This window comes from Vanessa cardui, chromosome 30, assembly GCF_905220365.1.
Source record: "Vanessa cardui chromosome 30, ilVanCard2.1, whole genome shotgun sequence".
NCBI lineage: Eukaryota > Metazoa > Arthropoda > Insecta > Lepidoptera > Nymphalidae > Vanessa > Vanessa cardui.
The window spans coordinates 5539801-5606212 of NC_061152.1; the positions used below are offsets into that span (position 1 = coordinate 5539801).

At 33.3% G+C, this 66412-nt stretch overlaps 2 protein-coding genes across 3 annotated transcripts; one reads left to right on the forward strand and one right to left on the reverse strand.

The window, feature by feature from the left end:
- The first annotated feature begins 16124 nt into the window (after nucleotides 1-16124).
- LOC124542197 (M-phase inducer phosphatase-like) lies at nucleotides 16125-48787 on the forward strand. 2 transcript variants are annotated; one of them, XM_047120142.1, is made up of 6 exons: nucleotides 16125-16310; nucleotides 41737-42250; nucleotides 42761-43685; nucleotides 44127-44278; nucleotides 45014-45192; nucleotides 45637-48787. In XM_047120142.1, exons 1-6 carry the CDS (start codon nucleotides 16261-16263, stop codon nucleotides 45881-45883), a joined length of 2067 nt encoding a protein of 688 aa, XP_046976098.1. In that variant the 5' UTR covers nucleotides 16125-16260; the 3' UTR covers nucleotides 45884-48787. The 2 variants fall into 2 exon arrangements, with proteins under 2 accessions (XP_046976098.1, XP_046976099.1); XM_047120143.1 differs by lacking the exon at nucleotides 16125-16310 and adding an exon at nucleotides 40778-40949.
- A 1261-nt stretch (nucleotides 48788-50048) lies between these two features.
- LOC124542137 lies at nucleotides 50049-56592 on the reverse strand. The gene is made up of 6 exons (XM_047120072.1): nucleotides 56390-56592; nucleotides 55705-55870; nucleotides 53852-54060; nucleotides 52713-52841; nucleotides 51748-51902; nucleotides 50049-51456 (listed from the first exon to the last, which is right to left on the reverse strand). The coding sequence occupies exons 1-6, from the start codon at nucleotides 56590-56592 to the stop codon at nucleotides 50990-50992; spliced, it is 1329 nt and encodes a 442-aa protein (XP_046976028.1). The 3' UTR covers nucleotides 50049-50989.
- Nucleotides 56593-66412: the final 9820 nt, after the last annotated feature.

The window sequence follows — 66412 nt, forward strand, 5'->3', positions numbered from 1 at the left end:
GAAGGGTGAGTGAGCCAGTGTAACTACAGGCACAAGGCACATAGCATCTTAGTTCCCAGGTTGGTGGCACATTGACGATGTAAGTAATTGTAATATTTCTTACAGCGTCATTGTCTATGGGTGATGGTGACCACTTACCATCAGGTGGCCCATATGCTCGTTCGCCAAACTTTATCATAAAAAAAAGTAAATCAACTTTAAGTAGTTCATCATCAGAACTGGACCAAATCAAAATGGGACATGACATGAGAAGCACTAGATTTCAAACAAAAAAAAACAATATCGGTTCACCCAGTGATAAGTGATAAGAGAGTCGAGATGGCTGCGTGGTTAGAACGCGTGCATCTTAACCGATGATTGCGGGTTCAAACCCAGGCAAGCACCTCTGATTCATGTGCTTAATTTATCTTTATAACTCATCTCGTGCAGCGGTGAAGAAAAACACCGTGAGGAAACCTGCATGTGACAAATTTCATAGAAATTCTGCCACATGTGTATTCCACCAACTTATAAAATTAAATTTTATTATATGTATAGATAAACAGAAAGTATAATTCATATCTCATACACATACATTTATTTATATACAGACTTATGGATTGATAAATACAACCTTCGTTCAAAATTCTAGACTAAAATTTGAAATTGGAACATTATTATAAAAACTAACTGAAATTGAACGAATTTTAATTATAAAAGACCGTTGACATTTACGATATCAAAGATGGCGGATTCCCGCTAGTATTTTATCAGCTATGACGTCATAGTTCCCCAATATTCTTGTTTGTACACTCACCGACACAGATTAGCAATTATTATATTATAGATAGATATATTTAATGAGGTGCGCCCCTGCACGTTAAATAATTTATTTGCGTGTGTTATTTTTTTATGGTGGCAAGTAAATTACGTCAGTTAAAATATAACTAATATTTCTTTATTACTTTATTACATATTTATTTTATAATACAATTTAAGGTTATATGAAGTCCAATTGACATTTATTTCATCATCATCATCATCATCACTGCTGGACATAGGCCTCTCCAAGTGCACGCCACTGTGCTCTTTCTCCGTCTACTCGCATCCAGCTCCTGCCTGCCGCCCTGCGTATATCGTCACTCCACCGTGATATTGGGTTTGCCGAGACGCGGTCTCCACTCTAGAACACGTTTTCCCCAACGGTTGTCGGTTCTACGACAAATGTGACCAGCCCACTGCCACTTCAGCTTACTAATCCGGTGGGCTATGTCGATGACTTTGGTTCTTTGACGGATCACCTCATTTCTGATGCGATCCCTCAGAGAAACGCTCAGCATAGCCCTTTCCATAGCACGCTGAGCGACTTTAAACTGGTGGACCAGCCTTGTCGTGAGTGTTCACGTTTCGGCTCCGTATGTCATGACGGGTAGGACGCACTGGTTGAAGACTTTCGTCTTAAGGCACTGTGGGATTGACGATGTAAAGATGGCAGAAACGCTGCAGGACCTACAACAGATGCTGAACGAGCTGGCTGATTCTTCTATGCGTATCGGCCTACGGATGAACTTGGGCAAAACCAAGGTCATGTTCAATGAACATGTTCTACCGGAACCGACTGCGATAAACGGCACCGTCCTCGAAGTTGTTCAAAAATATGTCTATCTTGAGCAGACTGCGATTTGGTAGAAACAACCTTGAGGACGAGGTGAATAAAAGAATTCAGCTGGGTTGGGCAGCGTTTGGGAAGTTACGTCGGACATTTATTTAATCATCATAATATTTTTAGTACTCGTAATATTGTATTATGTCATATTTACATCCCACCTAAAAAAGTAAAGTAACAGCCTGTAAATTTTCCACTGCTGGAATAAGGCCTCCTCTTCCATTAAGGAGAACAGGTTTGGAACATATTCCAGCACGCTGTTCCAATGCGGGTTGGTGAATGCACATGTGGCAGAATTTCGATGAAATTAGACACATGCAGGTCTCCTCAGGATGATTTCCTTTACCGCCGAGAACGAGATTAATTAGAAACAGAAATTAAGCACATATATATAGCGGTATAGCGGTATAATCTTAAATCTTTATATTCTTTTTAATTTTTTACTTAATGAGCACCTAGTGTTATTATGCAAGTTAAGTTGACATGGATACAGCGTCAAGCATCCCTCAAACAACTTAGCGTCAACGGTTTCATGTTTCCAAACTTAACATATAGTACGACACAACTTAGATGTCACATCGGCAAAGTTCATAAAACCGATCACATCCGAACAAATCCATCAATGTGAATATGATCTTTACACAAACGTAATTACTTGTAATATCACATGACCTAATATATTCGTCAATTCGACGCGTCGATTTACACGCACTCGCTGTCTCGGGTTGAACTGACGCGAGAATCTATAGCAACGAATAGCGTCGAATGGCGCGATAGGGAGCTGTTTCTGTTGGTTGTGTAAATCGGCAGTAATCGGTTTTATTGAATTTGCCGATGCTACATCTAAGTTGTGTCGTACTATAAGCTTATGCGTTAAGTTAGACACGTCTGTTAACTTAGTTTTCAACCGACTTCCAAAAGGAGGAGGTTATCAATTCGTCTGTATTTTTTTTTTTTTTTTTTTTTTTTTTTTTTTTTTTTATGTTTGTTACCTCATAACTTTTCACTGGGTGGACCGATTTTGATAATTTTTTTTTTGTTTGAAAGGTAGTGCTTCCCGTGGGGTCCCATTTTTTTTTTATTTTTTTCCAATGATGGTATCCATATGAAAACGACATAAGTCTTAAATTTGCATTATGTATATGCGCGACAAATAGGTGAATAACTGAAAATCACGTTAACCAATTTTGATAATTCTTTTTTTATTATAAAATATATACTTCAAGGGTAATTTGGTGAAAGTTTGGTAAGGTTCTGAGCACAGGATCCATGACAAAGTAACGGAACGGAAGGGAACGGAACAATTCTGAGGAGCACGATAGCGACACTCAGTCGAATCTTTTATTTATAGGTTATTTGGATATTTGAGTCACCTTCCGTAATGTGGTTATGTTTATGTAATTATCATAGTCGAATATTATAATCAACTAGCTCCCCACCCCGGCTTCGCACGGGTGCAATACTGATACTAAATATACTACAGAATTTGTTTATTTACGACATCACATCGCAAACTTCTAAAATTATCAGTGTTTCTTTACTATATTGTTCATGTATTATATACACAAACCTTCCCCTTGAATCACACTATTTTTTAAAAAAAACCGCATCAAAATCCGTTGCGTAGATTTAAAGGTATAGGGACAGAGAAAGCGACTTTGTTTTATACTATGTAGTGATGGGACTTCTATACGGCTCGCAGTTAGGGTGCGATATGGGGCAGAATTTCTTACTATCTTTAATCAAATTTTGTGTATGTGATGTGATGTCATATGATGTCCGAAATATAGTTGGTCTTTTTCAAATTTTTTTTGCTGAGTTCGATTACAGCTTTTTCGAGGAATCCTTGTAGTTTACGCCGCGTGACGTATTAAATCCGCATTTTCGAAAGTCTATTTTTGCTTTATTCGCAAGTTTCCTTTGAAATTGTCCTCGAAGTAGTTTCTGACTCATATAAACGGAACGCTTAATCTATCCATATTAAAAAAAATTAGTTAGTCAACATCAGCTTCACTTAAAATCAAAAAATAAATAAAAATTTTAACAAAAAGAAAAACCGACTTCAAACAAAACACTATTTTAAAACAAATGAATATGCACGAAAAAGTAATAAAAATAAATGCGTATTCAACATATTTTTTAGAGTCTTCCTAGGTAAAATGAAATGAAAAATATTAGACTACTTAAAAGTCGATTAACGATTATATCATGTAGTTATAATTATTGTTATATTTGGAGTCGGTGTCAGCCAATAAAACCCTACAGTATATCTATCAAAAAACAATACGAGAAAACTTTAACAAATATGTTTTTTACAAATTACCTTTTACACAATTATATACTGGATCAATCAAGGGGCTCGTATTGCTTCTTTCTTTTGATTGTTGGGGCAAGGGCACCGTGGCTGACACCGGCTCCAAATGTACCAATAATTATAACTACATGATATAATCGTTAATCGACTTTTAAGTAGTCTAATATTTTTCATTTCATTTTACCTAGGAAGACTCTAAAAAATATGTTGAATACGCATTTATTTTTATTACTTTTTCGTGCATATTCATTTGTTTTAAAATAGTGTTTTGTTTGAAGTCGGTTTTTCTTTTTGTTAAAATTTTTATTTATGTATACACACAGTTTCCTTTCAAGTTAAACCCGGACGGGAGGCCATCTTGTGTTTCGAGAAAGGATATGTACAGAATATTTCGCATTCGAATTCACATTTTTAAACAGATAAAAATCTAGTATTTTTAAGTGTTTTTTTTTTTATGTAGTTTCACACTAAAATATAGGCAGGAATGCCTTTCTTGACCTCTGATCACCTCTCGAAGTGTTTTAGCGAAGTTCATACAGTCAATCAGATGAGTCGTATCTATGTTTTTTTTATTAATATTTATAGGCCAAGCTCTTAGACAAGATTTTATCTGTCAATCTATACAAATAAGTGGGAAGACGATTACTAAACCAATATACATGTAACTTATACCAGACGACGCAATGTTTTACAGAGAAGGTTTTAGCAGTGGTAGGTGAGGAAGGGCCCCGGTGTATAGAAAAAGAATCTTGCCCTCACCCTCTCTTTCCCATCCCTCTTTAACTAATAATTACCCTTTAAAATTATAGATACCAAATAAGAAATCTTGTCGGAAGGGGCTTGATTTTCTAGCTATTCATAGGGCCCCCTGAACTCCGGGGCCCTATGATAGCTACGCCACTGGGATTTAGTATATCATATTTACTAATATAAATGCATAACTCTCGCTTAAGCCGCTGGACTGATTTAGATCTTTGATTTGGCAGTTTGAAACCCAGGGGAAAACACATGCCACATTTTTAAATTCACCCTTTCTAAACTTGGAAGTGACGTTTTGTGCTACAGCGAAACCTTTTTCAATTAACAACAACAGCCTGTCAATTTCCCACTGCTAGGCTAAGGCCACCTCTCCCATTGAGGAGAAGGTTTGGAAAATATCCATAACGCTGTTCCAATGAGAGTTGTATGCCGCAGTCATCGTGTTAAATTTTATCAGTCATTTGTTTTCTTGAAGTTCAAGTTTGTTTCATACTAAATTTCATCATATTTGGTCCAGCGGTTTGGTCGTGAAAGAGCGACAGATAGACAGACAGTTACTTTAAAATTTATAATATTAATATAGATCAGACTTTATGAACGAAAGAATTACTAAAATTAAGTTCTTAAGTTAGAAATCCGCGTGGAATGGTGGCAGGAATGCCAGTGTTATTTATATCGCTTAAATGGCATTGGCAAATGCTAACATGTCTACGAGAAAGGCCAAGCCACTGATTTGAATTTAATTATTAGGTATTGTGTCTGTGACTAGACTCGCTCAGTCATTCAATGTAGAATTTTCAAGACTCTACCAAATTGTTATAATATGCCAACCCAGGCAAGCACCCCTGCATTTCTATGTGCTTAATTTGTTTTTATAATTCGGAGGTGAAGCAAAACATCGTAAGGAAATCTACATATGTCTAATTTCAACGTTCCAACTTAAATCTTCAATTATAAACATGTATTAAGCACATGAATATTCAGTGGAGCTTGCCTGGGTTTGAACCCGTAATCATCGGTTAAGATGCACACGTTCTAACCACGCTGCCATCTCGGCTCTAAAATCAAACATTATTTTCATTCATGTCCTTAATTTGTGTTGTAATTCATCTCGTGCTTAGTGGTGAAGGAAAACATCGCGAGGTAACCTGCATGTGTCAATTTCACAGAAATTCTGCCACATATGTATTCCACCCGCATTGGAACAGCGTGGTGGAATATGTTCCAAACCTTCTCCTCAAAGGGAGAGGCCTTTAGCCCAGCAGTGGGAATTTACTGGTTGTTGTTGTTATGAATTCTGACATAAAGTAATTTAGAAATAAAGAGTAAAGTTTAACTTACGTCATCAAATTTATCTAGGAAAAACGTGTCGCGTCTTATAAGGTTCAAACGCCTTCATTTTTATCTTTTACATAACACAATAACTTATAGATAATAAATAATGAAACGATAGATTAATAAAAAAACTACTAACAAATATAAAATCAAAGCATGAATTTAAATAAAGAAATCTTCTTTTTCACGTGCATTTTTAAATTAACGATTAATAATATTACTTCTTTTTATATTATTTATCTAAATTATTTACAAGTTAATGGTATATGTACACCAATAATTAATAAATATAAATTTCGGAACGTCACTTGTAATTTGGCCTTATGATTATTAAAAAAAAAATGTCTACTCTTTATGGCTGTGGGACTGCACTGTCAGCCCAAAATGATTTCGTTGTAATAAAAATTAAAAAATAAATTTTAATCGTAAAAAAATAATGTTACTACTCAATTGAAAAAGATTAATCAAAATTTGGTTGTTTTATATTCTGTGCACGTGTCAGTAACCACGGATGGGCTTAAATAAAACGGCATAGTGATAGCTTGTATGCTAAATTAATTTATAAGATAGGAAATAAAAAAAAACTAAACATCCACGTCTAAAGTCTACAGATTGATCAATCGTAAAACTAGTTTTGAATTAATGTTTATTATTTTTTATTGAAATCTTTGTAAAAAAAAAAAGTTATCAATATAATACGCAAGCAATGATTGTTATAACGAATTTTTCTTATCTGTAATTCCCGAATTACATAAACAGAACAACCTGTATCAGTTCCAAATTCAAATTATCGCCATAAATAAACGTTCTCGGTGCTCGATTTTCAAAATGATAATATCCTGTTTATGATGTAATATATCATACGTTTCAGCAATGACCCTTATGAGATTCTTTATAAGGTTGTCAATTAGAAAAGAATTGTTTTGACGTACAATCGTACGAAGCAAGTTGTCAGAGAAACATACTTGACTTTGTAATTAAGAATTCGATTCGATATTCGAAAATCGATCTTAAGACGTAAGCAATAGAAGTGTTTAAAAGTTTTCGAGTATCTTTTGTAAATCTGTGGTCGGTGCGTGGCGGGAGTCGGGAATAACATTCCAGATTTAAAAAGTTAACGCCCGCAACGGTACCGTAACTGACGCGCGGTTTCGCGCGCTTTTTTGCATGCGGCGCGGTCACACACAATTAGTATGATTATCAAATAGATGCGTCTGAAAAGTTTAGATTATGTTCAACAGTAAAAATTAAAAAAAAAATGTGTAGTGTATAGTTTCGTAGATCATAGATAATATTTATTGTTTATAAAAGTTTTTTTTTAGTTATTATCTGTTTCCAGTAGTGCAATAATTTAAACAATATCAAATATCTAAATATAGATAAGGATAAAACGAAATATTTGTTTGGATTATTTCGTTACGGTCAAGGTCAAACGGCGAAGAAAAAAAGAAAACAACAATTGTATGATTATGATTAACATTTTAATTTGTTTTAAAACTGATTGTTGTTTTATTTTTACCGACAATGAGATTTGTACATCACAATATACGTATGCTAACATTTTGAATTAACGGCAATTTTGTATGAATATTTATTTTTTTATAATAAAGTAATTTCTAAAAGGCTGTTCTTGTATCAATACTTTTTTTTTTCAAATAAGTTTATACTTACTGTAAAATTGGGTATTTTTTAAGTCTTTATTAAATCTGTACATATTAAAGAACCTAACAATTCCCGCCATCTGTAAGTTTAGATCTTTTAAACGACGTAACGGATTCGAATGCGGTTTTCGGTGACAAGCAGTGTGGACGATTTATATGAATGATACATGAATTAATAGAGAAAAATCAATTATTTCTACTTTCCTAACCAAAAAAAAGAATTTTTAATGTGTTTGTTCCTCAATTTTAATGTTGTATTTGAATAATTCCTTATACTGTCCGCGTGGAGCCGTGTTGCTAGTAAGTAAGAATGGGAAGTATTTTATATGTTAATCAAGTTAATATCTATATATTATGTATATATGTTGCTTTAGTTTGACATAAAAAAAAATCTGATCATTCCAATCTGTGGTGGAGCGAATAGATTCCAAGCTATATCCTGTAAAGGACTTAGTTGTTATTTTACTTTAATCAAGTGATAACACCATATATGAGTGAGTTACTTAATTGCAGGTCTTTGTGCAATCCAGTTTATGTTGGTACCAATAGAATATTCTTCAATACAGCAATACTTAGTTTGTTCCAATTTGAAGGGTCAGTGAATTCGTGCAACTGCTTCCTTGAAGCACTTGAAATATCTTTGCTTCCAAGGTTGGGGCCAATTAGCACCAATACAATTTACCCCCAATTTCCTCTCAATATAAGGAGATAATATGTCCCAGCTGAGTCCCCATGTCGTACTCGATGGTACGTCATTGTCTCCACGTGTATTGTACGATCGTTATCAGCTATCGCTTGTATGATAAGAGATAACAAAACGGCCGTTGACATACGCGGCCGGAACATACACGAACCCGTTTTATCCAGTTAAATTTAAACTTGGAATTATACATCAATGAGATTTAAATTTCGAATCTTAGAAACGTTTATGTTATATGAGGCTGGTGCAAAGATATTGGGAATAGGCTATTTGAATGGTTTTTAAAATACATTTTATATTATTTAGTAGAAGTTAAGGAACCCAGTAAAAGTTGTTTTTTTTTATTTCTAGTACATATTTGAAGAAAAATATCATATTAAAAATTCCATATTTAAATCGCGCGCAAAAACGCTACTTGGACAATATGGCGCTGCGATGGGGTCGGTGACGTCAATTTCTTGTATTTTAACCTGTGGTACATATAGTAGAAAAGTAAAGTTTACAAGAAAGTGACTTCATCATAAGCCCGGCCAATCAGGAGCGTTTTGTGTCACGTGACAAACGTTTGAGTAAGTTAGTAAGTTATGAGTATAAAAATGATTATTTACTAACGAAAGTTAAAAATAAGATACTATTATCATAAATGCGAAAGCGTTCTGTCTGTTTGGTAATCAAACCACTGATCCAAATGTGATGAAAATTGATAAAGAAATGCTTGAATCACAAGGGAAGATAAACTATTATCCTTCACCCCTCTCCCTTGTGTATGAGGGACCTATTAAATGAGTTTGGGAAACCTCAAAATAGGTCCAAACTCGTGATCCATAAGGAGTACGTGAAAGCATATCTATGTGTGTCTAATACCTGTATCAAGAATTATGATTACCTTATTTAGACTAATAATTTGTGTATAGACATTATTCCATATAATATTTAACCTCTGTGCTGTACACCCGCTATCCGTTTTTTTTTCACATTTACTCCACCACGCTGGTAGTCTGGAAGAAATCGCTCTTTAGTGATAAGACCGCCTGTTGTACATTTTTTTTATATTGTGTAATTGAATATAAGTTTTTCTTTTTCTTGTGTTTGACTATTGGTCTGTATCCGGACCACCAAAGTTTGGAATCAGAAAACAAATCAAAACGCTTTTATGGTCCCATAAAACAAGCACCGTTTTATCAACAATCAAAAACATAACGTCAAACGAATATCAATTGACAGATATTTTGATCGTTTTATTGTTTTTCTCGTTAAAAACACATAAACTTGAACCTACCTGCCTGTCTTATGATGAGTTTTTATATTGCAGAATTTGACGTTCCATTTTTAAATCCTGGCTCACAGTCCCACCATGATAGAATCTTTCGTCTGGTATTGGCAAATTTTAGTGATTACAAAAAGTCATAAAGCGTCGTATGTGTTTTTGCGGCCATGTTGGATTTGCCGTTTCGTTTCACATTTAATTCTGTATAAACAAATGAAGAAGATTTAAATAATTAATCGGTTAAATTTAAAAGACCGCAGCATTTGCTCAATGGGTCTATGACCTTGGTTTTCACCTCATCCGTTAACAGATATCTATGGCAACGACCGAGCTTGGAATATAGTTATTCTCTATTCCTACTACAAGAGAGTGATTTTAAACTTTGACATCGAAGTGATGGGAGATCATTCAAGATCTTGAATAGTCAACGATTGTCAATGGTGTTCTGGATTTCGATAATGTTGTTATGACTTTGGAAATTAAAATGTTACATAAGTTTTCTTAGATAATAATCATTTTTTTTACGAAATAACGTTCTGTTTTTTAAAATTAGCTCAACTTACTTTCGACCATAAACCATCCATGTTACTCCCTCGAGAGACGAAATTTAAAAATAAGCCTATGTCCTTATGAACTCAAAATATCTCCAAAACAAATGTCTTGTGCATTAGCGGTTTAAGTTTCGAAGGATCAACAGAGAGACACAACTATTTATAATATTAGTATAGATTTTATAATTAATAATTATAAAAACAGCTTTTTGCTTTGTCGACACTATTTCGACACTGACAGTTAAGTTTGATATTTTAATTGAAAATGTTTTGTGCATAGTATACTGAGCTATGATTATATGATTTGGTGTTTAGATTCAAAAGGTACTAAGAGTTTAAGACTTGATAAAGGAATGAATTTGAAAACTGACGAAGGTTTTCTTACTCTTACAGTACATCTAAGGTTTGTTTCTGCTTATAAGATAACAATTCGATAGTCCTTATTACAGTTAAAATTTAAATTGTCACGGCATTATTATTCTTTATTAAAGAAAAAATCAACAAAAGGATACTCTCGATTGACCAAAGATTAAAATTGAGGTAGCTCTCTCCCTGAAACATCCAAGAAATCGGATAAACCATTAGCGTTACAGCATATAAGTTTGTCAGGACGACAGCTATTAAATAGACTCCATCCTCGTCTTAAGCACAACAAGCGTCTTTGTGCAACTGTTCTGGTGATATCCCCAAAAAGGTTTTTAAGATACGCCGCATACGCTGCACCCTGGATTAAGACGTCCCTGCCCATGGGATATAAATCCATTTTTTTTGTTTCATGTGCTTAATTTGTCTTTATAATTCATCTCGCGCTTAGCGGTAAAGGAAAACATCGTTGGGAAAACTGCATGTGACAAATTTCATAGAAATTCTGCCACATATGCATTCCACCATTGGAACAGCGTGGTGGAATATGTTTCAAACCTTCTCCTCAAAAGGAGAGGAGGCCTTTAGCCCAGCAGTGGGAATTTACAGGCTGCTGTTATTGTTGTATACAGTATCACATAATTTTGACCACTTTGCAAAATCAATTCTTTATTAAAAACAGCCAACGATTTTACATTTGGATCAGTTCACTGATAACACAAAACGTTCAAAAGAATGCAACAGGAAAAAAGATGTGACGTATAAGACGTATTGATACTGAACACGGAGATCGCTTCTCGTGATTGACTGAATTATAATCTGTACTTATGCAAATATCTGTCCAAACACACAACCTAAAGTCTAGAGCTGATATTTATACGACCCAACTTTTTTTATGGAATAGGCTGGCGGGCGAGCATATGGGCCACCTGATGTTAAGTGTTCAACATCGCCCATAGACAATGGCGCTGTAAGAAATATTAACTATTCTTTACATCGTCAATGTGCCACCAGCCTTGGGAACTAAGATGTTATGTCCCTTGTGCCTGTAGCTACACTGGCTCACTCACCCTTCAAACCGGAACACAACAATACTGCGTACTGTTGTTTAGCGGTCGAATATCTGATGAGTAGGTGCTACCTACCCAGGCGGGCGTGTACAAAGCTCTACCACCAAGTAATAGTAGCTTCGGCAAATTCAATAAAACCGATCACTGTCCATTTACACAACCAATAGAAACAGCTTCCTATCGCACCATTCGACGCTATTCGTCGCTATAGATTCTCGCGTCAGTTCGACCCGAGAAAGCGAGTGCATGTAAATCGACGTGTCGAATTGACTAACATATGATATTACAAGTTATTACGTTTGTGTAATGTAATATACTGTGTTTGTGTATTCACATGAGAAATAAATATTGATAATTTGGGAGGGCGTACTTAATTGGGATGTAGATAGGTTTTACGAAATTTGCCGATGTGACATCTAAGTTGTGTCGTACTATAACATAGTTTCATTTCACCTTATAGCTCACCCGGTTTCGTTTCGCGTGGGTACAATAAGAGTCTATAAACAATTTTTAGAATGAACATTGTTTACTTCATCAGTTGTAATTCTCTGGTTTTCTCAACTATAATATGCATGTATTTGTACACATAAATTTTTCTCTTGAATCACTCTATATATGAGTGAAAACTGTATCAAAATCCGTTACGTAGTTTAAAAGATCTAAGCGTAAACGTGAAGCGACTTTGTTTGACAAAACATGTAGATGCATCCGTATAGAAAAACATTTTGGAAATATTTACTTAACACGAAAATAACCTGAGTTACATTTGTTTATGTTTAACAATATAGGCCAAGCATAGTTTTATTAAAATAGCAACGGTTTAATTCATAAATTGGATAATTATGTCACACAGAAACTAGGAAGCCTATTTCAATCGAGAATGGAAATAGTTCAGGATAAATTATGCACGAATAAGATAATACTAATGACAAATACGATACAACAGAAAAGAGTCAGACAATGGCGTTACGTGCTTTTTAAAGAGTGCAAGTGCTGCCATCTTTGTGTTACGTAATGATGATTTCTCAATAGAAAAATGACAAAGGCACACGGATTTAGAGGCCAGTGTCCGAAAGCTAATATTATCTGACTAATAATATAAACGATGACAATATTTAATAATTATTGCGGTTTAATTAAGTAGTTTATATTTTGCTATCATTTATGCTTTTTATTAATCATTACATAGTATAAAACAAAGTCGCTTACCGCTGTCTGTCACTATGTATGCTTAGATCTTTAAAATTACGAAACGAATTTTGATGCGGTTTTTATTAATAGATAGATTGATTCGAGAGGAAGGTTTTCGTATATAATACATGGACAATATAGTAAAAATAACAAGAAAAAATATTTTGTATATTTAGTATTGCATATACATATATTATAGCATTGTACACGTGCGAAGCTGGGGCGGGTCGCTAGTATTTAAAATATATAATTCGACTTTTAAAAATCTGAAAGGGTGTTACCATTTTAGATTTTTGGCAACTTTGTAGTGGTAATGAAAAATGACTCGTAAAGTACCTGGTTTTTAAATTGGGCCCCATATTGTTCCCGTTTAGTGCCTTTGGACACCGGAATGAGTAAAAGCCGTGACGCTGTAATGCGTTAGAAGTGGGTAACGACTTTCCTTGATTCAACCCGTAATATGAACCCAGGACATAGACAATAGATACTTAAGTTACTATACCAATATTAATGGATAGATAAAATAGATAGATCTTATATATATTTAGAATGACAATCACAATATTCGTGTACCAGGGCATCATGTACTGTGAGGCGATCTCGCTGAACGAGATTTACTCCAATCATGGTTATGACTTAGGAGCGAGTGTTTTTGCTCATATTGTCACTTGACATTTTAACTCATAGCCTTTAAGTCTCAATAAATACATCTATCTATCTATCTAATGCAGCGGTTTTTAAGCTTTTTCGCTGGTAACCCAAAATGTAAATATATTTTAAGGTCCTGACTTTTAATTTATGTTCCAGTGATATTAAAATAATAGGAGTATATTATTTAGTGCAAATAGACTCAACAACAAACAACAACAGCCTGTAAATTCCCACTGCTGGGCTATAGGCCTCCTCTCCCTTTGAGGAGAAGGTTTGGAACATATTCAAATAGACTCATGACAAATGGCTACTATAAAAAGCCCTTACTTTTGGTTATGACTTATATGACTTTTTGGGTATTATTGTTGATCTTAGTAATTTTACATATACAATATGGGGTATATATACGTAGCATTTAACAAAATACACTTGTTATCTTTTCGAATAACAAAATTCGACCACACATAAATAATAATTCAATGCTGTCAATTTTATGTTGCTTGTTCCTCAATTGGTAATAACATAAACGCGTTTTGATTATAAATGACATTTTCTTCAAAATCTGTCAATGATTTTCCATAATACATTTATTTCTTTGATCTAATTAAATACCACATAATATCTTAATATACCTAAAGTAATATGGCGTCTCAAGCTAACAAAAAGGCTATTGTCAAAATAATTTTCGACAACATTCGAAAACAATCGAAGACCGTTCCATATTTGAAATTTTAAAAAACAGCTGATAGAAGTCGAGACAAATATTTTTAAAAGTGTCGTCTTTTTTAGAAGTCATCTGATCCATGGAGTAACGTTAGTTTCATATGGGCGCAGGGTTTTTTGGCAAACTAATTTAAACTATATTGTAATGTAATATAGTTGATTTTTCTTTGCGAAAAATTTGAATAACCATATGATTTAAGCCTGAATCGGCCTTTTCTATGTGTGTGTAAATACCGGCTTTATTTAAATATGTATAGTAATATGTACTCTATTGCATAAAAATAGAACTTATTTTTCAATACAGTGACGCTCATTGTGTGTTGAAACAGGATTCGCTTCCCATATGATTTTTGTATGACATTCCTTTTGATTATCGCGTAGTACGATTATGACCTTAAAATGTATAGTAATAAAGTCTTGTTTATGTTGTGGTTTGTTCATAATCGTTCTAGTTAGGTTGTAAGGTCAGACGGGTTGGACTGCGCATGTGCGCAGTGGTCAGCCTAAAAATTTAAAAAAGCTACTAAAATATTAATTCTGATTTTTAAGTTTTATAAATTTCAATTTAAATTTCTATAGAAATAAAAATCTTAATTTCAATTCACGTGCAACGTTTTACCTTGTAACAATAAAAAAACGTTCCTAACGCATAAATAAATCACTAGGCTTCATAATAAGGTGCACATCCTCTAACATTGTTAAAAAAACCTAGTTTATTCTTGTGGTTTTAAATTCAATGTCTCAATTTGAATACGACAGACAGATAGACAGCTATCAAGCAATAGATTTTTTTATCCTGTAAGTATATCTTCAATAGAACTATATTTAAACGGACATTCAATTTGACAGTTATATTTGAAAAACAAAATGGCAGACGAATAGATAAAACTTTATGCTATTTTGTTTTTAATAACAGCGCCATAACAAAAACAGCCTTTATCATTTAAAATAAACAAATTATTAAAAAAAAATTAGTTTCGGTTAACTGGAACAATTCGGCGTTATTTTATTTACATTATGTAGTAACAGTCTGTACTGATCATCTTTATTACCTTTCTAAGGAAATATTTCGTTGAAAACACATGTTACAAAGCCATAAATCATAATAAATGAAAGATCTTAAGTCCCTTTGGGTTGAACTGCCGAACGTCATTTGCACAGATTATTATTTAAAACTCAACGCCTTGTCTTCTGTTAAACGAGGTTTACTAAGTATTTAGCTAATGATTTCTCATTTTTGTATTTGAAATGACTTTATAATAAGTATAAGTCTCGATAGAATCTATATTCAGGACCAGTAGATAGCTTTACTTTTAGTTTAGTCTATTCTACTTCTAGTATACTCTAAAACAAAATTATTCAAACGTATGAGTAATCATTTCAGTTACATAACATTGTATTGAATGATGAGTGAATGAGTTATAGAAGGATTTTTCGCTCCATGCAGGTTCTATAAGTACAGATTATTTAGGAATATTTTCGGTTTATTTTTTAATTGATAACTTGGATTCGGATGGAAGAAGATTTGTATAAACAATGCCGCTATTATAGATTCTATTTAGGATAATCTAAGGTTGGAGTTTGAAAAAAAAAATGAGACACATGCCTTAATTAATAACCTAAATATTTAATATTGTATTAATTAAATATTTATTTATATTTTAAAGTAGAGGGATTGAAAGGTCATTAAAAAAACTTTAGTATTAATTATCTTATTATAAATTAATGTTTACATTATCAATATATTTTTAATGAGCAAATAACAATTCCTACTAAAATTTACAACGAATTCTACCAAATTGGTAGGAAATTTCTCACACAGCACTCTCGAATCAAGGGCGGCGGGAATACAGTACCGAGAACCGGGACCGCTTGGGAACCGGGACGGTTTGACACAGCCAAGTCAGTTGTGATTCGACCGCGGAGCGAGAAACATCGTGGTTGAAACACTCTCCTTATTATTAGACTGACTATTTATAATGAACCTGTGATTTGTGTTTTACGTGAAAGATACTGTGAAATAAATTAAAATGTGGGGTGAAAGCAGCAAGAACTGTGAGATTAACTGCCAGTGCTCCGGGTATGTTATTTTTTAAACATTAATTAACAAACTATGCAAAGATATAAATTATAAAGTTTAAAACAACAAAATAAAATAAAATAACTAGCCGTCTATACGATAAATAATAATAATAACACATTGTCGTAATTAAAGACAATTATGTCTATTTTATTGAAATATGATAATTATAATTATTATATCAATAATAACTATATTAATAAAGACCAATGAAACGTTCTTCAACAGATAACTAATGTGTGTTAAGAGAGTGAGATGGTTTCCTTTATTCTTTTTTAAACTTATAATCCTAACCTTAGTTTTAACTTAAATAAAGTTGATGTAAAAACTAAGCCTCTAACTTATGGTGAAGTAGTTATTAACTTCTTAACTACGCTAAAACAAGATTAATAAGTGAATATAAAAAGTATAACTATTTATAACATGACATACGGCGAATTCCTTCATACGGATTAGAAATCGTTAGCTCTATATGGGTAAGGAATTTAAAGCAGAAAATACTATAAAAAGACATTACGTCATTCAGACCTTGGGATTTAAAAAAGGTTTGATAACCTCCTTGGTCGTAAATGATATCTGCGACTGGTAAAAAAGTTGAAATGCGCGCGAAAGTTTCCATTTCATTAAAACGAAAGTGAGAATCTATATTCTAAGTTTTAAATATCGAACGATTTAAGAAACACGTGTAAAATGTTCATAATTTATTATGAGTGAAATAAAAACAACAAAGTCAAGAAGCCGGACGAAAAGGATTTTTATAATCTTTTAAATTCTAAAAATGAATGAGAAATCATAAAAAAAAAGTTACCAAAAAGTTTTATCTCGGACACGAATGTTATCGCATAATGGCTGATTTATGTTTATATTGCCATCTCGTTCTAATCCGTGAAAGAATGCAGCGTGGGAGTGAGATGTAGAATCAATTGGCGGGAAATGAGTGTTGTCACGTAGGTACTTAAGTTTGGAATTGTGCACGTTTTGCGGGAATATTATTACATATTTTGTATTTGTTTAAGAGGACTATAATTTGTCTTGTTTTTTATTTTATCTAATGTATTATAAATAAATACTATCCTTACATTAACACTAGCCGAGATTGTTCTGAATTCAAATCTTGGTAATACTAAAAGTTGTAGACAATGATACACAGTGAAACTTTCACTGAAAAACGTTGTATTTTTTTGTTTTATTACTTTTTTCATTTAGACATTACACAACATATTTCATTTATATGTAAAAGTTAGAAATTGTTTTAGATTCTATCCGTCTTTTCATTGGTCAAAATTTCGATCACGTGACTTTAGACCTGTAATTTTCGTACACTAAGACGAAAGCCAACCGATGTTTTAAAGCCTTCATTTTATTCTATGATGTCATCCTAGCTCGACTACTGAATGTTAAGGATATATATTATGGGAATAACAAAATATAATATTAGCATTAGTTACAACTTATAGAAAATGGCGGATGTTTTGACGACGTATATTTTAATCGACAATTTACCTCTTGATAAAATGAATAATTAGGTTCAATTCATAGCTTTTTGCGCTGTGATTGTTCTTTTTATATGTAGTACGTCTAATTAACAAACAATTAGTTAATAATTGGAGATGTTTAATACATTTACGCTACGAATCAGTACAGCACACAGGAAACTGGATAGACTGCTATCTATAAATAAACTAATATTATGACAACATCATTTGTCCGTTACAAGTGGAACCAATGACGGGCGACACTATTCTGGTCTTAAGCCATACGATCTGTATTCTGGGTAGTATTGACTCATGAAATAACTAACCGCCAAACAATTCGGATTGTTGTGTAGCCCGCTACATATATTTGTTAATATTTAAGCCCATCTGGGTAGGTACCACCTACTCATCAGTTATTCATCTATTACAATAAAAAAATGGGTTCTTTAAGGTCTATTTCATTTGGTACTTAGTTAAAATCGAATCGGAATATTTCTGAGGAGACTCATAAAAATCAGTAATTAATCTTATCAAACACTTAATCATGATATTTAAATTATATCCTGTTTGAAAATAAACGAATCTCTTAAACACATACATAAAATAATAAAAAAAAACTTTTATAATTTTTAAGTAAAATTAATATATAATAAATTTTTCATTCTGTACATTACTTGAGAGTTTGTTTACAAAAATAAACTTTCATTAATTCAAAAATGGAATGCATTCTTAATACGTCGGTGACGTCATAAAAATTGACATTTCACATTACATGAATGAATGTTTACGTCATAAAACGGCTGATGAATTTATAATGGGTAAATGCATTCATGGCTGGCAACACTCGTGACTAAATCATGAATGAACGGACGTTTTGCATATCGATGTAACGCTAACAGAATTTCGATTTTAATACATTACTATAGAGTCGAAAATCAGAATTGTCATTTGTATGCGTACTTAAGACTTTATGAAATTATTTGCGATTCTTTTACGTTTTTCTCGATGCAAGGCGGTTACTTTGATTAATATTTTATTATAGCCTGTTATCTTAGTGAAGTCAAGGCTTATAGGATAAGCTATAAAATGTCGCCGGTTCGATTCCATCACTGTAATTCATTCGATGTAGGTTTATCGTGAGATTACCTACATGTCCAGGAAATCTTTGTTTTTTATTTCAAATGGAATGCGGTGAAATAGGTTTGATTGTCACAGTCGAGCTGGGATATTCCGTTGCGGTGCACTAGGGCCCCCTAAGGTAAGGGGGTCTTTAGGAACAAAATGGTAACGACTTAACTATATGGTAAGGGATATTCTTTACGTTTATTATTGATTTTAAAGACAATATAGGGACATGAAATTAATTTTCTTGCAATGTAGTACTGGGGCCTCGTTTACCACTGGTGGTCACTGTTACATGGCAGTGTGAGGTCTAGTGGTATGTACACCTGTTTTCATGGGTACGCCACACCGATGTCCCGGGTTCGATTCCCGGCTGAATCCATGTAGATTATCATTAGTTTTCTATGTTGCTTTGGGTCTGGGTGTCTGTGGTTGTTACTTCTGATTTTCCATAACACAAGTGCTTTAGTTACATTGGGATCAGAGTAATGTATGTGATGTTGTCTCATATTTATTTTTGTTTATTTATTTATTCAGGTGCTTTTTCTGGTCTATATAATTAAAAAAAAAGCATAGACAAAAAAATACAAACCATAGACCTCTTTGTTTTATGGCTGCGGTGTCTCACAATGGGCCCCTATCATGTTTGAAGTAACATAAAATTAAAAAACCAATCTATAGCACTGCATAATGACTCTTATTCAATTATATTTAAATGTCAAAATCGCTTAATGTAAATGTAATACATTTTCTTATTTGGATCAATTTGAAATGACTCTAAAATATTCTGTGGTTGATATAAAATTAAGAATGAAATGTATTTATATATGTAGCCCGTAGTACCCGGCTTCGCACGGGTAATTTACTAAATATACTACAGAATTTATTTACGCCATCAAAATTAGAAATTTCTAAAATTAACAGTGTTTCTTTACTATATTGTCCATGTATTATATACGAAAACCCTCCTCTCGAATCACTCTATCTGTTAAAACCGCATCAAAATCCGTTGCGTATTTAAGATCTAAGCAAACATAGGGACAGACAGCGGTAAGCGACTTTGTTTTATACTGTGTAAAGATTTAGCTGAGATATGTCTCTAAACGAAGCGATATTATAGTTTATTCCAATTGTTTGACAAATGATTAAAATTTTCTATGAAAAATTAGTTTTCTGAATCACGCTATCGTTTGGTTCACCCCGATATATATAGATCTCGAGTTTGAAAATCATGGAATGGTATTTTTCTTTGTAGTTAGTTGGAGTGTTTATGTTTTTATTAACTAAATTCACTACCGTTCTTAGAAGCCGTTATTTAATATTATCTAGCCGAATATTATAAATGGGAAAGTAACTCTTTTTCGTCGTACGTAAGCTACGAACTCCAAAGATCGATAAAGGGTTTATTTTTCGCCCTTCAAGAGAGTAAATCTTGGGGATAGTTTTGATTTTGGATTTCTGCCATATGTTCTCATTAATGCAGGTATTAGACCAGCGGTAGGATTAGGCGGTTAGTATCCAGTCCAGGATGCGTCGTTTAATAAACATATGTAGGGCTCCGTTAAAGTACGTTGCAGTCGTTAACGGCGCGTCACGGTCCAATCGGACTGGTCACCGGACTCACCACGACTGAGTGCGGAGGACTTTTTATAGATTCTTTTTCAGTTGAGAAACGGATTATATTTACGGTTAAAGATTTTTTTTTACGTTTTACATAATTAGGTTCTTTATCTGTAACGATGAAAATGATAAGTTGATTTTAGCTTTTTTATAATGTCATGATTGTACTTTATTTATTTAAGTTCTTTTGATGTAAAGAAAAATTATTCGATTTTTATAAGGTTCTTTTCGCGAAATTTTTATCGAGGAAAATATAAATTCTAAATAATATTTTAAATTAACGCGGTTGTTTAATAATAATTTACCATTTTTTTTTTATTTTTAGTTAGTGGAGTTTGATATTTTGACATTAACTACGAATTTCTTGTTCACGTTAAATTGAATAACTGTAATTATAAATTCTTTCTTAATATCTTCGTTGTATTAGAATAATTCTACTGTAATGCAATTTTTTTGTCAGTATTCACAACAAAAACACAACCATATGGTTATCTTGAATCCGTTCACAGGCTGAATATTGTAACACCAAGGTTCCAAAAAAAAAGTACAAGTAAAAAAACTTTAAACGTCAAATTTCCCGCGCTTCTCGTATAACTTAAACCGCATATTGTAAAAAAAAATAAAAGGCGATGCCCGCGTCGTTTGACCTTTGAATACTTAATTCATATTAATAAACACTTAAAATATATATAGTTGTTTTTAATTCTTAACTTAATTATACGTAATTTATATTATAAAAACTATACTTTTATTATCTGTATAAAGTAAAAAAGGGCTAGCTAGCAAAAATCTGATGGAAAGACACTTCCCATAATACGACGTAGAAAAAAATTTGAACAATCCCTGAGGTTCCCAACATATTCGACCTTGGTACTAAATATATTGTATCTGTAGTTAGAAATGTCACTTTTTCATGACTTATTGTTGCCAGTTATAAAAAAAAATAATACCAAATTAAGAAGTAATTTAGAAAAACCGGTATTAGGATGGAATAAATTTAACTCAAATTTTTAAACATTAAAATATTTAATACCATCATCTTACTAGTATAAAAATAATCTTAGTATATAAATAATGTAATATTGAATCAAAAGGTCAACCTAAGATTTATTAATACACCTAAAAATCTGTACATATAGTTCTAATATATAATCGTCGTTTACATAAATCTTTACTAATGTTATAAACACGAAAGTAACTCTATTATCTCTACATATTTAAATCGCTGAACCGATTTTGATGGTATTTCGTATATAGTTTTCGCACAGGGGAAGGACAAAGGTTTTAATTCACCCCTCGAAATAAAATGGCGGATAAAAATGTTATAAGATCTTTTTTCGTGTGGTATTATAAATATAAATATATATTTTTTTTTATATTTTAACAGAGTTATTTAAAATTATCAATTCAGTCTCTATTTAATTCATAAGTTCATACGTATTTACGTAACAAACTGACAGATTAAATCATGTTACCATTCATAATACTAGCCTGAGTATTATTTACGAAATAAACTCCAAAATAATTGCATCAGTTCCCGTTGTAACATGACTTGGTATCAAAATATCGTCGACAACTGCGCATGCGCACGATCGATACAACCCCCGCAGTTCGTTCAACCCACCAGATGCTCACCCTCTGTAATTAATGTGTATAACTAGTGAACCGTCCCGGATTTGCTTATATAAAACCTATATATAGATATACAAAGAACATAATAATTATAATTAATTAAACTCGTAATCAAAATCGAAATGTTCTAAATTTACGCGTGTGTGTAAGCTTCTTATATAACAAATATACTACAGAATTTGTTTATTTACGACATCACATTAGAAACTTCTATAATTATTTCTTTATTATATTGTCCATGTATTTACAAAAACCTTCTCGAATCACTCTATCTATGGAAAAAACCGCATCAAAATCCGTTGCGTATTAAAGATCTAAGCATACATAGGGACAGACAGCGGTAAGCGACTTTGTTTCATACAATGTAGTGATTATATACTAAATAATTCTCCTTAAAGCGAAGCGTGATCTGATATAACTTTTATGTACATTGGTTTAGTATTTTATGTCAGCTTTACGTTTTATTCAAAATTGCTTTTATAATACTATTTGAATTTTTTTTCAGAGATCTTTTTGAATAGAAATTATTTAATTAACATTTTTTGGTAAATTATCATATAATTCAATAAGAATGCGATAAAATTCAAAATCGAAAGGAGGCTACATTTTCGTAAAATTTTTGGAACAACGATATTAACATCGCTAAAAAAAAACAAGTTTTTAAAATGAAAACGCATTCAATCTACTTAAAATTCATTATTAAAAAAAAACACTAAATTAGGCGATAATTTCGCAACTGACAACGCTTTTACATAGCAATCCCATAAATAATCATATCTCTAGAACAATAAAACGTAAATTGTCTATGCCCAATAAAACATCCCTATCGAAAAATGGCGCGTTTTATTGGGGTGATGTGACACCTGCCCAGTTTATTTCGAATCATTAATATTGGTACACAATTATATACTTTAAATCTATACATTTATAGTTCAATTTTGTTTGGATTAATTAATATATATTGTTCTGTAGTATCGATTTTCTGTTTAGAATTTTATACGGTGTGGCCAGCTTTTATTAATGTTGTGACTCGCGTATATAGTTGCCATAAAGGACCATGAGCATTTTAATACAATATAATTCAAATTAAGTACATAAAAACTTTCATTGCCTGGTTTTGAACCCGCATTTATCGGTTATATGCAAGTGTTATAACCACTGGGCCATCTCGACTCATTAATATCTCAATGATATTGATTAAATAATAATTTCTTATTGATCTGTGTCACGTTTCAACTAAGGATAATCTTGCATTTCCTCCGGACTTGCACTTGAGAAATATATCAATTAAATGCTCTGTAGCTTAGATTTTAACCGCCATCTTTAATAATCATAGGCGTTATTTCATTTAACACAATATCGTAATACTTATCACTACACAGTATGAAACAAAGTAGCTTACCGCTGTCTGTCCCTATGTATGCTTAGATCTTTCAAATCGTGCAACGGATTTTGATGCGGTTCTTTTAAATAGGTAGAGAGATTCGAAAGGATTTTGTATGTAATACACGGACAATATAGTAGATATTGCCTAAAAAACTGTGAACATTGTAAGACATTCAGTATATATGTAGAATCAGCATTGCAAAGCCGGGCCTGTTCGCTAGTGTGATATAATGTAATAAACCTATTAAGAACTTTAAATAAATATATTATATAACTCAAAGATGACTGATTGACTGACTCAATGCACAGCCCAAACCACTGATATATCGGGATGAAATTTAGCATGCAGGTAGATATTATGACGTAAGCATTTGCTAATAAAGGATTTTGATGAAATTCCACCCTTAAGAGGATAAACCTATTTTATCCTCTTAAGGGTGAAAGTTTGTTTAAATCTTCTTAGATTTCCGACTGATTGAACTGAAATTAAAGATAGGAGCTTCTATGATCCCTTATTTTATCCCCCAAATTATGTAAAATACTCTAAAGGACAAAGGCTACTTATTTTGCTATGTTGACAACCAATACGCTAAAACGCGAGCTTAGTCGCGGACGATTACTAGTAGTAAAAAGGTTTTATATATTGAACGATGCCGCGTCTTATAGCTTGTTAATATAATCTCCACGTAGTACAAAGATTCTGACATCGCGCAGCATCATTCTGATCTCGTGTAATCATCCCGTCGGAGTTATTTTTTTACCTAAATCACCGGACGATGTGGCATTCTTTCAAACCGCTTCTACTATTATAAAGTACACGTAACCCGAGTACGTTGGAAGATAAACGTATAATGAATTTATCACCAATAATGACTTAGTAAATCAAATTCATAAGATTTTATTCAAGTACGCTTTTACAAGCACTTTTGAATCGTCATTTAACAATTAAAGTGAAGCTACCACCGTTTCGGATAGTAGTTTCTACCAACCAAGAAACTCAGTAGTTACTCTTTTTTCATCACTTAAAAATACAGTCATTTTAGTTTGATATGTAATTAGTTAATAAATACTTTATATGTAATCACTTTCACGAACTTTGGAACTACAAAATTTAATAGCTAGATTGAAACAAATGTTTTCTGACTAAGAATGTTGAAATTCTCTTCTTTTTCTCTGCTATAATATGCATGCATGATACATACAAATGTTCCTCTTGAATAGTTCTGTTTGTTGATGAAAACCGCATCAAAATCCGTTGGGTTTAAAAGATGTAAACGTACAGATGACGGTAGCATCGTGACGAACGAAAGTAAACGAAAATGACTGTCTCTCTGTGGTATGATATCTAATAAACAGTATATCTATACTAATATTATAAACGTGAAAGTAACTCTGTCTGTCTGTCGCTCTTTCACGACCGAACCACTGAACCGATTTTGATGAAATTTGGTGTGGAGCAGACTTAAACTCCTAAAAAGCACATAGGCTACTCTTTTGCCTAACGCACAACCAACAAGCTAATAAAACGCGAACAGGTCGCAGGTGATTACTAGTTGATAAATAAATGAAAAAAAAAACAAACAATATTTCAATAGTATTTTTATTTAAAGACTTGTGTGTTAAATAAAACCGCGTACTTCAATTCATGATAGAAATTTAGGTCCGTTATTTAATTTCGGAAGTCACACTCCACGCCTTCCGATTTCCAAGTCCGGTCAAGACATCATTTTTTACCGGAGCACTTACTCTTGCGTGACTTAGCGGGCATTTTTCCATTGACGTACTTTCCTTTTCATTTACTATAACATAGTTTTATAACGTTGAGTCATTCGAAGTTTAAAATCTATACAATGCTTTCTACCCGACTTCACATGGGATTCTACAATGAACACAGCGAATTATATTAAAAAAATACTCAAAAAGATGAATGAATGAATGAAGAGTGAATATCTGAACGATTTAACTATCCGTGATTAGTAAGCAAAAGCAAAACGAGCAGTTAAACAATGGTATAAAATATATAAATAACTTATTTGTTAAATACTCCTGCTATCAAAATCCATACTGTCATAGGCTGTTGTTTTTTCAAGATCAAATAACTAAACCGATTTTGATGAAATTTTTATATAGCTTGAATTGCAAATAAATACATACTTTAATTTGAAAGCGAAGCTGTAGCTTACAACTAGTATGCTGTACGTATTACTCGAAACAGAACCACACTTTGAAGTCGGTTTAAAAGGAATGTAACAAATCTATTAAACCGGTTTGAGCCGGTTCTAACCAAATCACTATTATGAAAAAAAAACGTCTTGTAACGTCACGTCCTCTCTTACGTCTACGTGTATATATAATATATAAAAGCTTCGTTTATATGTGTGTATGTGAATTAATAACATAGTATAAAAGTCGCTTACCGCTGTCTATCCCTGTGTATGCTTAGATCTTTGAAATAACGCAACCGATTTTGAAGAGGTTTTTTTAATAGATAGAGTGATCCGAGAGAAAAGTTTTTGTGTATAATAAATTGCAGTCAAGTAAAGAAACGTTGACAAGTTTGGTAGTTTCTAATGTGACGTAAATTTTTTTTTAAATCTTTACTATTATTTGTTATTAACTCTTCCTGTTTAACAATCTTGAGCCCCGAGGAAGTGCATAGGTATTTTTTATTGCCTATGTCGTTTCTCAGGCTCTAGACTATTTGTGTACCAAGTTTCATTAAAATCTGTCCAGCAGTTTGGGCGTGAAAGCGAGACAAACAGACCGAGTTATTTTCGCATATAATATCAGTATGCATTAAATAATTACCCGACCTATTTCTGCCAATTAGACTAGAAATCTCTCGTTCTTGCTGCATGAGACCAGTCAGCCGTTACTGAGGATACGAGCAATTGACCTCGTCGCATAAACGGGTGAAACTATTGCAGGAAGTGACGTCACTAACTGTCACTTCTATCAAGAAGTATTTCACTGTTTATCTGAAACATCGTGAGGAAACCTGTATGAGTCTGATTCAAATGTAATTACTATTAACCAAAACTTCTCAAAACGGAGAGGACTTAGCCCAGCAGTGGGATAATTACTCTTACTTTAATATAGATTAAAAAACAATTTTTAAAATAAAAAAAAAAACGTTAAATATCTAAGTAGAGATAAAATTCAAAGTCATGCTCTGTGTGTGTACTCTATGGTCTCGACGGTTGGAGATTTGAATTTCGAACGGGATAGGTTTTCGTAATTCAAACGTGTAAATAGAAAGTTCCCAATGATTTTCAAACATTGCGCAAGTGTCATTTTTTACAAGATGGCCGTTAGTTGGGAAACGGTTTTTTATATTTGAAAATATCATCAATGAAATTAATTTAGCGTTTTACATGTCTGACACGAGTTTAAAACTTTTAGTAACTCTCGTACATTATTTTAATTACAGACAGCCAGTGAAGTACAATTTCAATTACAAAGAATATCTTCGTAAAAACAAAATGGCTACGTTTTACGTAATAGAACATAACCCGTTCAGAACCCGAATTAACACTAATTTAAGATACTAATTGTGTACAGCTGTCTATCTAATGATCTTAAGGATGTCTCCATCTTAGATGTTGAGATGTAACGAAAGCTTTAATAATACGATGTATTAAATAATTTATATTTTTTTATGTGTTATTATTATGACATAGTATAGTGGCTTACCGCTGTCTGTCCCTATGTATGCTTAGATCTTTAATACGCAACGGATTTCGATGCGATTTTAATAGATAGAGTGATTTGAGAGGTTTTTGTATATAAGTAACACATGGACAATATAGTAAAGAAACACTGATAATTTTAGAAGTTTGCAATGTGATGTCGCAAAGGAACAACAAAGAGATATTTACAAGTTTTGTACTCTAGAAGTCTAGACATATAAATATAACCTAATGCTAGCGCCATACCTGGTAAAACGGACATTTAAAATCGTATCAAGTCTTACTTCCTCATTAAGTAACCATATTTAGTACTAAAAGGAATCTAGAGTCTGCCCTATAAGACGCTGGTGCTTTTTTATAAACGCAATCCTTTATAATATATGTGGGAGAATTTGTACGTTTGTATCTACAAAGCATCTGACTTATGTCAGCCTTACTGGGTACCACATTCTACCACCTACCATCACTTGGCATTGTTGTGTTCCGGTTTGTCAGTTAGTTGTAACAAGGGACATACCATCTTAGGTCCAGAGGTGATAAATCAAATGAATATATTACTATTATATTAATTCATTTATTAGATATTCTTGCACAGATTATGTAAAAACAATACATGCAAATTAAACTATTGCTTGCTACGAACAGAAAAAAAAATAAAAATGAGCAAAAGAGGCAGATTAAAGTTCCTAAACGCATCTTTATTTCTTAAATATGAAATTGATATAATAGTTTTAAATGGTAATTTCAAAGATCTAAGCATACATAGGGTCAGAAAGTAAGCGGCTTTGTTTTATACTATGTAATGATTACGATTGGTGTAACAAGCAACGTCACGGTCAAGACTAGGTGAATCGATTGCGTGGGAGAGCTGTGTTAGAAAAAGATGGCCGAGCGACCGTTGGAGCCAGTTTGTCGTTTCCTTTTTTAAAACCATAGAGCGAGTTTTTTTTTTAAAGATCCTATTCTCGCTCGCGTCTCGAATTTTTATCTAAGGTTATGTAATGTATTCGAAGGAAAGTTCATTTGAGGTTATTCTGACAGTTCGTTTTTTTTTTAATTGAATTTTTTGGTTTGATATCTTAATTTTTCAGCCAAGATTTAAATGATATTATAAATGTCTCAATAAAATATTTATGTGGAAAGATTTGTTAATTGTACGATAACTAAATTTGAATTATATAAATACGAATATTTTAAACAGTTTTACTTTTTTTTTAATTTATTTTTTTTGTCTAAGGTATCATTGTATGTACGTGTGTACCAAACCTAGTACAGCAGTTATAAACAAAACAAATCCTGATACTGGGTCGCCTCCCGGCGTTCTTCAAACTCGTTTATCAAAGGAAGCTTTAATCATTCAACGAGTACACTACGCTTTTAAAATTCTTTATCTGTGTCAAACTGTAACATCCTTATTATGAAGTTTCAAACGTTTTTTAAATTTCTTCATAATCTCTGTGGACAGTACATACGTACACGTTACCTGTTCAAAACCGAATGCAAGTTATTGGCTGTGTTTAATTGTTATAATGATGGTTAAGTTCGGTTCATTGGTTTAGCTTGAAAAGCGACAGACAGACAGACTAACACATTTATAGAATTACCATAGATATACATAACTCATTTGATTTACTTGTATCCATATCCGGTTGTGAAACTCAACAGCGTTTTAGTTTAAAACCTCTTTTCTCAGCTATGATTTGATGGGATAAAATTTAATAATTAACTATTAAATATGTCATGTCTTGTTTTCTCATTAGAATGTACCGAGACGGTTTACAAGCATTTGAAGATAATAGAATAGCTAAGTACGCCATTGTCGGCTGCCAGCCAGCTTCCACCCAGCATAGCTTATCACATGTACTATTTAAACATTCAACGCGAGTTATGCCGTAAATTCAAGGCTTAGTATGGAAATTCAAACAGATTTTTAATCTGTGCTTAGATAGAACAAGCGTGGCTGTTTATTTAACGTTATCAAGGATAAAGAGGTTTTATTTGTTTAACTTAATTGTCAAGTTAAAAGTACGATAAGAACTCTATAATTGGGAGGTAAACTTAACTTAGATTATAATGAATATTTCGTATGATTTAAAGAAAAGAAAAAAGCATATGTCATTTTCGAAAACATTATCTACCTCTTTGGTAAAATTTATTTTTATTAATTCAGGCAGTTCGTGAGATTCAAATCAAATCAAAATAAACTTTATACAAGCACTTTTGAATCGTCATTTTACAATTAAGTCAAGCTACCACCGGTTCGGAAAGTAGATTCTACCGAGAAGAAGCGGCAAGAAACTCAGTAGTTACTCTTTTTTTAACATTTAAAAAATACAAAGTCATGTTAGTTAAATACAAGTACTTCATTCAAGATTCACTAATATTTAGTATTATTGTGTTCAAGGCCCATAATTTAGTTTCCAGAATCGTACTGATTAGAGATAGAGAATTCGGACAGCTGTGGACTCCAGTCCATACAAATTCCCATGACATTAGAAATTAGTTCATTCATATACTGTAATTCTACACCTGGAATCGAACATGTCAGTATATTATTTAAATAAATTCGATATCGAAAAAAAAAAATCGAACGCAATGGTCCATTTCCAAACTGCCCATCTGCTTGAGAAATCCACAGATAATAATTCGTTACACAATAAATACGGTGAGACGTTTTAAACCCTATATTACTTCCGTAAAAAAAAAATATACAACAATAGTCGAGATGATCTAAATTCGCACGGGAAATGGCGCGCCTTTGTCTGACAGGTCACGACCCTGAGGGCTACATCTTGTTCATTGAATAAAGATACTGTTCTCAGGATATTTTTTTCGATCTTACGAATTTATTTGCCGTTGCAATTTTGAATTTAATTTTAAAATTCGAATAGTTTTAATAAAATTCTACGTATAACGATTCGAAATATTATTTGGCATAGGAGTTATAACATTAATCAATCGTCATTTTACAAATAAAAGTTGAGTTTCTATAAGTGTAAATGCAGATTATTGAGGAAAATCGGATAGAAATTCAAGTCATTATTGCTGTGTGCTTCAAATGAGCCATTTTATTTTCAGGCTAAAACGTAATTTGAATTTATCACTGTCGATCTTTTTAACACACTTAGCAATATATTTCGGCTGAATACACTTTGCCTTTGAATTTCCTACTGTAAAAAGGTAAGTATCCAAATAGTCACATTGCCCCAATTAACTTAATCATTTAATACAAAATAATAATATTACAAAAACAGTATTAGATTCGCTTACCCGAACCGTGGGAAGCGACCATAGACCAATCGTAATTTTTTTTTTATTAGCATATATTTAAATAAATTTCGCTAATTCCTTCGATGTTTGAATGGAATTGAAAAACCGGATCTTCGACTTTTTTTGTTTAAGAAAAAAAGATGACGTCACACAAAGAAACGCGGTAACATTTTTTTAATATGCATAAAATTATCAATCTTTATATTGTCAGTTTAGGCTAAAATAGTGTTTGAAGATTGAAGATAGACTTAAATATTAATAATAAGACAGATATAGAATGTAAGATGATAATGCGAACCTGTCTGGGTAGGTACCTCCCACTAATCACATACTCTACCGCCAATTAGCAATACTAGGTATTGTTGTGTCTTTTTGAATAATAAGTGAACCGGCAAAAGAAACATAACTTCATTCCTAATGTTAATTTTTGGCTGAACAGTTTTTTCTTTGCTCATCTAATTATAAAAAAAATGACACGTCATTTTCTGACATTTCAAACCAAACAATTTGAAACGAACTTATTGTTAGTTACAATCTAGTCTACTATTATTACTTCATAGTTAAGGAAAAATAAACAATGGCTTTATAGTAATTAAAATAATATGTATCCTAATAACGGTTTTGTTTTCCGTTAATTATGTTGTGTTGCTGATAAGAGCTTTTGCAGTTATTGATAAGGCTGTATGTTATTTAAATATTGCACAAAAAATACAGTTCTATTTTTACGAAAGGATATGCTTTAAAAACTGAAAAAGCCCATATGATATTATTAAGACTTGTATGTCATATTCAATTCCAATTATATAAATTAAATGAATAAATATTAAAGCTCTACATCATCGAACCTGTGCCTTTAAATAAAAAAAAAAAATAATATGTCAATTTGACATAACGTCATTTTTCGCTCCAAAATTGTCAGTGACGTCACTAACGGTTTCCTCTAAGTGGTCTTTGTTTAAGTTACATTCGATTCGAAACCTAAATCCTTGCAAAATAAAGTTAATATTTTAAAAAACATTGCGTAACTCGACTGCTACCATTTTTGCTTGCTCTAATAAATATATTTCAAAACAAATGCTTGATTAAAGCAATTGGTATCAAAGTGGGTCGCTGTTAGATCGGTTTATCGGTATGTATGTGGGTCACTATAGCGACGATACGTCCAGCTTCTAATAATATAAACAGATTGCTATGAACAAAGAACTCACAGTTTTAATTAATGTTTATTTTTTGGTACTGGCAGTTCTGAAACTGATCGATAAAAAAGACAGTGTAACTTATAAGTAGTACCTTTGCCTATTCTAAATTAAAAAAAAGCTGTCATTATATTTTGTTTACTACTATAATCTGCCAAAATGCCTTCGTTGCTATATAAATTAAATTGCATTATAAAAAATCAATATATACGTCAATAAATAGGAGCTTAATCTAAATTAAATAAATTAGAAAACGTGTATATACATACAAATTATAATTAGACCTCCTGTATCTCATATTCTAAGACCATTTTAGTTGCAGAGGAAAGGGCTGTAGGAATCTTACAAAAACATACTAAAATATATTTGAGGTTAGTTGTTATACAAGAGATTGGATGATTCGGTGAAGGAAAGCATCGTGAGGAAACCTGCATCTGTTTAATTTCATAGAAATTCTGCCACATTCCACCAACCCATTGGAACAGCGTTGTGAAATATGTTCCAAAGCATCTCCTCCATTCCCAGCAGTGGGAAACAGTCTGTTGTTGTTAGTAAACTTGCATTAGAAAACCAATCGTATGCAAAACGATCACTTTCTTGTATCTCCGGTTGACATATTTCGACCGTTAAAGAGACGCGAGTTTGTGTCCTCATATAAGTTTTTTTAAAACAACCGGTCAATTGTGTCAAGGACGTTAAATAATCATTAAAGATTAATTTTTATCTCGTAACGGTCGTTTTGACTCGGCTATGACGCATAGTGCATTTATAGATTACAGTTTTTTTTATTGGCTCTATATTTTGCGGTCTTTGCTTTCAATTGTCATTGTTGAAAAAAATTATTCAATTATACAGTATATATTACGGTTTTATTGATCGATTTAGTAAATGAAGAAAAGAATTTTTATATTAGAATACTTAAAGTAATAAGTCCTAAGGAAAAAACAGTTTTTGTAAAGCTGAGTAACATTTTTAGGCTGTTCACCTTTTTCCCTATACCAAATATTACTTTAAAAAAAAAGCTTTTCAAAAAGTTTATAGGTAAAGAAGATTAAGATAAAAATCTTAAAGAAATCCATTTTAAACAAAATATACAGTAAAATAAAAAAAAACAAACATGCTTCAGTATTCTCTAAAACAACAGCTACCATATACTTATTTTAAAACTATTTTTAGTGAAGTTTGCCGAAACACAAGAACTTATCGCGAAGATCTTAAATAGCAATTTAAAAAAAAAAAACGCTCCGTTAACGAAATGGCGGCTCTTTTGACAGATCTAAAAATATAACAGAGAAATGAATGAGTTGATTTATTGGGGTCTAGTGAAAGTGAGAAAAAAGAATATCTGTAAAAAACAAAACTATTTAAAAATTGTATATATGTAACAAGTAACACCGGCTTCGGATGTAGTTACCACCAAGAAAAACCAACGAGACGCTCAGTAGTTACTTTTTGAAACATTAATAAAGGTCCATTTAAATTAAGACTTTATTATAAAAGTATCTTGTTTAAAACCTCTTTGGTCTGTGACATGGCTGACAATACCTATGCCTTTGCTAAGACTCAGAAACAAAAAAAAAGAACTGAAAAAAATGTAGTCAATTAAAACGTATTAGTCCTTCAAGTCCGCTTTTTTCACACATCTGACAGCGTTCGAAATTTAAATCCGTTCCGTTCGAAAACCGTTCAAACACGTGCACTCAACGATAATCGGAAAAGGTTTTTTATAGTGTACATTTTTCAAATTTACAAAGATTTCAATATTTAAAGTGATGCAAGATCACTTTAAATATTGAAATCTTTGTAAATTTGTTTTTCATCTAATCAGTCACGTGTTAAAGTACCTACTCAACCGCAAAGATTTAAAAGTGGAATTCTGTAAAATTGCATCTTTAACATAGGATAGAAATGGTAGTCGGTGTGTTATTTATAATATCCTTAAACCTCCTCAAACAGGAGACTTAAATATAAATAAATTAGAGTAGTATTTTATTTGTTATTTCTGCCACCGACCTCCTTGGTCCCTCCCGCGTAGAACATATGGCCGCCGTGCGCAGCGAGACATGAAATTCGTCCAATGAATATGCTTAAAACAATGTCGGTTATTAACGCCCAACATATGCTTAGATAATATTACAACGTCCTCTGGTTCCTGGGATATCCATAGACAACATATTTTTTTTAAACGCTAACTTTATTTCTCTATATAGTATAAAACAAAGTCGCTTACCGCTGTCTGGACCTATGTATGCTAAGATGTCTTTATTCTGCAAAATCTCTTAGTTCGATTTAGTACTTAGTAATTTTACGCGTTACATCTTGTTTCCGGTGTGTGAGTGAGCCAGTGTAATTATAGGCGCAGCGGAAATAACAACTAATAATCTTTGGCTGATTGGTAGTGTATTATCGTATGAAATTAAGATGTTTGTAAATAATACTGGAACACGGTACTCTTTACTGTAATAACATTACAGTTTCAGATTCCAAATTCATTTTATAATTTGTACTAGTATATTATAAGTGTGAAAGTAACTCTGTCTTTCTTCCCTTTCACGACCAAACCGCTGAACCGTATTTGATGAAATTTGGCATACCAAATTGACGTCATAACGTCACGTTTGCTACGTGAACTCCAAGGATACATGACAAACAAATCCTTGAAAGACGAGCGAAGCCGCTGGTCTAGTATTACATGATTAAAACTTCGCCGAAACACGCTGAAATGTTAACACTTTCAGAATGGCAAAGTTACAAATGTTTCTTAAATTGAACGCAACTTTTGTGAAACTCCAAAGAGGTCGTCCAATGTTTATCTACAAGATAAACAAATACGCCACTTATATCATTCATTCAACCTTCAATGTTCTCGAGCGGAAGCGACGGCAGGATTCAAGCTCGGCTTGTTTAAACCCTCCGTATCGTCTTACGGCCGCAGATTTGTCACTGGCTACGCTACACGTATGTGTTCTGTAAACAACGGATTTACGAACCACAACCGATTCCTGTCATGTGTATAGGTTAATTTGCAAATGGGTCATTTGATGGTAAATCCCCGCCCATAGACAATAGCGGTGATAAAAAAACGATGATCCAGAAATAAACTAGAAATCGTTTTCTGTTATGAAATGGATTTGTTTGTTTTTTTATTGACGAAAAAAAGCACCGGATACGGAAGCACGTGCGCACCAAATAATAAACGAAGACATCCCATTCATTTTCATTCATTCAATTATCTTTCAAATAAAAATCAATACATGATATTTCGCTAAACAGTTTAAAAAAAGAAGGAGAGTAATAATTCGTTAAATATCCAAGGATTTTAAAATTAGAAATTCCAAGAAGCTAACGCTTACTATTACCATAAACATGCTATATTTTTAAACGGACGTTACAACGACGGAACACCATACAGCCGAGACCGTTACTGATCGATACGAGTAATGCTGGCGTATTGTGTTTATTTCGAGGGTGGTTACAGATTTAGATTGTTATGATTAATCCAAATTTTTTTTTATAGATACATTATATAAACAAAACAATTACTATTTGAATCGTGAAAGGAATTATTTATTAGTATCTTTGCCTTTTTATGTTATGAAAAAAATGGTGCTTAGAACGCTGTTTTTTTTTTGTTTTAACAGGCAAAAGTACATTAAGCGAAACGCGACAAAGTTTATTTATAGCCTAATCTTATCAACGGAAAAGCATCTGCCGTTCCCCCTAGTTCCGATAGAGGTCAATGTTCGCGAAAAAAATGGCTGACGCCTTCCAAGACGCAAAGGTGCGATATGTACCAATTACGCGCCAGCTGCTACAGCTGCGTTCGAGATTCAAATTCACTTGTCGTCAATTGTTGTGTGCCAAGAACATAATTGTATATTCTATTATATACATTATTGCTATAAGATTAGGGGTGGGATTGCTATGGGTGTTTGAGCAGCTGTGTGGCACGCGCCAAGACGTTAACTTTGACCTGGCTTTGTTAGATAACGGTGATGCTACCGTTGCATTAAGTTTATTGTTCGTTTAGAAATTTACGTTAGATTGTTTTTTTTTTTTATTTGAGATTTTAATCTTGGAACAAATTTTGAATTACGGTCTTTCAATATGAACTGTTAAGATTTCGTTCCATTTATGAATAAATTCGAATGTTAAAAATAGTACTAAGTTATACATACAGTAATAGTAATGGTTTTTTTTTTGTTAATATTTCGTTTAGCAAGTCAAGACAACAGCATAAAAAGTATTATTTTTCAAAGATTTTTCTTCAGATTCGATTTTTAAAAACAGAATTATAGATTGTTTTCCGACATTAATAAATTGATTAAGTTGCAGTTTTATTTTTAATATTTCTTAATGAAGTTTTATAACAAACATTTTGTCGAATAACAAGGCACGTGCCGTATAAAGATTATATTTCTTTCAAATAAATCCGCCCACCTGAAAGGACCCAATTGTTACATACTCCCCCAACTAGACACGTGCGTTTTGACACAGGGAAACATTATACTCTTTATGTCAACGTCATTAAAGGTTACTTTTCGAAATAATAAAAAAGCCGGGTGTTCGTCGCGTGCGCGTTGCAAAGTGTAATTTTGTTACAATTCACATAATACTTTGATTGTTAAGTCATTGAATTGACTCTGAACTTAAGAATTTTGACCAAATAATAAATTCTTAACGATTTTTTTTTTCTATTTTAGTGTTGAACTGGCAATGATGCTTTGCGATTATGACAGTAATTTTTTTGTCGTTTAAAAATAATAATTATTCCTGACCTCTGGTGTCACCAGGACCAACTGAACCATCTGAGCTACGATTGAAATATCTATTATGAAAACTCTACGATTCGTGTATATAACAAATTAGTACTCTTAGCACCGGACGTGTTAATAACAGTGTTACCAACTTAACGGTATACTCCGGTGAGGGTGTCATTAGACGGAAGTCGTCGGTTAGGTGTAAGTACAGTGCAATTAGAAATGTTTGACGACCTCCATGGTGGAGTAGTGTGTACACAGGTTTTCATGTGTACGCTACTCCGATCCCGGGTTCGATTCCAGGCCGAGTCGATGTAGAAAAAGTTCATTAGTTTTCTATGTTGTCTCGGGTCAAATTTTAGGAGTTTCTAATGTGATGTAAATAAACAAATTCTATAGTATATTTAGTATCAGCATTGCTCCCGTGTGAAGCCGGACGCTAGTTATTAATATTTAAAGTTAGTTTGTTTCAATAAACCGTTATAAAATTAAGTACATAACATAACATATCGATTAATTAACGGTATCGCACAAAGTTCACCCCTAGTGTCGGAAAAAATCGATGGAAACCGTTAAACGTTCCACAAGGGGTCGCATCCCTAACTGTTAACGATATTTTCGTTGGGAGAACTGATTCAAACTCAAACTCAAACTCAGATAACTTTAATCAACATAGAAGCATTACATTTATTGGTGGTCAAATTCAAAAGTACCACCGGTTCGGAAAAAGAAACCCTGACCTGAGAAGAATCGGCGAAAGAAACTCAGCTGGTTTTATTTTTGTCAAATTAATTTAATACAAGTGTATGAATTTGTTAAAATGTTTTTATTAAGGTTTTGCATTTGGTAACCTCATCATATTCTACCAAATAACTATACTTTCCTTCTGTAACAGTTTGGAGTGAGTTACTAAGACAGGAGGAACATAGTTTAGTGCCAATGGGTTGGTGCATTGGCCATGTATTTAAATAAAACTAATTATAACGGATGAATCGCGTATATTAATTATTTTTAAACATCCCGACGTTTCGAGCACTTTGCAGTGTTCGTGGTCACGGGTAGACTAAGATGACATTTGTCTATTTGAAGAACAAAGGAAATATTATTAACAACTACCGCCAACGATTTCTCAATTGATGTCTTGAGTAACGTTCCGGTTGCACGCAGAAGGCACTAACTGTATCTTTAGGTCTTGCAGTCTGTTGGATTTGGGATTTTAAATTTTTAATAAGTGGATCCCAGGTGTTAGAAAGTCTCCAACCATCTTCTCTATTGAAGTTCGGATGTTTTTGAATTTCAATAGCCTCGCGTATCATTCTAGGAATGAATCTGTGTTCTCTAGCGAGGATCTGTGGTTTATCAAATCGGATAAAATGGTTAGGTTTATCCAGAGCATGTTCACAGACTGCAGACTTTGAAGAACGCCTATTTTTGACATCTCCTATATGTTCCTTGACCCTGGTACCGATGCTTCTCTTTGTTTGGCCTATGTAAGATAAACCACACTCACATTCGAGTTTATATACTCCTGCAGTTTGTAAAGGGATATTACTCTTGATAGGTCTCAAGAACTGGCTCACTTTCTGGCCATGTATTGTTAAACAGTACCAACGTCTTGGCCGCCAATTTGTCTGGCCAATTCAAATCAAGATCAAAAAAACAAATGAACAACATTTTGCTGCGAATTCACGAGATACCAAAAAGATTTAATTTATTATCAATACATAGTATAAAACAAAGTCGCTTATCGCTGTCTGTCCCTATGTATGCTAAGATCTTTAATACGCAGCGGATTTTGATGTGGTTTATTTAATAGATAGATTGATTCGAATGGAAGGTTTTTGTATGTAATACATAGACAACATAATAAAGAAACGCTGACAATTTTAGAAGTTTCTACTGTGATGTCGTAAATAAACAAATTATTTATATTTATATTCCAAAAATATTGGTAGTATTGGAGTTTATCGTTCAGACGGTTTAGTTTTATAATACATAGCGTAGTATATGAAACTTGTTACTAATTGTTTACATAAGTGCGCCCATGAAGCCCTACGAGCCGCGCTCCCTCGATCGGATGTGACGTAACCGTATCCCGCCAACCTTGACTTAACCTCACCACATGGTTTAAGAACATAAATTAACGGATTCCTGTAAACTGAACTTCCGCAGATTTCACGCAATATTGGTTACGTTTGGGGTTTTTTTTTACTCAAATCAGGTAACAGATGACATATATATTTAGCCGCCAAAACTTTTCTTTACTAATATTATAAATGCAAAAGTCTGTTATTTAAGATTTTAAGTCTAATTTCAATTTGAAGATCGGTAATTTTTTGTACCCAAAAATCTATGAAAAACTCGGGCAAAGTCGCCAGCGAAAAGCAGTTAATGCAAAGTAATATAACGTCTGCTGTTTCAGGTAACTGTAAAAATAAATCGTAATTTTTCTTTTATTTCCCTTTCATCTCAATCGTTTCAGCCGTTAAAGATAATCGTGATTAAAACGAAATCAACATCAGCTGATTTAAAAAAAGAACTAAAAGTCAAGTTCCTGAAAACCGTTGCAAAAAAACGAACGTCTCAAAGACGTTCCAAATTCAAACGTCATAACCGTTCAGAAACACGCTTTCTTTTTAATGCACTTCCACACAAAGGGTACAAAGCCGATGCACCACTTGATTCAGCCGAAAATCACAAAAGCCCTGATTTGAATAAATATTTTGTCTGCAGAACCCCTTTTTTATTTTAAACGACTTTTTGTTCTATTGAGAATTGTAATAGGGTTGACATTCGCTTGTGATCTCGAGTTGAGCAGGTTTTTTTGACGGTTATACGAACAATGGGCCGTGATAGCTTTTAGCGAGGTCTATTGATGGTAGTTTAAGTAATTATCGCAATTGTTTTATATTACTTCAAGCATGGGATACCCCTGATTAATACTCGGTTCATATATTTAACGAAATCGATAGATTTAGTAACGGACCGCTAAAAAACGGTACCACACATGTTTATTAAGTACAGCCAATAAAAGGATCAATAGTTTACTTCCAATTAAAGGATACTGCTTACCCGTGCCAGTGTTACATGTATGGAATAAGTTTCTATATGCAACTTATATATTTATAAATAAAAAATTAAAAAAAAAGCTTTTTCCGGTAAGGAAAATTGGTATTCTCGTCACACGAATTTATTCTAAAGATAAACTTTCCTCCCAAAACGAAGTAACAAAGTTTTCTCGTTTATTTCAGTTCCTCTGTAGTGTGACACTCAAAAAGCTTTTTCGTATCTGAACCAACTGGAAATGATATTTTATGTATATATTAAACAAAATTAAACTCTTTATAATTTCAATACATATAACAACTCTGTGCAGTGTGGCTGTAAGAAATGTTTCCATGTACATTTCGCATGTATTCGGAACCAAAAAAATAAAATAAGAAGACCGTTGCTGTTTTGTAATCAATAGAATTCTGTTACAAACCCCTGCAATACCGTTAACGTAACAACAAAAAACTTCTTTAAACATTGATAAGAACGTTGCAGGGTATGCAACTTCAAGTTAAGACGGGTACGCAGAAAAACAAGGGAACTTCGTCCTTACAGCTTTAAGTATAAGGGTCATTATACTGTATTTAATAAATCATTTAGGGATGATATGTAAGGAGTTAGCGAAAGTGTTTTGTATTATAATAAACTGGAAAGTGAAATTATAGTAACAGGTTTTACAAAATGACATTTGTACGTCACAGTTTGATCCCCAGATGACGTCCTCTCAACAAATTAAAAAAAATAAAGCAAAGATTGCAATAATTTCGTCTTTAATTGCCAAATAATAAATAAACTATACTTTGACTCCTCCAATTATACTTTTAGAAAACAGAAATAACTAGTCAAAAGTAATGGCAACAGAAATCATTTATTATTCCCGTTAGGCCGTAGTTAGTAAAAAACATCAATAAATATATGTATATCAAATAATAATCCAAATTTAAATTTTTGATATTTATTCTGTCCGTTAGAAAAAGAATAACGGTTGAGATTACGATTTTATTCATGAAGATCGACGCCCCATCCTGGGATCTGTTTAATATTGATTTCCATTTTAATGTTACTTATTATACAAATACACGTCATTGTGTACGCATTTTTAGGAATATTTAAATCGTTACATACAAATGACTATAAATTATAACAATAAATTACCACTAACAAACTAACAAAAATGATTATATAATATCAAAAACAAACTGCGTATATTTAAAAACATTGATTCAGATTTCCGAACTAAAGTTGACAAATTGACAGTTCCGTGATTCACAAAGCGCGCGAATTCATATGTGTTTGTGATTCACGTTTTTCGTCTACCTGTAAAAAAAAAAAATATGTTAAGAAATTTCAAATAGTGGTCCTAGTTTAGTTTGATATGAGAAATGTTATAAAACCTCCGTTCTCATAACCTTTGTAACAATGAGTCGTCTGGGGCAAGGTAATATTTGGGACTTAAACCCGTTCCGTCTTATTTACGAGTTCCGATAACCAAAAAAAATAATGTTTTGTCACCCTATCTTAAGGGGTTGTAGGTTATTGTTATATTATCTATATATTAGTTTGGTAAAATCGTTTCTATCGTGGGATTTCGGTTGTAGATACTCTAAATAAAAAAAAAAAAATACATTGTTAGGTTATTTTATGTGGAGCGATTACGAATTGATATTGAATTCTTTACGTCGAGTTCATTGATAAAGAAATATATTATAATAATTTGAGTTAAAAAGTTTACTGTTTTAAATTAAATATGAATTATAATATTAAATATAGTTTCAAACGAATTTAATGTACTTCTTAGAAATTAGTGATATTGTGTATTTAATTTCTTTTTATTATTTTACTATCTACAAAAAACAATGATTATAAAATATAATATAGCGTTATATCAATTAGTTATTCTTATGAAAAACATATATAAAGGTGACAATGAAATATTTTATTGAAATTAAGCAAATCTACATTTCTATTTTAAAATTTTAATAATGATATATTTGCTACAAAAAGGACAAATAAATTCTTTATTTTTAATGAAATAGGTCAATTTAAAAGTTTTTGTAAGCCTTACTTAAAGTTTTGATTTGATAAAATTTAAAATGATTTTACTCATTTGTTATTTAAAAAAAAAACAAAATCGTCAAAACCTTTGTATGTACCATTTGGTCCAAAGTTTCATATTGTAAATAAAATATTAAAATTTATAAACAATTATTATCTTATTGTTTCAGGTTGATAACTGAGAGTTTTAAAATAAACTCAGGAAACAACGCTACAAAGAGGAAACAGGAAGAAGCTCTCACAAACAACTTCAGAATTAAAATGATGCCACTGTCCTTGGACTTCAACAGAAAACAATCACCATTAAGTTCACCTATCGCCACACCATCTAAGAGAAGAGTCCTCGGTGAAATTCAAAATTCCCCTTTATTCAGACCCAAAGACTCCCCTACAATTGAAAGATTAAAAAACACACCATCAATAGACAAGAAATCACCTTTGATCGATCGTAACTCACTCTCTCCTTTAACAAGTCGAACAGATAGATCAAAACGGTCTTCAAAGATATCCAGGATATTTGAGGAACGATCAAAATTCAAGATGTCTAACAAGGAAAATGATAACTCATTGATGAGTGAGACATTCTTGAAAATAGACGTTGACGAGGAGACAAGGGATTGTTCGTTCGGGGATAACTTCCCGTCGTGCTCGGCAACGAAGCTTGCCAACTGGTCGATGGCTAAGGTTTGTACCTGAATTGATTTTTACTATTCGGTAAATTTGATTCAGGGAACTGGAGACCAGGTTAATGAATAGGTAAATAGCAAGTACACAGTCTTGGTTTTTATATTAATAATACAAGAGGCGAGACATGGATATAACACATCTATAATATCACTCAGATTAAAACCAACATATTAACATAGCATAGTTTATAAGTATATATATGAAGGTAGGGGAAGTATCTTTGTGTAAAAAAATAATACTTTAAATGTGTAACATTTAGGTGCTACCACAGTTAAAAACTCAATTAATACAAATGTATTTATATATATAAATAAATTTGTATTAATTGAATTTCTAAATATTAAAGGCCATACTTTATCGACAGTAGCGCCATTCTGGCAACTTTACACTAAAGTTTAACATGAGATATTTTCCCTTACCTCTACTCTCTATATTTACACCCCACTTAATATATGTATTGGTTAGTTTTAGTACTTTATTAACTAATATATATTACTATGTTTACAGCTCGACTTCACTGATGCTCTTCAAACATACGGTGTGGATAAAACAGACAATGTTAAAGAAAATATTGACATGTATGTGCCAGAGAAAGAAGTGGACGTTGACCCTGACTTTGAAACGTTACACGATTTGGAGGAGGAGTTTGAATCTCACAACTTTGATGAATGCACCAAGTATGAAATCATATCGACCGACAGTCCCAACATCATATCCTCTGGACGGACAACATCAAGGAAGATTAATTCCAGGAACTTCGAATTTGGTGCACCGTTGTCTGAGAACGAACAGTCAACATCGTTCAACAAACCAAATGCCAATGCAACGAGAATGTTGAACTTCGAAGATGAGAGTTTCGAATTCACTTCACCGGCTGCAAAACGACCATCACACAATGTCTCCGTGAAAAAATCTCTAAAATTCACTGAAACACCGACCAAGAATGTATTACGGCATGAGAAAAGTGATTCCAGTATTGGTTCCATGGCATCATCGCCATGTTCGACTAAGTTAAGAATATATCCATCAGGCTCAACGACATCCATGGAAAGCGGTTTCATTTCTGAACTGGAAGAACCATTTTTGGATATCGATGATGTATCAAACTCTCCTAAAATGGCAAATTTCAACGAGCTCCTCTCAGGACAGATTAGGGATAGCTTTGAGAGCGAATTCAGCTTACGGAGGCCATTACAAAGAAGTTTGAGTTTCAACCCTGAAGCGACAAAGGCAAGAGTATCATTGTTCGCTATAAATGAGAGCCCCGCTAAGAAATGTAATAAACGGGCTGATAGAAATGAAACGGATAACATTTCAAACAAACGGAGGAAGTCCAATTATGAGAGTCCCAAAATGGAGAGGTTGCAACGACCAGTTTTGCAACGGGCATTCTCCGAGAACAATGCTTCTATAATGACAGCCTTAGCGAGATGTAAGTAGACTATATGTTTTCTTGAACTATCTTAACTAATATTATAAAATTGTTTGTTTGATATGCGTAATTACTGATACTATAATATATAAGTTTCGTTTGTGGCATACTTTTTAATTCCTAACTTAATATAAAGGCTACGTAACAATGAATCTCTCGAAGACTTATTTTAGGGTATAGGTTGGCTAACTCGCATACATTTCCTTACGTCACCAATGCCCCACTAATTGGGAACTAAGATGCTATGTCCCTCGCCCGAAGTTACACTGGCTCACTCACCCTTCAAACCAGAACACAACAATACTATGTACTGTTTTTTGGCGAATATCTAATGAGTGGGTGGTACCTACACAGACGGGCCCAACTATCAAGTTTTGTAGTATCCATACTTAAGACTTGAGCAAGTTGACTACATATTCTAATTATCCCTTCCATTTTCAGCGGTTGTAGATCCAGATTTAATCGGTGACTTCTCACTACCGTTCGCGCTTCCCCTCACACATGGTGACCACACAGATCTGAAGTCGATATCCTGTGACACCCTCGCTTCACTCATACGTGGTGACTACAACGACAGCATCAATGATTTTCAGGTAAGACTTGCTGTGCCCGCGACATTAATTTAACATAAAAATATATATTATTGTAGCCTAAGATACTCCTTATTATATCAGTTATCTACAGTGAAAGTCCCTTTAAAATCGGTCCAGTCGTTCCAGAGATTGCCGGAACGAAAAAACAAACAGATAGACAGACAAAAAATTGTAAAAATGTTATTTTGGTTAATGTATCGTTTATAAATACATATGCATCGAGTAAAAAAGGGCTATTATAATTTTACAAACAGACACTCCAATTTTATTATATGTATAGATTACAGCTATTAAGACACCCCCCACAAATATTAACTTATATAAAAAATATATAGATATATAAATTGAGAACTATTTTCTATTTATACTACAGAATATAGTAATAAATGTCATTGATAATGTAATCCTAATATTTGTCTTTTCACTATTGGCATATACGATACTAGCGACACGCCGGCTGCGCATGGATACAATAATAATACTAAATATACTGCAGAATTTGTTTACATCACATTAGAAACTTCTAAAATTATCTATGTTTCTTTACTGTTTTGTTCCTGTGATATATACGGAAACCTTCCTTTCAAATCACTCTATCTATCAAAAAAAATCGCACAAAATCCGTTGTGTAGTTTGATAGACCTAAGCATATATAAAGACAGCTGTAAGCGACTTTGTTTTATACTATATGCATATCTATCTCACAGATTTAATAACCAGTTTTATCTTTTCCAGGTCATAGACTGCAGGTATCCATATGAGTTTGAAGGTGGGCACATCCTGGGAGCAAGAAACCTTTTCACACCGGCACAAGTGCTGACTCTTGTGAGCAAGCCGCTACAACCCAAGGATACAGACAAGAGAAGCATTCTCGTCTTCCACTGCGAATTTTCTCTGGAACGAGGGCCTAAACTGTAAGTTCATCATATTATTAATATATATCTTTAAGAATTGAAAAGTCTTGTATGTTAATCTGTTATTAACAGGCTCTTAGACATTTTAACTTTGCCGTTTCATAAATTTAAATCATTTGTAAAAAATAAAGAAATTATAAAGGAGGCATATTATTTAATACAAGATTATACAGACGATAAAAAAGCGTCAAGCTTGTTGCCTTCAGGCTGGATATATAATCGTAACTAACTAACATGACTGTATTTTTAAATGTTGAAAAAGAGTAACAACTGAGTTTCTTGCCAGTTCTTCTCGGTAGGATCTGCTTTCCGAATCAGTGGTAGCTTCACTTAATATAAAAAAAAGTTGTGAAATGACGATTCAAAAGTGCTTGTAAAAGCCTACTTGAATAAAGTATATTTTGATTTGATTTGATTTATTAATGAGTATGCAATTCCTTCCAGATCCCGCTTCCTGCGTTCTTCAGATCGTGCGAAAAACAAGGAGAACTACCCATCACTCCATTATCCGGAAGTATACTTGCTGCACGAGGGCTATCGGGCCTTCTACCAGCGGTATCCCGATTTATGTTCGCCCACGGGATACACCGCCATGTTGGATCCCCAGCACAGGCATTTATTAAGAAAACACAGATCAGTACAGCAACCGTCCTCTTCAACACATCAGAGACGGAACAGGCTGTTGCTATAAATGTGCAATCATGATTTATTAAAAATATACAACATTTACTAAACATATTGACGTTAAAATGTTGACGGTCTACTGAAAAGACCACGGTCTACTCAAAAGACCGGACTTAATTTCACTCTAAAATGTATTTTGATGATGTAAGCTATCATATTTGGCCTGATTCGATTCGGTCTACCGAGTAGACCGTCGGTCTTTCGAGTAGAATGACATCGATGCATTTAATGACATTATCCTTTTGAAGAGAAAAATGTTTGAAAGGCGAGAAATTATATTAAAATTATTCTAGTTTTTATTGTAAATAGAAGAAAATTATGCCATATTATTTTTAAAATTAAGTTATAAGTACAAAGTAGCATAAGACGATCCCACCTTTGTAGATTAATCAGTTTAGCGTAAGTTAAAATAATGCAATATTTAAATAAAAATAAATGATAAACATTATTATTAATAATAAAAAAATTCAACTGCGAAATAATATAAAAGAAAAAATTGACTTAAAAAAAAAACGTATTTCATTTAATTAAGCTTTAAAATCTCAACTTGTGCCGTGTTAGACCCAAGATAGAATTAAAATTAATATAATATTAGCTACGAGCCATATTAAGTAGGTTTTGATAGTGAAAATATAGATATATACGAGATAATTGCGTCGATCGGACACTGATTAATACGCTAATAGTCCACCAGATCAGTGAGCCAGTGTAACATTGCAAACTGTCTAACCGAAGACTATATGTCTTACGATATAAATTCCCCAGTGACGTCATAATAAAGGGGTTATTTTGGGGAGATTAAGAGAATATCCTGTAACAAAAGACCAAAATAATGTAGTTCTGTTTAAATTGTTAATATTCCCTTATAAACTAATAACTTCAACTAGGGAATTTGAACGTGATGGCGTAATGGCGTTTTCAATAATAATAATAATAATAATATTCAATCCAAATATGTGAAAATTTGGCAACATAAAACTTGTTATCGCCAAGGGATGAGGGGTTGGTGTGTTAATTTCTTTGACTCTGATAGTGGTAAAAAAGCAGCCATTTTGAAAAGTGCTATACCACAGATTTAGTACGGCTAGATACCACATGATTATTAATAAGAACAGACTCTGTCATCTTTATACATATAACACCTATTTGGGCAACAAAATTAATGACAGATGCTATAGTACCCTCCATTGATATTACCCTAGAATAATTTATACAGATTAAAATAAAATAGCGTGTCAATTTTGGGCATATCTCTAAGTTGGGATATAGTACGACACAACTGATGTAACATCGGCAAAATTCATAAAACCGATCACATCTGAATTAAGTGCGCTATCCCCAATTACCAATATTTATTTCTTATGTGAATATGATCTTTACGCAAACGTAATAACTTGTAATATCATATGACCTAATATATTCGTCAATTTGACACCTCGATTTACATGCACTCGCTGTCTCGGGTTGAACTGATGCGAGAATCTATAGCGACGAATAGCGTCGAACGGCGCGATAGGGAGCTGTTTCTATTGGTTGTATAAATCGGCAGTAATTTGTTTTTTCGAATTTGCCGATGCTACATCTGAGTGTCGTACTATACGCTTGGTCGGACGATCTGTAGTGTCTAGCTTGCTTTGAATCTGTAGATAATAAAAAGCTCGTCTAACTAATAAAAAAACAGATGAAATAATCTATCTATATTCCCGGCGTTATACCCAATAACAAAATGAGCCAAGTCCAATATTCGTGGCTGCGTTTAATATCAAACCAACAACCTTTATAAAACTAGCAACTATATTAGTCGGTCACAAGTAATTAAGTGATTTTTTTAAATAATACTTAATTTCAAAAAACACAATTTATAAAAAAGCAAAAAAAAATGTATATATGAACAAAGACCATCCATAATACAACCACCAAAAAAAAAATAACAACATATATCGTTTAAATAAAATAAACTATATTTTTGGAATCCTAAAACATTTAAACAAATAATTAATGTAAAATATAATTTTTAATTTAACTAAACGTCAAAGTTTTCCCGCCAAAATTGAGGTAATGGCATGTCATTTGAACGAAACGTTGAAAATATGTTACATTCAAGGCAGCCAGCCTGCCGGAGAACGAAATTTATGGCAATATATGATACGCTTCGATTATGTTTAACTGATAAAGATTTATTTTTATTTAAAGAAAAAAATATATAACAATTTTAAGCATAGTGTATAGTATTTTTTATCTGTATGGTACGAGCACGTTTTTTTTTTTAATTTAGGTTTCAAACTCGTTAACGGAACATTAAAAAAGGGATATGTTTTAATTATAATGAATGGACTAAGCATAAAACTCATTTTAAAATTTTAGTCTATTCAAAAGACTGGGTATATCTAGTACTACTGAAAAATTTAGAATATTAATGATATTTTAGATAAAGGATAAAATAACGCCTTAAATATATACGAATGTACTCAAAGTTTGACATTTATCCCTTCAAAACTTACGTCATTTTGTTAATAAACGAGTTTATTATTTAACAACAAAATTATTTATCTGTAAATATTAATTTAACTGAAGCGACACAATATTTCGTGTCGACACTAAATAGTTAAAATAAACTAAAAGTTTTATATAATTCTCACACTCCGTAAATTCAACGATCGCTTACGGCTGTCAGAAAATAATAATCAATGCTGTAACTACCATTGGTTATTATGTGCGGCATTAATTAGCGAAATCATTTGATTGTTACTTGATGCGTTACACTTGTCTCTACGCACATTTCAGCCAATCAGGTACGAGTATTACACAAGGAGTTTTCAGTTACAGCACAGATTATAACTTTAAGTATCTGTTTTGATGTTTTTTTTTTTTGAGATTTTTCGGGTCCACCCGCATAGCCTACGCTTACTAAGTATAATATTGTAAATATTTCCTAATTTTAGTTAATAATTCTCGAATGTTCTTAAAATTACTATGTATTCGGTTTTCATGTAATTTTTATTCGAAAAAAAATTCTATTTTTAGGGCTACATTATGTATTAATTCGGTCACATTTGAAATAAACTAATATATTATGTATGATTTTATTTTTTAAATAGATTATAATATGTGAATTTGTAGTGTTTAAGTTGAAATAAATAAATTATAAAAATACATCCTCTTTTACTGTGAACTTTTTTATTCAGATAATAAATGTCAAAAGATAGAAACAGACTTGCGTCAAAAACGTTTCACGTCAAACATATACTAATATTATAAATATTAAACTGTATGTTGATCATTCACGGATAATTTACTGAACTGAATTTGATGAAATTTGGTATAAAGCATCAACGCTAAGATATCCTGTATCCTGCACAGGATATCATCATCACTACATAGTATAAAACAAAGTCGCTTACCGCTGTCTGTCCCTATGTATGCTTAGATCTTTAAAATTACGCAACGGATTTTGATGCGGCTTTTTTTAATTATTTAAATAAATATAATACATGGACAATATATTAAAGAATCACTGATAATTTTAGAATTTTCCAATGTCATGTCGTAAATAAACGTCAGTATCAGCATTACATCCTTGCGAAGCCGGCGCGGGCTTATGGTCTTATGGACTCATGTGTGTATGACGTCATTATTAAAAAAAAAACAATTTAAACATTAGAATTTTTATTATTATTAACAATAATAACATTTAAGTAAATATACAATACTTTGAAAATACATTTTATAAATTAAATATCTACTTACATTTCTTTTCATATACAAATTTTTTATTTATCTTTTTTTTTTCATTCCAAACAATATTAATTATCAATTCATTAATTATATATTCATTTATTCATTGAAATCTTGACCATATACAGTCCATTTATTTTTATTTGGCATTATAATAGCTATTACATAAATTGAGAAATTAAATTTATTATCTATGGGCATAATTAAAAATTACTTAATAATAAAAACATACTGTATTTATATTGTACTTTATAAATCATGAAATAAAATGAAGTACATGTTTCTTAATTACAAACGAATTCAATAAATTAGTTGTTTATATCATCATCATCCTCCTGCCCTTATCCCAATATTATTTGGGATTGGCGCAGAATGTCTTCTTCTTAGAAGTAACATTCTTTCTAACCATATCCTCTTTCACACAATCCATCCATCGTTTCCTTGGTCGTCCTCTACCTCTATATCCATCCACATCCATGCTCAAGGCTTTTCTCACAATATGTTCCTCATTCTCCCGCATTACATGCCCTTACCATGAAAGCCGCCTTCCACATAACTTCTCGGCTATCGGTGTCACTTTCAAACTTCCTCTTATGTACTCATTTCTTACTCTATCCATTCGCGTAACACCACACATTCCTCTCAGCATTCTCATCTCCGCGACATACAACTATCTTTCAGTCATCCCTTTTGTAGCCCAAGACTCTGATCCATATAGAACAGTAGGTCAATCAATTATTAATTATAATCAATTAATTTATAATTATAATGTAATTAATAATTATAATTATCATTGTATTTGATGTACTTTCCTTTGATTAATGTATATTTCATTATATTCTTTAAATATAATATTATTCTCAATACTATATGTTCATACACAAATTTACAGTAAAATATATATTTTAAACGCATGTAATGTGTTTACATTTAAATATAAGTAAGTACTATCAGACTATTTTAGCATTAACAATTCAAATAGTAAATTATATAATGTGGCGGGTAGTTAATATTGTAGTTAGGTTAACTGTTACATTATTTAAAATAAAAAAATCTTAAAAACATAGAAACAGCGTCATCTATTGAGTAAAAGTAGAACCAAAATCGTAAATGATAAAACTATTTCCGATAGCAACATTTTTTACTAAACTTTTTCTTTAATATCTATCAACATTATAGCAGGCAGTTAATTTTTATTTTTTTATACTTAAATTAAATTTGATATAATAATAATTAACGTAGAAATAGAAAAATATGCATACTATTAAAAACGCCATCTAGTGAATTATAGTGTAATCAACGCTATCATAGTGTTACAATGTTCCGAAAGATGGCGCTACCTAACCTTTTGTTTCAGGCTAAACTATTGCCTGTTGTTTCATTCAACATCATCTGTGCCAATTTTATTTTGATTATTTTGGTCAGTTTTATCAACTTCTTCAATCGAACTCATCGATAGCTGCCTCAAAATATTTTCGAATATAATTGGCGCGCTTTTAGTGTTCGGTAGCGAAATGTCGGTTTGCGTCGGAACGCTCTCCCATCTCTTTTCCTCTTTCACTTCCACGGGTAGCACTGTCTCTCTCAAGTTCAAGGTCATCGTTTTCTTTTTTAATTCCTTTTCTGGGTTTGTGCTTCCGTTACTTAATTCCTGTATTTTTTCAGGACAGTAGTCTTTTGATTGTCTCTCTATTGCCTTCGTTAAGACATTGCCGAGCATGTGGGCACACTTTATAATATTTTGTGTTTCACGAGGCGTCAGACGGAGTCCCTCGTTTCGAATAATATTATTTATCGTTTTGATATTGTCAGGAGAACGTATTTTCGAACCGTCCGTCGGAAAATCTGTAATGTTTTTTTTTAATACTATTATACTGTGCATTGTTTCAGACCGTTTTTCGTCATTGTACTATTTTGACCCAAAAAAAATCACATTTTTTTTAAATACAATAGATACTAAAATTACGATTGATGATTTTTAAGAAAATTAATTAGTTCTAGAAGCTTTCTACCTCAGTCTAAATCTAAAAAAAAAATATCGTAAAAAAAGGTTTTTTTTTTAAAAACGTTCGATTAATCGATAAGGTAAAGGCGCTGAAGTGTTATATATTTGCTTATGTACAGTAGTACAGTTACCTAGATCTGGGAGATCGACGTCTTCAGAACGATATGGCGTCGGGCACTGGTCGTAGTAGCGGTTGATGGGGACTCTTGCTAAGGAGTTGTTATAGTTGGCCCAGAAGTGACCCCACTCCCCCATCTCTCTCGAGTCACACGCGCTCACACAGTAACTGTAAGAGAAATAGAAGATCATGACAATGAGACTGATGAATCGACCAAAGAAGTCGTCCTAATTGGCGAACTGCGCATGAGATACTGTAACGCAAAAATCGAGTACTCTCAGAAGCCAGTACTGGGGATTCCCTAGAGAACTGGGGAATCACCAGTACTGGCCATTTGATCGCATTGATGACATATGGTGCCGTGATATGTCTCAAATCATCATTTGAAAGAAATGCCATGGTAACGAAAGGATATTATTTATCACAAAATTATGCAGACGATAAATCTGCTTCCGACAATCATTTTTCATCAGCCATTTTTCCGTAACGTATAGGCCCTTCATATGTCCAACAGTGGTAGTAACTTTTCATCAGGTGATTATGCCTGAACTAAACTTAACTTCAAAACCTTTCCATCAAATTCGACAATACAGGAAAGCGTTAAAGTACAGAACGAGAACGGTACGTGTCTGTTACGAAGAAATTATCTTCATCAACTCAGCAACAACAAAAGTTGGATATTTTTACTTGCAGTATGAACAAAAAACTCTACGTCGCTATCGTTGAGCCTACTCAGGTCATTCTTTACGATTCCAGCAGTAGATTTTAGTCAGTTTTCATATAAATGTGAAGCTTCTTTATTCAATTTGATAAAAGTTCAGATTTGGTATGAAAAAACCAACAAATAAAGGGTATAAAATCAGTTGACAAGGGACTTCTTAGCCAATAACCCTTATCGACTATCTTATAATCAGCCATTTATTTTATTATACTTCTTTAATTACTACTCTAATTTACTTTTTACTCAAAAAGATATACCTCGAGTCCTGAAGATCTTGACTCCGCGGTGAGACCAAGGTATCCTGGGCTATTCCTGCGACGCTATCCCCTGATGATGGACCCTCCGGTGACATTGACGAGTAGTCGAATTCGGTGCTGACTCCTTGCCTGATACAATGAGTATATTGCGAAGTTCAGTTTATTTTTATATAAATTTGAGTTAGTAAAGTAACAGCGACGACCTCCATGGTCGAGTGGTGTGTACACCGGTTTTCATGGGTACGCCACTCTGAGGTCCCGGGTTCGATTCCCGGCCGAGTCGAGGTAGATTACCATTAGTTTTCTATGTTGTCTTGGGTCTGGGTGTTTGTGGTACCGTCATTACTTCTGATTTTCATAACACAAATGCTTCAGCTACTTACATTGGGATCAGAGTAATGTATGTGATGTTGTCTCATATTTATTTATTTATTAAAAGTAACAGCCTATAAATTTCCCACTGCTGGGCTAATGCCTCCTCTCCCATTAAGGAGAGGGTTTGGAACATATCTTACCACGCTGTTCCAATGCGGGTTGGCGGAATGCACATGTGGCAGAATTTCGATGAAATTATACACATGCATGTTTCCTCCCGATGTTTTCCTTCACCGCCGAGCACGAGATGAATTATAAACACAAATTAAGCACATATTCATAGCGGTGCTTGCCTGGGTTTGAACTCGAAATCATCGGTTAAGATGCACGTTTTCTAACCACTGGGCCATCACGGCTCAAAATTTAAGTTACTTAAAGATTATTCAGAAGGGTACATTGTCATCGTGAGAAAGTCACGTGATGGAAGAAATTTTAGTGTGGAGGAAATCCTTAATCTCCTCAACAAATAAAACTTTTAGTAAGTAGGAAATTTATTGTTACTTTACTTCAGTATGTGAGCTGGATACCATTTGGTGATTAGCTTTTATTATCTTACTGGAGTATGTTCATTGTCATTAACGCATCTTCTCCATATTAAAGAAAGGGGAAAGATTTACCGGAGCTGAGTCCACCCATTAAAAACCACTTCGTGTTTTTGGTTCCTCAGGGGATCATTTGGGCCTTTTATTTTTATTTAATGTTGGTGCTTCAGAACTAAGTAACTGTAACATCAAAAGAGATTCTTCCAAAAAGGTTTTATATACCGATAAGTTGCAGGTGACGAGATTTTACTGATGCTCTCTCGGCTGCACGAAACGGCACTGTCCTTGGACTCCAGGCTGGTTTCCTTCCGTTCACTGGCCTGATATTGTGGTCTGGTCTTTTGACAGGATTTCTTCGGCGTGGAAGTGGCGAGCGCTGAGAACTTTTCTTTTGTTACGGGTTTCGTGTTCTTATCTTCAAAGTCTGAAACCTGTTGGACAGTTAAGATTAAGTACTGAAAACTGAACTGTTACAAAATATACCCAGAGATAAATAACTACCTAATAATCATTTGTATATGGTATAGATATAAGACTTTAAATTAACATGGTTATTTTTATAACTAAAGTTACTAATTGCGCGATATTTATCATGTTTTTTATTTTTATTTGGTGGAGCTCGATATTTCGACATTATCTACGAATGTCTTGTTCACGAGACTGAAGTTTGCGGGTAGATGTTGATTACCAAAAATAATATCGAATAAAAATAAGAAACATGGTAAATATCCCGAAATTAATAACTTTAGTAATGGCATAAGTAGTTCAATTAGCGACTATCGATTTATACTTCGCCTGGTTGCTATAACTGATTCCAAAATATACTACAGAATTTGTTTATTTACGACATCACATTGCAAACTTCTAAAATTATCAGTGTTTCTTTATTATATCGTCTATGCATTATATACAGAAAACTTCTTTCGAATTACTCTATCTTTAAAAAAAAAATCGCTTCAAAATCCATTGCGTATTTTAAAGATCTAGATAGGGATAGGCAGCGGTAAGAGACTTTGCTTTATATTATGTAGTGATAGTATACAAAGTAAGCCAAACAATAACAATACACAGACGGGCTTTTAAATGAATTTAAAACTGGATAAGACATTTTTGTCGATATAAAAATATTTTAAATCAAAATTTAAGCAATAAGTAATATTTATATATTTTAAAAATTTATTAAGCTTCACAAGCAATTATAAATCAGTTCATAATAATTAAAGTTACAATTAAAAAACGAATTCATTTAAATTTGAAAATTCTTCGCACAAAATCTGCATCCTTACTTGATAGGGTAAGTTAAAAATTAATTAGACAAGTGTATCGATTGTGTATACGAGGCTGCAAATTTGAGAAATACCACATATTAGATTGACTCGTAGCGTTTGCATTGTAAGGAACGACCATACCAATTTACCAAACATAACATCATGATTACGACCTAAAAATGAGCTTACTATAAACATTTATGTCAATCTAAACGCGACGAAGGTGGGCGAGAAGTGTTCCAGCAAAGGGTTTGTTGAGGATTGCAGTACTTGTTGGAATTAATATCTAAAGCTCACGCTCACAAGTTCCTTCTTAAGGTTAGATAGGGTAAATGTGAGTTTTTGCAATTGGCAAAAGGGGCCTTAAATCTTGTTTTTTTGCGGACGAGCATATGGGCCACCTGATGGTAAGTGGTCAACATCACCCATAGACAATGACGCTGTTAGAAATATTAACGATTCCTTACATCGTCAATGCGCCACCAACCTTGGGAACTAAGATGCTAATGTCCCTTGTGCCTGTAGTTACACTGGCTCACTCACCCTTCAATCCGGAACACAACAATACTGAGTACTGTTATTTGGCGGTAGAATAACTGATGAGTGGGTGGTACCTACACAGGCTTGCACAAAGCCCTACCACCAAGTAATCTACGACAAATTGCCAAATTTGACCAATCTCGGCAATGGCTCGGCCTGCTTAACTTAAGCTAGACCAGAATTCTGGCACGGTGAATCTATGGAATTCTAACGTTAGTTTATTATTCGTTAGAACAACCGGTGGCTCCATTGTCCAGGATAACGTACCTGTGATAAATCCAATGACATATCATACTCCAGGGACGTGTCTCGGCTCTTCGAGTAAGCCGTTTTGTGCTTCCGCGGAGAATCGAGACTCCTCTTCGATTTGGTGAGGGACTCCGTGGACTGGCGCCGGTGGTATGATCCAGGGAGCGAGTTCGCTCTGTCGCTTCTAAAATAATAATAAACAAAATTGATTTATTTAAGCCAGCTAAGCTTACAACTGTGCATTTGCACTTAGACATATCGGTAACAGCGTCAATTCTTCACCAACTTTTGAAGCTTAGGTATTATGTCCTATGTGCCTGTATTTCTCATGATAAACCCACCCCAGATGAGTAGACAAAAAGCTCAACAACAAACAACAACAGCAGCCTAAAAATTTCTTACCTCTAGGCTAAACTTCCCCCCATCCCATTTAGGAGAACGTTTGGAACAAATTCCACCACGCTGTTCCAATGCAGGTTGGATACACATATGGCAGAATTTATAAGAAATTTGACACATTTCCTTTCCTCACAATGTTTTCCTTCACCGAGGACGAGATGAATTATAAACACAAATTAAGCACATGAATATCCAGTAGTGCTTGCCTTGGTTTGAACTAAACACTGGACCATCTCATCTCTCTTCGCTTTACTCAACTGAGTAAAATAAGTTGATATTGATTTCAAATATAAAACTCATAAACCTCAATAACTGTTTCCCGGTAACGATAAAGTTTAAACTTGGCTTTGAAATTTTCTTCGGCGTCGATGAACTGGACCCCGGGGCAGATATCTTCTTCTCTGGCTCCTTCTTTATGCTACCTCTTCTGGAGAAGGGGCCTGAGTTCCTTCTGGAGGGTATGCGGCTTTTGGGCTCTTCATCATCTCCTGTCTTGTCTTTTTGCATTTTAAACTAAAATCAAAGTAAATATTGTAAGATTATATACTAGCAGTCGCCCGCGGCTTCGCTCGTTTTAGGGTGTTGGTTGTCATGTGTAAGGCGAAAAAAGAAGCTTATGTTCATTCTTGGAGTTCAAGTTTGCTTCGTACCAAATTTCATCAACTTCGGCTCAGCGGTTTTGTCGTGAAAGAGCGACAGACAGACAGAGTTACTTTCACATTTACAACATTAATATACATTTATAGCAAAGCAATAACACTTTACTTGGTGGTAGGGCTTTGTGCAAGCCCGTCTGGGTAGGTGCCACCCACTTATCAGTTATTCCACTTTTTTCCCTTCAAACTGGAACACAACAATACTGCGTACTGTTGTTTAGCGGTAGAATATATGTATACTGTATATGTATTTATACGCGGTACATATTTGGAACAATACTTTTACAACTTTTGTCTGTATGTCTGTCTTTTCCTCCCAATCGGCTCTCCCTCCCTGGAACAGCTGGACCGATTTTGACGGGATTTTCACTGGCAGATAGCTGATATAATAAGTATTAACATAGGCTAGAAAAATAACTTTTTTAAATTCAAACGCGCATAAAGACGCGGTTAAAAATAGTATACAAATAGGAATTAAAATTGGTTACCGTTCAAATCATGACTGCGTGGAACGAAATACTTATTGAATATAATTATTTTCCACCGATATTTAAAGATTAATTTAACCTTAATGTTGTAGGATCTTTCAATAAAACGTAAAATTATTAAATTGAAATAAGTATGACGAGTCTAATAGGAAACACATTTGATTTTTTGAGTTATTTCAAAGACATCCTAACAGATATATAACTATATTTGATTGCTTTTATCAAGTAAGCCACAACTTTAGTATAAATGGTAATTAAAAGTACTATTTAAATATATTTATGTGAATATATATGTTTTTGTAACGCTTTAATATTTGTATGAAAATACAACAATATCACTGACACCAATTTCGCCCGACACAAAATTTATACCATTTTTACAGATAATCTTTAGTCAATTAAGGATAAACATAATATTTCATTGTTGATTTGTAAAAAATGAACGTTAAAACTAAAAGCCTTAACGGTGCCAGTAGGACAAATTAGTTTACATATCAACAATGTACTCCTACGCAAAATAAGAAGCAAAACTTTTAACAAATACGTTTGCTATTTTAAATCATCAGGCGCTTCATATCATAAACTACTTAGGAACTATTTACAAAGAGCAATGGTACTCACAGTTTCCATATCCTTAACTAATCAAATTATTCCATTATTCAGCTTGAGAGGTTGTGTGTATGTGTATGTCTGTCTCGGCTCCCTCTGACACACTGCCTGCACAAGACTCATAATCGTGTGACACGCATGAATAGACTTAGGGGTTGAAAGGGAAGTTCGAAGCGGAGGCGGTTAAGAATATTTACAAACTTTTATGTATACGTTTGAATATAGTATTTATTTTGACTTTTATTGCTTCATAGATCTAGTGGCTAGATATAATGGCTGTGGATCAGACCAATGAAAAGTTATTTAGTAGTTCTATAGAAAAAAAATCAGTAACATCCGAAATGCTAGAAGCAGGGAGTGTGTATATTTATGTGCTCTGAAAAGAGCAAATTGCAGTTGGTTTTGCGTGTGTGCAATTCATGGTCCATCAGCTGATTAGAGTGAGGGAGAAGGGGGTACACGTAAACTTGTACGCACACTATAATATGTGATGCGTAGTTTGTTGGTGTCATTAATATGGACTTTGAATTGACTGATCTAAATTATATCCATGGAAAAGAAACACAACTATAACCATTCACCAGCGCTGTGCAAAGTCCTACAAACTGGGGCAGTGATGTGACTGTTCCTTTCGGTCTGTTTTAAAAATTGATGAGTCTCAAAACCAATACAATGGGTGCAATGCTTATACTAAATATACTAGAGAATTTGTTTATTAACGACATCACATTAGAAACATCTAAATTTATGAGTATTTCTTTAATATATTGTCCATGTATTATATACAAAAACCTTCCTCTTGAATCACTCTATCTATTTAAAAAAGCTGCATCAAAATCCGTTGCGTAATTTTAAAGATCTAAGCATACATAGAGCGGTAAGCGACTTAGTTTTATACTAGGTATTGATATCAAAAACTTATTTTACCTCTTTAGAAACGTTTAGACATAAAATCGCTAATACGCTGTATGTGTCCTAAGCCTTAATTAAGGGTCCGTGTCCACTGGTGCATGCAATGAGAAACAAAATGGCGGATGAGCTATATTTATAATAAGACCAGTATACTTAATCGTCAATATGTCTGGTAGAAAAAAAGTATTGAGTAGTTAGTACCTTTTTGTTTTGTTATTGCAGCAACAGTTCAGTGAATAAAGACAACATACAGACCGAACTTTTATAAATAAACAAACAAATAAATATGAGACAACATCACATACACTACTCTGATCCCAATGTGAGTAGCTAAAGCACTTGTGTTATGGAAAATCAGAAGTAACGACGGTACAAACACCCAGACCCGAGACGACATAGAAAACTAATGAATCCTCTACAGAGACTCGGCCGGAAATCGAACCCAGGACCTCGGAGTGGCACACCCATGAAAACCGGTGTACACACTACTTGCCACCGGGGTGCCGAGTAGGGTCGAAAACGCTAGGTTCACCGAGAAAAAGCAATATAATCTTTTTTATTGGAACTATTAAGCTACGAATTTAATTACTATAATTGTCAACACTGCACTGTTATAATGATCTAACTACTCACAATATGAGTTGAACTTCCAAGCTCTTGAACTCTCTTGACTCGATACATTATTAATATGTAAATCATTTGTACAAAACATCAGCGCGATTTAAAAGACTAGTAATCCCATCTATACAATTATATGAGAAATAAAAATAATTGACGCGTTATTGTGATAAACTGAAGACAAGGTGCTTCACGATGACCCAAAAATCGAGTTTTACGAACCGTCTCTATCAAATTCTCATCATTTTTAAAGTGTTTTTTAAAAAGTTCAACGCGTTGTTTAAGCGTGTATCGTTCCATTTCTCTTTAAAGTAATATCTACTGGAATAGGGGGCTATTCAAAATAACACCTGTTAGTAAAAAACCCTGTATTTATTATTATTTCTAGAATGAGAGTAGTAGTACTAAAATCACTATCAAAGTAAACTCTTTATAATAATTATTTTCTTTTAATAATGTTTTAAGCAAATATAGTACCTAAGGATGAAATGCTGAAATAATGAAATACGGGGAAATGCTGCTAGCATTCTTGCCACCATTCCACGCGGTCAAGATTTATACAGTAACTAGTTTTAGTTCATATTTGTATATATTGAAGCATTTAATGTTATTAATTCTTATATTAATAAATTCATTATTCCTAAGGATTACTAAGGTTTACTCGACTCTCTCACTGTTGCGTCACAATATATTTACAACGACATTATGTATATACACAGAACCTTTGATCACTTTGATAAAATTAGTGATAATCATTTTATGTGCACTAGGAGTAAGGATAAGCTTATAACGCCAAGTTTCCGACTCCGCAAAGTCAGTAAATCCTTCTTGGGACAAGGTACACGTTTCTATAATAAAATTCCGCAGGCTGTGTTAACATTGCTGTGTCATAAATTCAAATCATTTTTAAAAACTACTTTGGTAAAGAATGCATATTATTTAATACAAGATTATGCGTATAATAAGGAAACCTGCATGTTTCGTAGAAAATTTTCCATATGTGTATTCCATCAACACGCATTGGAACAGCGTGGTTAGAACAGGCAACGAAGGTAAAATAAAGATAATAAATATGAAAGTTTGGTTACAATGTTCATTCTGGTTTATTAATGAACGGGTTAAAAGTCCTGAACAATTGAAGCTCCGGAATCGTGAAATTATGCCTTCGTTGACTGGGCTAGGTGGACTATGTTCCAAACCTTCTCCTCAAAGGGAAAGGAGGTTTTCGCCCAGCAGTGGGAAATTAGCAGGCTGTTGTTATTGTTGTTGAACAATAACTATTTCGTTAGATTGAAACGCGTATGAAATCGCGGACATAGCTTGTAATTGGGAGAGTTATCCACCAAATAGTTTTAGAAAAGCGCTATGGAATTCCCAAGCATTCACAGGGAGATTATTGTAAATTTATATAACTGAATCGAAAGTATAGTAATATTAAAACAATCAGAATTGTTGTTATAATAATCGACCAGAGAATACACTGGAAAATCAACTCTATATCTAATAAATAAGGTTGAAAATTGTACGATACAAGACTTGTTATCGTGTTATGGTATTTTGGACTTTAAAGTTATATTAATAAAGGTTAAGTGGAGTTATATAAAGGTTCTTGACCGGTGACGACACGGATGTAAGTCGATGACGCAATATGTCCATACACTACGGTGACAATGATTACGAAATACAAATGAGACTGCAAGTATAACAAGATCCGCTTTATTCCTTCGTGGTGGGTCATAGTACCATCCATCTAGGTAGGTACTATCCATCAGATATTCTATGGCAAAAAAGTAATGTTTAGTTTTGATGTGATATGACAATGGATATTACATTTTGTGATGTATCATTTTGGGATATAAGGGTGCGCAAACTACACCTTAGTGCCCCAAGCCAGCCTCACCTGCCCGTATTGCATCCTGCCGACCAGCAAACGAGGCTCTGGCGACCGACTGATGGCGGTATAACCATCAACATAATAGGCGTAGCTAAATACCACAGGCCGGTGACGGGCAGCAGCGTCACCGGTGCGAGAAGCTACGTCCTGCGATCGCCAACCCGCCTGCCCAGCGTGGCGATTATGGGCTATATCCTTCATCTGCAGCACCCACGCAAGCCACGGCCCCCAGTGCCCGGCATGCGAGTAGCCGGAGTAAGACCTCAGTGGCGTGCACTTGGAGAGGCCTATGTCCAGCAGTGGACGGGAACGGGCTGATGATGATTACATCTTACTCCCCAAGGTTGGTGGTTCATTGGTGATGGGGGGAATGATTAATATTTCTCATTGGACGGTGATGATCAGTTACCACCAGATCACCTATTTGCCAGACCTTTCGATAACTATAATACATAAAAGTATTGTATTAGTATGAAAATTTCACATGTGTAAAAACATATCCCTAAGTCCACATTTTATTATTTTGGTCCTCTTTATGGGTTCCAGCGATTTCTTTATAATTTACTAGTGACTCCGGCTTCGCACGGCTACAATAGTAATATAGCTTTATTTCCCTTATTAGTTGTATATAACAGTTTCATCGTTTACGTGTTCGTATTTTAGTATGTTGTTTTTTTTTATTATTAAATATATTAGTATGTTTAATTATTTATTTTATTTTTGTCCTTTTTTCTCTATGTATATTTTCTATTCTATGTAAGGTTCCTAGTGCGGTAAAAGCCTCCTCAAAATGTTGATGTATGCAATGAACAATGTAAACAAAACGGCTACAATATTGATACTAAATAAAATATACTATAGATTTTTGTTGTTTCTTTACTATATAGTCCATGTATTATATACATAAACCTCTCGAATCAGTCTATCTATCAGAATCCGTTGCGCATCAAAGATCTAAGTACACATAGGGACAGACAGCGGTAAGCGACTTCGGTCGGTGTCAGCCAAGAAAATCCTAAAGTATAAAAACAACACTAGAATACTTTAAGAAATATGGTTTTTATAAATTACCGTTTATACTGAGTCAATCAAGGGGCTCGTGTCACTTCTTTCTTTAGATTGTTGAGGCCTGTGCCCGTGGTTGACACCGGCTCCAAATATAACAATAGCTATAACTACGTTATATAATCTTAAATCGACTTTTAAGTAGTCTAATATTTTTCATTTCATTTTACTTAGGACTCTAAAAAATACGTTCAATACGCAATTATTTCTATTATTTTTTAATGCGTATTCATTTGTTTTAAAATAGTGTTTTGTTTGAAGTCGGTTTTTGTTTTTTTTTTAATTATTATTTATACTGTGTAATGATGGTCACTATACTCATCTCCGGCGAGTGAAAGTAGCCGCGCCCTACGGCCTTGTGTTGGTGAAAGTGCGCATCGTCGAACATTAATAACCTGCCGCGGGTCACGAGTCTTACACTAGCTTCTTGTATTGATAAGTGGTCACCATCACCCATAGACAATAACGCTGTTAGAAATATAAACCATCCCTTACATCACCAATGCGCCAACCTTGGGAACTAAGATGTTATGACCCTTGTGGCTGTAGTTATACTGGCTTACTTACCCTTCAAACCGGAACACAACAATACTGAGTACTGTTGTTTTGCGGTACAATATGTGATGGGTGGTACCTATCCTCACACACATACTTTTAATATTATTTCTTATATATATTTATATATAGTTTCCAAATAAATTGGTAAAGAAGGCATATTATTCAATACAAGATTATGAAGACGATAAAAAAGCGTTGAATTAATACTTGTTGACTTCCAGGCAGGTTATATTACATAAATATATAATTGTATTTAACTAACATGACTGTAACTACTGTAAGTAACTACTGAGTTTCTTGCCGGTACTTCTCGATAGAATCTTCTTTCCGAACCGGTGGTAGCTTCACTTAATTGTTAAATGGCGATTCAAAAGTGCTTGTAAAAAGTAATTGAATAAAGTATATTTTGATTTTGATTTGATATTGTGGATATAGCTAGTCTTTTGGTATGTAATTCATGGCTATAAGAGTAGATACATACATACATACATATACATATATACATACAAATAGCATTATTACAGCCTCAAATCTCATTCATAATCACCCTTCTGCCCTTATCCCAATTTACTCAGGGTCAGTGCAGCATGTCTTCTTCCAAACTAATATTTGACGTCATCTCACAGCCAACTCTTTCCAGCCATATCATCTTTCACACAATCCTCAAATCTCACAATTACTGAAACATAATAAAGTTAGTTTTTAATTGTTAAGAAATTATTAAAATCGGTTCAGTAGTTTAAGAGTTTAGCGATAATAATAACAAATAATCTATTGTTTCCTCTCGATAATATCTATAAAAGAGTAACTACTGAGTTTCTTGCTGGTCTTTCTTAGAATCTACTTTCCGAACCGGTGGTAGCTTCACTTAATTGTAAAATGATGATTCAAAAGTGCTTGTAAAAGCCTACTTGAATAAAGTTTTTTTGATTTTGATTTTTAATATTATAAATGTGAAAGTAACTCTGTATGTCTGTCTGTCGCCCTTTCACGCCGAAACCACTGAACCGAATTTGATGAAATGTGGTATGAAGCAAACTTGAACTCCAAGCAACCAACTCCAAAAACGCGAGAGAATATTAGTTAGTATGTATATACGAGGTGAGTGGGTAGTTATTTACGCGTTTTACTAAAACGGAATGGAATTTGCAAATGGAAAGTTAAAATTATTTACAATTCAGATTTCTAAATTCCTAATAATTATATATTTCTAAAACCATATTATTGGCCATATATTATATAGATGATAAAAGCATGGAGTTAATACATGTTAACTTACAGGCAAGATAACACCACACATTATGAAACAAAGTCGCTTACCGCTGTCCATATGTATGCTGAGATCTTTAATATTACGTAACGGATTTTGCTGCAGTTTTTTTAATAGATAGTGTTGGAGTCGATAGCTAGGTGGAGAAGAATAAAAGAAAGTGGACTGTATAAAATGTTGTATTTCGCGATCAAAGTGCTTTAAGAGGCAGGTTTAAATCATTGTTTAGCCTTAATTTTTTTTAGAGAATTAATGGGATATTTGCTATTAATATAAATACGAATAAAGTATATTTTGATTTTGATTTTGTGCACATGCATTGCGATATAAACTTCTTAACTAGACCTGACAGAAACCGTAAGCTCTTTTACATTTCAAAAGTGACTCGAAGTGAGATACAAGAGCTTTGCTCTCATAAAAGCTTTCGTTAAGCATTCCAACTTTCAATATGATTTAATGTTTTTTTTTAATTCACTAAATGCTAGTGTGTTTGATGTTATATCTATATGGGCGCGTTATGAAATAATGATTAGTGTGTGTTTTTATGATGCGTGCGCACGGGGTATCATTATGTACCCTGTATACACATATGCATTTAGTAAAAAGCGGTTATTTTAATACAAACAGACAGTCCCATTTTATTATTAATACTGGACAACATCATATATGATCTGATCCCAATGTGAGTAGTTAAGGCACTTGTGTTGTGGAAAATCAGAAGTAACGACGGTACAAACACCCAGACCCATGACAACATACAAAACTGATGAACTTTTTCTACAACGATTCGGCCGGAAATCGAACCAGGTACATCGGAGTGGCGTACCCATGGAAACCGGTGTACACATTCGACCAAGGAGGTCGTTTTAGACAGATTATTATTATTTTGTTTTTATAAAAGACTATTTTTAAAACTCTATTTTATTGAATTTTGATACTTAAATAATACTAGAATAAAAATGATAGTAAGTAGATTATATATAACAGAATATTACACCTACTTTCAAGCAACGAACATACAATGCGATTCCTTTAATATATGTATATTAGCGTTTAAAAGGCATTAAATACTCCGCTGTGACATTTCCCCAGAGCAATGCGGACATCCTGGCCCCGTTACACGGTGATTCAGAACAGCTGCCTAATTGTGAACACTCACAGCTGGAAACGAACTTGTTGCTTTTACTTTACTTGAGAATAATTGCTTGTTCTTCCGGGTAGAATCTGAACTCCGAACCGGTTGTAGCTTCATTGTTAAATGACTATAAAAGTGCTTGTAAATGCCTATTTAAATAAAGTATATTTTGAGTTTGACCATGATAATATCCTGGTCGAATGACCGGTAAAAATCTCAGCAGTTTCTTTATAGCATTTTATTTACAAAGTTAGACAGCTAACGAAACGGACCTCTGATCTAAATTAACATTTGATTTTCATGCTTTTTAATAGATAGTGTGATTCTAGAGGTTTTTGTGTATAATACATCTAATATACTTACATATACATATAATAAAATTGGAGTGTCTGTTTGTAATATTAAGACAGCCATTGTTTACTCAATGCATATTTATGTATACACGGTATATATTCCAAAAAATACATTTTTAAAATTTTTTGTCGGTCTGTCTGTCTGTTTGTTCCAGCTAATCTCTGGAACGACTGGACCGATTTTAACGGGACTTTCACTGGCAGATAACTGATATAATAGGGAGTAACTTGGGCTGCAATAATAACGCGTACCAGGTCACGGGCACAGCTAGTGGACCATATAGTAAAGAAACACTGATAAACTGTGAACGTTGTAGGACATTCTGTAGTATTCAACCGACTTCAAAAAAGGAGGAGGTTTTCAATTCGACCCGTATGATTTTTTTCTATGTTTGTTACGCGATAACTCCGCCAATTATGAACCGATTTGAACAAATCTTTTTTCGGCGTATAGGTAATACCTCAAGAGTGGTACCATTTAAATTTAATAATAAAAAAACAACCCCCAAGGGTGGAAAATTGGGGATGAACTTTTTTATACGCTATATCTCCGCCGATTATAAACCAATTTCAACGATTATTGGGTCACAATCCCTTGTGACCTAATAATCGTCATTGTGTAGAGATCTTAATGAGTTCTAGAGTAGAACTCATTAAGATTTTAAGAGATTTGGAACTATACTTATGAGTTCAAACACGATATCTCCGTTTAACTTTAACTAAACTAATGTAACAAGGTGCTATGTATTTGTTAATCAAATTGCATTTA

Excerpts from the sequence above, each read along its gene's own strand:
- LOC124542137 (XM_047120072.1), bottom strand. The coding sequence starts at position 56,592 with ATGCAAAAAGACAAGACAGGAGATGATGAAGAGCCCAAAAGCCGCATA. Across the intron at positions 51,903-52,712 it reads CAAGATCTTCAGGACTCGAG|TTACTGTGTGAGCGCGTGTG; the intron begins GTATATCTTTTT and ends TTTCTCTTACAG. Across the intron at positions 51,457-51,747 it reads CGTCGATCTCCCAGATCTAG|ATTTTCCGACGGACGGTTCG; the intron begins GTAACTGTACTA and ends AAAACATTACAG.
- LOC124542197 (XM_047120142.1), top strand. The coding sequence starts at position 16,261 with ATGTGGGGTGAAAGCAGCAAGAACTGTGAGATTAACTGCCAGTGCTCC. Across the intron at positions 42,251-42,760 it reads CCAACTGGTCGATGGCTAAG|CTCGACTTCACTGATGCTCT; the intron begins GTTTGTACCTGA and ends CTATGTTTACAG. Across the intron at positions 43,686-44,126 it reads AATGACAGCCTTAGCGAGAT|CGGTTGTAGATCCAGATTTA; the intron begins GTAAGTAGACTA and ends TTCCATTTTCAG.